The sequence below is a fragment of the Trachurus japonicus genome, chromosome 12 (assembly GCF_045865225.1).
Source record: "Trachurus japonicus isolate A0001 chromosome 12, Traja_1.0".
Lineage (NCBI taxonomy): Eukaryota > Metazoa > Chordata > Actinopteri > Carangiformes > Carangidae > Trachurus > Trachurus japonicus.
In genome coordinates, this window is record NC_140918.1 from 966,324 (window position 1) to 1,038,412 (window position 72,089).

The 72,089-nt window shown below is 40.9% G+C and overlaps 2 protein-coding genes across 2 annotated transcripts; both read left to right on the forward strand.

The window, feature by feature from the left end:
* The first annotated feature begins 2,459 nt into the window (after positions 1-2,459).
* Positions 2,460-29,706, forward strand: cnnm3 (cyclin and CBS domain divalent metal cation transport mediator 3). The gene is made up of 12 exons (XM_085794279.1): positions 2,460-2,828; positions 5,511-5,903; positions 6,945-7,279; positions 8,878-9,054; positions 9,967-10,124; positions 13,450-13,593; positions 15,798-15,965; positions 18,035-18,204; positions 21,528-21,624; positions 25,288-25,418; positions 26,478-26,604; positions 29,640-29,706. Exons 1-12 carry the CDS (start codon positions 2,460-2,462, stop codon positions 29,687-29,689), a joined length of 2,319 nt encoding a protein of 772 aa, XP_085650405.1. The 3' UTR covers positions 29,690-29,706.
* A 24,970-nt stretch (positions 29,707-54,676) lies between these two features.
* On the forward strand, positions 54,677-61,346 carry il1b (interleukin 1, beta). Its single transcript, XM_085792357.1, has 6 exons — positions 54,677-54,795; positions 55,764-55,821; positions 56,884-57,094; positions 57,829-58,002; positions 58,168-58,322; positions 60,669-61,346. The coding sequence occupies exons 1-6, from the start codon at positions 54,761-54,763 to the stop codon at positions 60,855-60,857; spliced, it is 822 nt and encodes a 273-aa protein (XP_085648483.1). The 5' UTR covers positions 54,677-54,760; the 3' UTR covers positions 60,858-61,346.
* Positions 61,347-72,089: the final 10,743 nt, after the last annotated feature.

Sequence of the window (72,089 nt, forward strand, 5' to 3'; positions counted from 1 at the left end):
ATATATGAAAAAAAACCACCTAACCCTAAAAAAATTCTAACAAAAGGTTTCTCAGCTGTTTTTTATAGTATTAGATGTCCTTAATAACATACTAAAAGTTTACCAAAATTTGGCCACTAGAAAGGTGTTATTTTCAAGATGGCGTCCAAGATGGATAGGAAGCCTGAGGAGACACCACAGGTGAATAGGGTAAAATTTTTAACTAACAGATATCACCATGAAACTTCCCAAGTTTATCACTTACATTAAGACTAATATTTTTTGTATTACAAGTTTTGTCAAATTGTATGTTTAAATATGTAAATTAGGCAATATCTCATTAAATATGCGCTAATTTGCATATCCAAAATCTGAACAATGGATAAAAGCCACTTTCAAAATTCTTGTTTTATTTTGTTGACATACTAGAGTCAGAAGTTTTTACAGAGGGGATTTTGGATATCTCTCTTTATCACTCTCTGTAAATGAGAAAATACTGTCACCAGCCCTAAAAATTCAAGTTGGTCGTGTTTTTAGGAGTAAAATGTTGTATAAATCAGGCTATGAATGATATATCAACAATCCCCTCTGTAAAAACCTTCAGAATATAGAAAGGGATCAAACTGGAAGGTTTGGTGTCTGTAAGTGCTGCTGAAGTGGAGATTTCGGGCTCTTATACAACATTTTACTCCTAAAAACACGACGATATTTGAATTTTTAGGGCTATAGTATTTTCTCATTTACAGAGTGATAAAGAGAGATATCCAAAATCCCCTCTGTAAAAACTTCTGACTCTAGTATGTCAACAAAATAAAACAAGAATTTTGAAAGTGGCTTTTATCCATTGTTCAGATTTTGGATATGCAAATTAGCGCATATTTAATGAGATATTGCCTAATTTACATATTTAAACATACAATTTGACAAAACTTGTAATACAAAAAATATTAGTCTTAATGTAAGTGATAAACTTGGGAAGTTTCATGGTGATATCTGTTAGTTAAAAATTTTACCTTATTCACCTGTGGTGTCTCCTCAGGCTTCCTATCCATCTTGGACGCCATCTTGAAAATAACACCTTTCTAGTGGTCAAACTTTGGTAAACTTTTAGTATGTTATTAAGGACATCTAATACTATAAAAAACAACTGAGAAACCTTTTGTTAGAATTTGTTTAGGGTCAAGTCATATTTGTACCTGACTATAACATTAGGGGATTTATGAGGCAGAAGAACAAAACAAAAGCAAAACACCAATTATAAAACGGAAAGGTGAAATCCGGCGATCTGATTGGTTGTTAACCGTGGTATATTGAGCATATACCACGGCTACTATTCTAAAGCCTTATCACAGCGTAAGCTATCACTCCGCGTCAGGCACGTATGACTGGTATGAATGGAAGTTGTTGTCATGTATCCATGACAACGGACTGTTGCAGTCCGTAGCCCAAGACAGCTGATGTTTTTACGATGTTAAAAAACGGACTAAAGTAGTTGAATCCACATGTTTAAGGTGAACTTTCACCTCCGGGGGGGGGTTAACAATGGTAGAGGGGATTGAGCAGTGACTTTCATCTGAAAAAAAGCGGAGGAAAAGACGAGATGCAGAGCTAACTAGGAGCTAACGTCTGGAGAGGTGGGACTATTTTTTTCACAGTGAGGCTATTTTATTGGATAATATATATTTCTGGTTGAATAAAACTACATGAAATTGATTGCGTATCCCTCTTTCATATTGCCTTTATTGGTAACCGTTTTATAAAAGCAATATATCACTCCAGTCCGTGGTATATGCTCATTATACCACTCTAAGGGGGTTGTCGTCCCTCCGCTTCGCGTCGGGCCGAACAACGCCCCTTAGCCGTGGTATAATGAGCATATACCACGGCCTGTCGTGATATATTGCTTAAATAGTAGGTGTTTAAGATACATTTTATCAGGCATTTAAATTTAACTAAAGCGAGATAATAATTTAAAGAAATTGGATGTGGATCAAGGTTGGACTACAGTTAAAGGAAAAGAACTTGGACTTTTTGGTGAACATTTTAATTTCCCTTGGAAAACATTTCATCAACAGATGTAAGTACCTCAAAGTGAAACCCCACTTCAATGGAGGATAAACCAACTCTCTTTGTATTACATGAAAAGCAAAAATGCCCTAAAGTTATTTTCTTTGCTGGACTTATTTACTATTGTGGACTGAGACCCTCAAGTTGACTTTTCTTTTTCTTTCTGTTCTTGATTGATCCAGATAGCTGATTCAGCACTGTGCATTTATCTGTTACCAATGTGCCTTTAATGTTTGTATTTTGAACATACTTCAATAAAAAATGTAAAAAAAAAAAAAAAAAAACGTTGTTATTTGTCTGATTGGCTCGTCTCTTTTCTCTAACCCGTCTCTGATTGGCTCCTCCTCCTCCGGGGGGCGGGGCCTCTGCAGCCTGGTCACATGACCGTCGGGGCCAGGCGGACCAGATCCAACATGGCCGCCAGCCTGGCAGGGCTGCGGGTCCTGCGGGTCCTGTGGATGCTGTTAGAGGTGTTGGTGTTAGTGGGTCTGAGTCCTGCAGTCTGCGGCCTGCAGCCTGCGGCCCCGCGGGTCCTGGGGCTGCGGCTGGAGGACCCGGTCCCCCCGGTGCTGATGAACAACCGGATTCTCTCCGCGCCGCCGGGAGCCCGCTTCCTGCTCAGGCTGTTCGGGACCGGGCTGAACGGGACCGGGACCGGGACCGGGACTCGGACCGGGTCCACCGGGTCCTCCAGCTGGCTGGGCTTCGCGGGGGGCGCGGTGGGACTGGGGGCTCCGGACCCGTGTGGAGAGGAGAGCAGCAGGACCGAGTCCGCCTTCCAGGTACAGACAGTACATACCAGCTGCAGCGTGGGATTATTATTATGGTCTGTCTGCGCTGTAGACTAGTGTTGTCATGTTGTCATGTTAGTGTTAACCTAGTGAAACAGTTGTTTCTTCAGTAGAAAGAGAAATGGGCTAAAGATTTAACCAACAGTCCAACTATCTAACCAGCTCACAACTTACTGCTGTTGTTCTCTCCTCCTCTCCTCCTCCTTCTCCTCTCCTGTCTCCTTCTCTCTCCTCTCCTCTTTCTCCTCTTCTTCTCTCTCCTCTCCTCTTTCTCCTCCTCTCCTCTCCTCTCTCCTCCTCTTCTCTCTCCTCTCCTCTCCTCTCCTCCTCTCCTCCTCCTCTCCCCCTCCTCTCCTCCTCTCCTCTCTCCTCTTCTCTCCTCCTTCTCCTCTCCTCTCCTCTCCTCTCCTCTCCTCTCCTCTCCTCTCCTCTCTCCTCTCTCCTCTCTTCTCCTCTCCTCTCCTCTCTTCTCCTCTCCTCTCCTCTCTCCTCCTTCTCCACCTCCTGTCACCTCCTTCTCTGTCCTCCTCCTCTCTTCTCCTCTCCTCTCTCCTCTCCTCCTTCTCCACCTCCTGTCACCTCCTGTCTCCTCTCCTCTCCTCTCCCCTCCTTCTCTGTCCTCCCTCTGGCAATAGAAGTAGGTTTAACTCAGACTCAGTACATGATGTAATCTAAATTTATAAAACGAAAAGGTGAAATCTCGCAATCTGATTGGTTGTTAACCGTGGTATATTGAGCATATACCACGGCTACTATTCTAAAACCTTATCACAGCATAGGCTATCACTCCGCGTCAGGCACGTATGACTGGTATGAATGGAAGTTGTTGTCATGTATCCATGACAACGGACTGTTGCAGTCCGTAGCCAAAGACAGCTGATGTTTTTACGATGTTAAAAAACGGACTAAAGTAGTTGACTTCACATGTTTAAGGTTAACTTTCACCTCCGGGGAGGGTTAACAACGGTAGAGTGGATTGAGCAGTGACATTAACCTGAAAAAAAGCGGAGGAAAAGACGAGATGCAGAGCTAATTTGGAGCTAACGTCTGGAGAGGTGGGACTATTTTTTTCACAGTGAGGCTATTTTATTGGATAATATGTATTTCTGGTTGAATAAAACTACATGAAATTGATTGCGTATCCCTCTTTTATATTGCCTTTATTCGTAACCGTTTTATAAAAGCAATATATCACTCCAGTCCGTGGTATATGCTCATTATACCACTCCAAGGGGGTTGTCGTCCCTCCGCTTCGCGTCGGGCCGAACAACGCCCCTTAGCCGTGGTATAATGAGCATATACCACGGCCTGTCATGATATATTGCTTAAGTAATCGAGGATGAACTAAACTATCTAACTAAAGTAAATGTCAGTGGGAGGGTTGACAGGGTCCACAACTTTTTCTGGACATTTTACCACTTTTTCCTAGAATTTTTGAACTTTTCTTTTCAGAAATGTTATCACTTTTTAATTATTGTTTGACTTTTCCTATTTTTTTTTTTTTTTTTTTTTAATTTTACCACTTTTCCTAGAATTTTTATAAGTTTCTTCTAAATTTTTCTTTTTTTTCTTTCTTTTTTTAAAAACGTTTTTTCAAGAAATTTTTACCCCTTTTTGTATTGTTTGCCCCTTCTTTTGAGAGAGAAATTTTGCCACATTTTTTCTATAATTTTTTGCGAAATTGTACCACTTTTTCTATAATTTTTTGAGAAATTTTACTATTTTTTCTCAATAAAAAAACAACAACTTTTTACTTTTTTTTTTTTTTTTGAAATTTTACCAATTTTTTCTAAAAAATCTTAAACTTTTCTTTGTTAATTTTTAAAAAAAATATTACCACTTTTTTCTAGAAATGTTTCAACTTTTTTTTGAGAAATTTTACCATATTTTTTCAAAAAAAAAATTGCGAAATCTTACCACTTTTTCTAGAATTCTTTTGAGAAATTTTTGTATTTTTTCTCAATTACAAAATTTTTTTTTTTTCCTATTTTTTTTTAGAAGTTTTACCAATTTTTTCTAAACAATCTTAAACTTTTTTTTCCCTTTTTTTTTTTTTTTTTTTTTTTAAATCTTACCACTTTTTTCTAGAAATGTTTCAACTCTTTGAGAAATTTTACCACACCTTTTCTAAAATTTTTTGCGAAATCTTACCACTTTTTCTCGAATTCTTTTGAGAAATTTTACTATTTTTTCTCAATTAAAAAAAAACAACCTTCTCCTATTTATTTTTATTTATTTATTTATTTATTTTTTATTTTTTTTTGTTTATTTTTTTTTTTAAATCTTACCACTTTTTTCTAGAAATGTTTCAACTCTTTGAGAAATTTTACCACACCTTTTCTAAAATTTTTTGCGAAATCTTACCACTTTTTCTCGAATTCTTTTGAGAAATTTTACTATTTTTTCTCAATTAAAAAAAAACAACCTTCTCCTATTTATTTTTATTTATTTATTTATTTATTTTTTATTTTTTTTTGTTTATTTTTTTTTTTAAATCTTACCACTTTTTTCTAGAAATGTCTCAACTTTTTTGGAGAAATTTTACCACTTTTTTCCAGAAATTTCTCCATAATCTTTAAAAAATGTACACGTAATTTAAACGTCCATTGATTGTGTATTTCTGTAATTGGTGCATGCACCTTTAAATAACTCTAAACCCCTCCGTTCCTCCAGGTGAGCGGGGAGTTTGTCCAGGACCAGGACAGCAGCGGTCTGGTGCAGGTGGAGGTTCGGTCCGGCAGCGAGGAGCAGCAGAGCCTCTACCGGCTGTGTGTGTGGCGCGGGGCGGGGGAGGGGGAGCAGGGGGAGGGGGGCTGGGCCTCCGTGGGGCCGGACCGGCTGCGGGTCAGCGCCCCCCCCGGGCCCCCCCCGGACCACCTGCCCCTCTGGGCCCTGGTGCTGCTGCCGGCCCTGCTGCTGCTGCTCAGCGCTCTGCTGCGCTGCGTCAGCCTGAGCCTCCTCTGGCTCGACCCCCTGGAGCTCTACGTGCTGCACAGCCTCGGCTCCGAGGAGGAGAAGAGGAGCGCCAAGAGGCTCGAGCCCGTCAGGAGGAGGGGGAACTTCCTGGTAGGTGGGGGGGGGTAGAAGAGATAGAAGAGGAGGAGGAGGAGAGGTAGAAGAGATAGAAGAGTGATTTTCTGCCTCTGCACTGGTCTTGCATTTAGGCTTACTGTGACAAAACGGTAACTCCGATCAGAAAAAAACCCAGACCATCATCACTGTAAGGACTTCCTGAACGATTTGGTGTGATTCTGGTGTTTCTACAGTAAATATTTTGCAGAAACGTGCGATTTCAAAACATCGGTCCGTTCTGCTTCTCTCAGAAAATCTTTGTATTGGAGTCAATGAGGAGCAGAGACAGACGTGGCCGCACTTTGAGGCTGACAATTCAAATTCTGTAAGTCGCTCTGATATTTTGAGCACATGGTGAGAAACAGAACAAGTTTGTCTACAAATTTGGAAAAAAATCATGTGTGTAGAGTGTAAATTGTGGCCGGGCCGAGTGTGGAAAGAGAAAAGTTTGAGAAGATTTCAGACAACTTCTCTCACTCTAACCGATGATGTCACCCACTCTGACACGAACATTCTGTCCAATACACACCCATTATAATCTCATAATTTCTCCAAAAATGATCATGGTCATTGATCAGGGATTGATCAAAAACTATATGACCTATCAAAACGTGGAGTAATACGACAATACACAAGACTTGTGTCTACTGTTTAAAGTTTAAATGGAGTCTCTAGGTGCCTTACGTCGTGAATAATTCGTATTCGGTTGAGGAAAAGTAATAGCACCCCGATCCCGATCGAACCGCACGTTTTGATATAGAATTTGTCCTCGACGTTTGTCCGGAAGATGAAAAATAATAATAATATGTTCTATCTACCTATCTACCTATCTATCTATCGTTCTATCCATCTATCTATCTATCTATCTATCTATCTATCTATCTATCTATCTATCTATCCATCTATCTATCTATCTATCTATCTATCTATCTACCTATCTATCTATCTATCTGTCTATCTATCTATCTATCTATCTATCTATCTATCTATCTGTCTATCTATCTCTCTATCTATCTATCTCTCTCCTCCTCTCAGACGTGCTCGCTGCTGTTCCTGTGCGCTCTGAGCCACGCGGTGCTGGCGGTGCTGCTGTACCGGGGCCTGGGTTCGATCCTGTCGGCCGTGTTCACCAGTGGGTTTCTGGTGTTCGTGGTGTGCGAGCTGCTGCCCCACGTGGTGTGCTCGGGCTACGGCTTCCAGCTGGCGCCCAGCCTCACCTGGCTGGCCCAGGTGTGTCTGCTGCTCACCTGCCCCCTGTCCTGTCCCCTGGGCCTGGTGCTGGACCTGGCCCTGAGGAGGGACATCAGCACCGTGGGCATCAGGGAGCGCGCCATGGAGATGATCCGGACTAGCGTCAACGACCCCTACAGGTCAGAACACGCACACACGCACGCACGCACGCTGACTCAGATCCAGGGTTATTATGGTTTATACTAAAACTAAAACTAGCAGTGAAACCTAGATAAACTGAAATAAAACTAAAAACTAGAACTAGCTCCAACCTCCAGGTGTTGATGCTAAACTGCAGTAAACCGTTTGAACCTGATGAGGACTGATGGGAACATTATGGGATGGATGCAAATAAAAGGGAAAACTAAGACTAAGACTAAGCCGGTGCATATTCTCATTTGTCCAGGTCATAGTATTTCAAAGGAGGTTAAATCGAAAGCAACTAAGACTAAGACTAAATAAAAACTACAACTAAGACAAAAAAAACACTACAACTAGTCAATTCCTCTAAAATAAAAACTAAACTCAAACTGATTCATCACTTGTTGAACTCACTAAAACTAAACAAAAAAAAGCAAACCGAAAAACTAAATAAGAATTAAAACTAATGAACATTTTAAAACTCTAAACACTTAACATCTTATCCTGTTCTGGTCCTAAACTCTGTCAAACTGAGAATCTAAACATCTGAAGTGGCTGAAAGTTTTTACACGGAACAGTTAAAATTTTTCTCTCAGTTACAGTTAATTAAGTTGATCAAACCTTTAATATTGAACCTACACGTCTGTTAAAGAGTAATTCAAATTCAAGTTTACTCTATTTGTCACATATAATTACAGGTAATTACAGTAAAATTCGTACATACATTTTGGTCATTGTATAACAAAAAAAAAAGTACAAGAATATAAAATCAAATATTTAAAAACAATAGAAGAGAAAGAAGTAGATTTAAGATATAATACAATAAACTAAGTGCAGATGACTAGGTATCAGTATCAGTATCAGTATTTATGGCAGCCGGTGTAATAAATAAACTATTATCGTTGATAACGTCAGTGCAGTGGCAACCAACTAATTACTGTAAATAGTAATAATTATTTACATGAAATAATAACATTATTTAAGTAATGTTTATATTGGTTCTGTTGTTTTTACCATGTTATTCTCATATTATTGCTTCATGTGGATGTTTATGAAGGACGCTGGTTGAAGTCGCCGTTACATAAAAAAGTGGTAAAACAACAGAAGTAGTTAGCTTCTTTCTGTCTCCTCTCATTCAGGAGTTGCAGTATTGATATATTTTTGAATTGTTTTATTTTATTTTTTCAATGAATGAAACAAATAAATAAACTAAACTACGGACGGAGTATTAATTAGGGCCACATTGTCAAATAAAAAAATCATAAACTTCGAGAATAAAGTCGTAAATTTACAACTTTATTCTCATAATGTTATGACTTTATTCTCGTAAATATACAACTTTATGGCCCTAATACTCAGTCGTACATTACTGATATATTTTTTTATTGTTTTATTTTCATTTTTCAATGAATGAAACAAATAAATAAACTAAACTAAACTGAACATGATGACTGAGGCTCCAGCTGGTTTAGACCTGGTCTGAAGACACAGTCGGTCATGCATCCATGTTACTGCTCTGTAAATATGTAACTGTGTGTTTCTCTGTGTGTGTGTCTGTGTGTTTCTGTGTGTGTTTCTCTCTGTGTCTGTGTGTCAGTGAGTTTGTGAAGGAGGAGTTCAGCCGCGGGACGCTGCGTATCAAGACGGTGGAAGACATCCTGACTCCTCTGAAGGACTGCTTCATGCTGCCCAGCTCGGCCGTGCTCGACTTCTCCACCATGTCCGAGATCATGCAGAGCGGCTACACGCGCGTGCCCATCTACGAGGAGGAGAGGTCGCCGCGGCAACCACACACACACACACACACACACACACACACACACACACACACACCGCACTTCACACACAGACCTATAGATGTGTACAAAAGTATCAAGGGGAAAGTAAAAGCGTTCATAAGGGGACTGGTGAACACCTCCAGTCCAGAAATCCAGAAAAAAAAGAAAAAAGTAAATAGGCTACATAAAAGTATTCTGATAGTCCAGTCTGAGATTACCTGAAGTCCGGTCTTATGATATAGACATACTATGTAATCCATTTTTGCCAATTATCAATAAATACCTATTTTTGTGTTCTTAAATTAAAAGTAATTCTTTCCATTACAAAGATGCTGTACACAGTATCCATTAGGGCTGGGACGATATGCTTTTCTCCCGATTCGATTCTTCTACGATGTTTTGGATGGTGATTCGATTTAAATTGTGATTCTACGATATTGCCGATTCTCTCTATGATTTTTAGTCTTTAGCATTTTTAACATTTATCTACACACAAATACTGTAGGAGCCTATAAATGAACATACTCCATTATAAAGTGAACTTAAACCCTTTTCAAAACCTGGACTCTGTATGTATGTATGTAAAAAAGGCCAACAAATGCACAGTAAACAATATTTTTAAAAAATTCAAAAAAAAAAAAAAATTCTATTTTTCTTTTTTCTTTTTTTTTCAAAAAAGAAAATCGATTTTTAAAAAACAAAATCGATTTAAAAATCATCAAAAAAGATATCGCGATATTTATGTGAATCGATTTTTTCTCCCACCCCTAGTATCAATCCATTCATCTACACTCTTCAGCCATTTCTTCATTATTGATTACATCACACTTCTGATGATGGATGATGATGATGATGATGATGATGATGAAGGTAATGTGTGTGTGTGTTGTGTGTGTGTGTGTGTGCAGGTCCAACATCGTGGAGATCCTGTACGTGAAGGACCTGGCCCTGGTCGACCCCGACGACTGCACTCCTATGACGACCATCACCAAGTTCTACAACCACCCGCTGCACTACGTCTTCAACGACACCAAGCTGGACGCCATGTTGGAGGAGTTCAAGAAAGGTGACGCTGCTGCACAACACCTCCTCCTCCTCCTCTTCCTCCTCCTCCTTCCTTTTCCTCCTCTTCCTCCTTCCTCCTCTTCCTCCTCCTTCTTCCTCATCCTCCTCTTCCTCCTCCTCCAGTTTTATTTATACAGCGCCTTTCATACAAAAAATGCATCACAAAACAACTGTGGCTCTGGCCTGAGGCTCAGAGGTTACCACGGCAACTTGAGGTGGTTGCCAATGACGATAGGGGCCCCCCAGGCTGAGACAGACAGAAACGTGGAGAAAAAGAGTGATTTTCTGCCTCTGCACTGGTCTCACATTTAGGCTTAGCATGACAAAACGGTAACTCCTATCAGAACAAAACACAGACCATCATCACCGTAAGGACTTCCTGAACGATTTGGTGTGATTCTGGTGTTTCTACAGTAAATATTTTGCAGAAACGTGCGAGTTTAAAACAGGGGTCCGTTCTGCTTCTCTCAGAAAATCCTTGTATTGGAGTCAATGAGGAGCAGAGACAGACGTGGCCGCACTTAGAGGCTGACAATTCAAATTCTGTAAATCTCTCAGATATTTTGAGCACATGGTGAGAGACAGAACAAGTTTGTCTACAAATTTGGAAAAAATCATGTGTGTAGAGTGTAAATTGTGGCTGGGAGGAGCGTGGAAAGAGAAAAATTTCAGACGATTTCAGACAACTTCTCCCACTCTGACCGATGATGTCACGCACTCTGACACGAACATTCCGTCCAATACACACCCATTATAATCTCAACATTTCTCCAAATATGGTCATGGTCATTGATCAGGGATTGATCAAAAACTATATGACCTATCAAAACGTGGAGTAATACGACAATACACAAGACTTGTGTCTACTGTTTAAAGTTTAAATGGAGTCTCTAGGTGCCGAACCGCACGTTTTGATATAGAATTTGTCCTCGAAATTTGTCCGGAAGATGAAAAATAATAATAATATGCAGGAAAAAATCCACACAATAACAATAGTGAGCACTGGTGGGACAGAGAGAAGCAGAGCTTGACTCTACAATGAGTCAGTGACGGCCGTGACCTAGTTCCTCCTGCTCCTCCTCCTCCTCCTCCTCCTCCTCCTCCTCCTCCTCCTCCTCCTCCTCCTCCTCCTCCTCCTCCTCCTCCTCCTCCTCCTCCTCCTCCTCTGCTCCTGGTCTACACTCCAGACTTCAGACCAACCAGGACTTTGAGTCTAACCCTAACCCTCTAAGTGTGAACCTGAGTGGATCATTAACCAGCAGCTGATCATTGTCCCGGTGTGAGAGACAGAAACCTCAGAAGGAGGTCTGAAGGAGGATCAGAGGCTCAGAGAGTCCTGAGAACTGTCAAATCTTATGAAATTATAGTTATGGTTTTATTGTGTTATTATTTATTTTTTCAATATTTAAAGGGACAACGAGGAGTTTCTATTTGGTTATAAAAAGTCTGATATTAATGTGGATGAATCTACGTTACCACTTGTTAATGGTCCATTTTAGATAAATCTATGGTTTTGTCTCTATGGTTATTTTGTTATTATTAGTGGTGGTGGAAATGCTGGGCGAGCCGACCAGCGTTTCTTTACTTTCGGTTTCGTGGCGAGTCATGAGAATAACGCCGCCGAATCTCTGTTTATGGTGGGAACTACGACGGTATGTGATCGTCTTCCAACCTCTGACTTTAATTCTTGATGAATGAAAACATGAGTCTGTCTTGCGCCGGTCAAAGAATTTCACGGTGCGGAGGCTCATAAATGTAGTGTGGAAACACTTCGCTTTAAAGGGACAACGAGGAGTTTTGTAAAAGCGAAGTGTTTCCTCACTACATTTATGAGCCTCCGCACCGTGAAATTCTTTGACCGGCGCAAGACAGACTCATGTTTTCATTCATCAAGAATTAAAGTCAGAGGTTGGAAGACGATCACATACCGTCGTAGTTCCCACCATAAACGGAGATTCATACGGCGGCGTTATTCTCATGACTCGCCACGAAACCGAAAGTAAAGAAACGCTGGTCGGCTCGCCCAGCATTTCCACCACCACTAATAATAACAAAATAACCATAGAGACAAAACCATAGATTTATCTAAAATGGACCATTAACAAGTGGTAACGGAGATTCATCCACATTAATATCAGACTTTTTATAACCAAATACAAACTCCTCGTTGGCCCTTTAAATATTCATCATTTATCAATTTACTTTTTTGTTTAATTAATTAATTTTTCCCTTCATTTCTTTATCATTCTTATTCCTGTTGTTTAACCGACCTCATTAGTCTTTCCTCCTCCTCCTCCATCCTCTTACCTATTCAGCTTCCCTGTGTTTAAAGGCTGTTGTTTGTTTTTTTGTCCTCATCATTTTAACAAGTTGTTGGAAGGGAACGGGTGTGAAGGAGTTTGTTTCATTTCATTTCATTTATTTGTAACAGGACTCTGCATATTCATGAACATACAAAATACATACAAAATGCCAGATTTAGCTCTAAAGCTCATTTCCATCTGCAGTCCCGCGGTTCACACTAAAACAACATTAGACAAGGACAAAACAAAGCACAACATGGTACAAATACCATATCACAATTAGGGCTGTCAAACGATTAATTTTTCTAATCGCGATTAATCGCATTTTTCCATAGTTAACTAGCGATTAATCTCTATTAAAAATATTATATATGGCGCTTTGGACTTTCAACACTCCAAAGTGTTATAATCTCTAGACAAACAACTTTTAGACCAGACCTAGCAGGCCTAGTACCTAATCATAACACATGATGCATGAAACTCACACAGAATTGAAACGAATTGCATCCAGTGGAAATTGCCCTTTACTTTGCTACGCCTCTGCCTGGCCATGTGCATTTGTTGACAACAGAAGCCGTCAAAAAATCAATACATGGCCACGTGCATTTGATGACAACGAAGCCGTCAAAAAATCAATGGATGGAGCTGTGGATATATGTTAGATTGTGTATATTTGTGTAGCAACCAACTTGAAGGTGCCTTACCGCCACCTACTGGACTGGAGGTCCCACACTCCAGTCCTCCAGTCCAGCAGACAGAGGACAAAATGGGCCGCGATTAACCGCGATTAAAAAATTTAATCGCGTTAATTTTTTTAATTAATCTCATCGCGATTAACGCGTTAACTCTGACAGCCCTAATCACAATATATCACAACATATCACAATATATACAATATATACTGTATATATATGTAAAAGTGTAAAACCATGAGGAATCCTCTCTCCACTGAAACCTCCATGTTACACGCTCTGTCCTGTTCTCTGTGAAACATCAGGTTAACGTCCTGTCTCCGTCTCCTAGGCAACTCCCACATGGCCATCGTCCAGAAGGTGAACAACGAGGGCGAGGGCGACCCGTTCTACGAGGTGCTGGGATTGGTCACGCTGGAGGACGTCATCGAGGAGATCATCAAGTCAGAGATCCTGGACGAGTCCGACGGATACTGTGAGTCTGAAGTCTGAAGTCTGGTTCATCATCACTGCTGCTGCTCCTCCTCCTCCTCTTCTTCCTCTTCCTCCTCTTCCTCCTCTTCCTGCTCCTCCAAGATTAAAACTGAACAAGTATAAATAAACCACACCGGTATCTGATCTACCTATAGACTGACTATAGAACAGGTAACTCTCTACCACCGTAGGGGCCGTGTCCACCAGACGTGTTTTTAGCTCTGGGCGTCTACTCTGCCCTACAACGCAAGAAGGGTAACTCATTTTTTGTCAAAAATGAGATTTTGTCATTTTTGGGACATTAAAGGTTCTGCTACATCATGTGGATAAATATCTTGACTCAACGTGATCTTATTTGGGATATATTTGCAGGTGGTTTTCACAGTAACTCCCAAAACTGTGGTGAAACAACAAGAGAACACAGAGTTACCTTTTTCTTCCTGTGTATACATAGTGCGAATTACAGGGGGGTTTGGGGGGGTTTGACCCCCCTAATTACGACTTCAACCCCCCTAAAAGAGGTACAAATAACAGATAGGGGGGGTTGAAACATGTATCTTTCTTATTAGTAATCATAAATACTACAATATACAGTATTTCCATAGTCATGCCAGGAAGATGCTTGTAGTAAAATTTCAGACACCCCTAGTGGACTAAACCATTTAATTGTCTTTGCTAGGGTGTGTGTGCATGGGTCTGAATTTCGGCAGTTTAGATCTAGAATATTTTGTTGGTGACTACAAAAATTGTTTGTGTGGTACATTATGTGCCGCATGAACTGTAAAATTGTGTAAAATTTGGTTTATCATCATCTACAGACTGTAGACATTTCATTGAACAAGCAAGATACTGTAAGACTTCTGTTAACTCAAGCACACGTCTGCGCTGTACTGCGCGCTGTGTAAAATGTTGACCCCCCCAATTGTCATTGTATAATTCGCACTCTGTGTGTATAGATGCACATAGTTTCCTCTTTCTTGTGTTGTATGTCCAGTTTATATTTTGCCTCAATGCACAGACAGACAGAGGTAACTCTGAAATAAGGGTCAAATGTGAAGTTTGAGTTAATTATTTTCACACAGCTAGAATACTACTCGCAAAAGCAAAAACAAGGATTTGACCCATTTTCAGAATCCTAAGTTCACTACAGTTGACTGGACAACAACAATACTTTAAACTCATTTTTCTCAGAACTGCACTGTGAGGAGTTTTACCCCGTTCTTCCGTTGTCGGGCGTCTACTTCCCATTTAAACCCTGTTGAGTTGGCGCTCACAGCGCTCAGCGCCCTCGGCGGTAAAACGCCCTCGGCGCTCAGAGCGCTTCGAGTTGAAATCTGTTCAACTTTTAGAACAGCGCCGCGCTCGTCAATGTCACTTTTCACCGCACCGACCAATCAGAATCAAGAAGGGGCGAGACATACGTTACCACAGCAACACAACCGGAGACGTGGCTCGGTTTATCCAAAAGTTTCCGAACGTCATCTATGGTCGAAGCCGGTTTTGCCGGTTTGGTGGAATTGTACGTTTCCGTTTCCATGGTTTTCAGTCGTTGTCATAGTTACGGTAAACACATGGATCTATTAACGCTGGCTTTTAACACGGATGTCAGTCTGTGTGATATCCACTGTTACAAGCTGCTGTGATGATCCATGCCTTTTACAGACTTTCATTGAAAAAAAAAAAAAAAAATACATGCATTTACCGCGACTACTGAAACCATGGAAACGTAAACATAACATTCCACTGGAAGAGCAAAACCGGCAAAACAGGCTACGTTGTTGATGTTAGGAAAAAGGTGGATAACATGACCATCACTTGTATTGAAGGTCGGCCGACCTCAGGCTGATGCTGTTGTGTATTTCTGACACTGTTGTCGTGTTGTTTACTGTTTACATGAAACAAGGCCGGAACACGGACGTGTCAGAGGACTCGTTCTGTAACCTAGCAACAGCAGCATTCTGACGAGGGAGAGAGAGAGAGAGAGAGCGCTAAAAACGCATCTGGTGGACACGGCCCCTTATGTGATAATAATAAGTACATTTCTTAAAGGGTTACTTCACCCAAAATCATTTTATTGTTCTGGATGAAGAGACACTGATCATGTTAGTACCAGCTGATGGAAATCCTCAGGAAGGAACTGAGAATAAACTCATCACCTCCTTCTTCCTCCTCCTTCCTCCCTTCTCCTCCCCCCCCCCCCCCCAGTGGACAGGAAGGTGAAGCGGCCCCTCCCCCTCCCCCTCCCCCAGATGGAGGTTCCTCTGGAGCCTCGGGGCCACGAGGAGTTTTCTCTCTTCAAGCCTCCAGAAGGAGAAGCCAAGATCAGGACGTCACCTCAGCTGCTGCTGGCCACACACCGCTTCCTGTCCAGAGGTGGGGGGGTGTGTGTGTCTGTGTGTGTGTGTTTTTTTTTAAAAGGGACAATACACATTAATGAACATTCGTACGTGTGCACAAATGTAAATGCGTCAGAGTTAACAACTTGCTAATTTGCATCCGTATATAGTCCCTTGGCAGGTAACACACACACAGACAGAAATGCACAAGAATTCTACAGTGGTTCACAATCATATACACATTCATACCTAGACATAAAGTGCATGTGATCTGTAAAGTGCCTGGTATAAAGGGCCAGTTTCTAAAGTGCAAGTGCAAGTTTAAATAGATAAAGTACAAGTCTAAATGGATGAATCTAGATGTGATGTGATGGTCCGCACCAAGACACTGGAGACAGTAGCAGCAGGTATAGAAGAGCCATTCACACACATACTTACAGAGATAAATTACAATATAGAAAAATAAGATAAATGCAGCGCACGCACACATACGTATATGTAGGTGCACACTGCACAACAAAACAAAAATCATGACAGCCTAAAGTATAGAGCAAGGCGGACGGACACCGAGCACGGTGCATGTGTCGCGCTCCACGAGGTGTGTGTGTGTCTGTGTGTGTGAACATTTACCTGTGAGTGTTTGTTCAGTGAGTGGAAACAGTGCGGTTGGTTCACCACGTCCTGAGTGAATGAGTCACAGTTTAACGCTGCAGAGTCACAGAGTCACAGATTAGCAGAGGAAACATCCACCAACTCTCCTCATGCAATACTCTGTAGTATTTCTACCATAATTCTGTAGTATTTCCACCTTACATGGTTCTTACGGATCCTTATTAAGGCTTAAAAGGCATTGAATTCATTGATCTAAAAACAAGGCCTTAATTGGCATTAAAATGTCTTGAATCAATTTTTCAAAAGTCTTAAAAATGTTATCACATGGTAAGTGGTATTTTATGGTTGTAATTAGTCTCAAATCTCAAAATAATTGGTAACATTCTGACATAGAGAAGTTAGTGGCGGCCGTCAACGCTAAATTTCTCACCGTTTTTTTTTTTTTTCGGACTTTTTATGCATTTATTTTGAAAGGACAGCTGGAAAGAGACATTTATTTTGAAAGGACAGCTGGAAAGAGACACAATCCAATGTTCATGTAGCAGTCACTTTACCTTGGATCACAGAGGAAAGTGGGTAAAATTGTCCCTATAACCCTATGTAATTGATGTGGTGTTTTTTTCTTTTTTTTCTGCATTTGTGTTTATTATGAAGTCAGTCTTAAATTTCATTTCAAGTGGCTTTAAAAACGTCTTAAATTTAACTTGGCTTAAGCTGTAGGAACCCTGACCTTAACTCTTTAGGATTTCCACCTTAAAAGAATAGTTCACCCAAAATTGAAATTTCGTGGCTTCTCTGAGTTACAGGGGGTCTCGGCGTAGCAGTGCATGTCCATATGACGGTTGCTAATGGATACCAACTGTCTTCGTAACAAAAAGACACACCAAAAAACATCCAGATACCTCCATGCTGCTCGTATGTAATGGAAATGCAAAATTGTCCCGAAAAAAATGAAATAAGTCTATATTTCAAGCTAGTTTTGTAGCTGAAGCTCCCAGTGTTGCTCTGCCTGGTCAGTGCAAACCGGCTTGGTTGTTGGAAACAGATGCACATGGAGGAGAGGAGGGTTAGAGACACCAGACCTGGAGAGTTCAGGGTTAAACTAACTCTCTAACTTTAAACACTAAAGTTTAGAAAGTCAGTCTGACTTCAGAAGGAAAATCCAGGATTAATTCAACAAGAAGAAGTTTGACTTTGAGTTCAGATCAGTTTTCAACACGACGACTGGACGATTTATAACCAGAAGCTCTGACTGTTTTCATTAGTTTTTACTTTTATTTAGTTTTTCATTCTGCTTTTTTATTTCAGTTTAGTTTTAGTGAGTTCAACAAGAGATGAATCAGTTTGAGTTTAGTTTTTATTTTAGAGGAATTGACTTAGTTTTTATTTAGTCTTTATTTTTTCACTGCTAGTTTTAGTTTTAGTGAACTATAATAACCTTGTCTGTGTGTGTGTGTGTCTGTGTGTGTGTGTGTGTGTGTGTGTGTGTTACAGAGGTGGAGCACTTCAGTCCGGTCCGCGTGTCGGAGCGTGTTCTCTTCCACCTGCTCCGACATCCCAGCGTCAACCAGGAAGTTCACTACGACCCCGGCAACCGGCTCAGTCCGGCTCACTACCTGTACACACGCAACCACCCGGTGGACTACTTCATCCTGCTGCTGCAGGTAACACAACCACACACACACACACACACACACACACACACACACACACACACACACACACACACACACACAGATCTGTCTATGGCTTTTATTAGTGTAACCTCATTGTAGTGATTGTTTTGTTTTTTTTATCAGGGAGAAACATACAAAGTCATTTCAGTATCATTACACTCATACAGAGCAAAACAAAAACATGTATTTGGACAATTGTGTTAACATATTCTCCAAGCTGTTACTCTCCCTTTCATTTTACAATGTTTTAAATAAGAACATTATTTGAACACAAGAAGTCACATTTACTCATTTTTCCATTCAGATTACAGTTTTTTTCTATTGCTAACAAGCAGTGGTCGAAACTGAAGTCACATTTTCAAAACTCTTAACACAGTTTGCAAAACACCAGTCCATGTGGACCAAACTGTGAAGCACTTTTCATTGCTTTCACACTAAATGCATCAGTGACCACTGTCACCAACACTCATGGACTCTTTTCTCAGTTACTAGTTCACCACCTGCTAAACACTAGACTTTTACAGCACATTTTTCAAATGCTAACACACTTTGTTCAAAACAGTTCAAAACACAATCAAAACAGAATGATGGGTGGGAGGGAGGGAGGGGGGGGGGCATGGGCATGGGGAATTTCTGTTGCAGGAACATTGAAATCTATAAAACATCAAATCAAAAATATTTTATTGAATACAAATAAATAAAAATATTACTGTATGTAACTCCAAACACAGGTGAGGTTAGTTTCCAGCTCAAAACCGATCCAGGTGATCTGTGTTTGGCCTCATTAGAAACCATATAAAAGGCGGAGTGTTTCTGGTTGTTTTTTATTTGGAAATCTGGATCAAAGAGCACCAGTTGAGGTTGGTAGAGAGAGAAGAGGAAGGAGAGGAAGACCAAAAGTTGTGTTGTGTTGTTTTTTATTTACATTATCTCTTGATTTGTGTTCTACCTCTGGAGATTCTGCATTTTTTTTGTTTACAGTAAACTTTTTATTTTTTGTAAGGTCCCTTAGTACCTATGCAAGGGCACAGAGAAAATACATTTTCTTGACGTAAATTGCTGCATTCCTGATTCATTCTTGTTGCAATATATTATCTAGAACACTCAAAGTGCAAAAATATTGCAGTATTTATTTATTTTATTTATTTTTTTAAAGTTTTTTTTTAAAGTATATTTTTTTGCGTTTTTGCCTTTATTCGACAGCGCACAGTATAGATAGACAGGAAAGGGGGAGGCAGAGAGAGGGGGAATGACATGCAGGAAAGGTCTGCCCAACACGGGATTCGAACCGTTGAGGACTGTAGCCTCTACATGGGGCGGCCGCCTTAACCACTGCGCCACGCACCGCCCATTTATTTTATAATGAAACTGATTCACTGATTTTGAAAAAGAAAATCATTCAAACTTCAAAGATCAAATTAATTTCAAGTAATGTTCTTTGTTGTTAGTGTTTTGTAGTTCAGTGTGCTCAGAGGGACAGTGTTTGTTTCCAAAGTGATACTATGTGCTCGTGTTGTGGTTGAATGAGCTGATTGTGAGACATGTATGAAGTGTTTTGTTGGTGAGGCAGCGTTTTGGGGATGAGATGAACTGTTTAGCTGAGATGCCTGATGGAAACGCTGCTGTGTGAAGAGTTTTGAACATGTGACTTCAGTTTCGACCACTGCTTGTTAGCAATCGAAAAAAACTGTAATAGACTGGTACTTCAAGCCTTGTAATAGAGATAAGCTACTTAAAGCAGTTCAGGTCTACGTGGTCTTATATATCTGATCCACTTGGACCACCAACTCCTAAATTTCTCCGAATGCAGTTTTAGAGTGAATGTCAGTCTCTCCATGATGTAGATGTGGTGAACAGTCCCTTTAGTCTTCCAGTGTTGGTGCGTTGGGTTGGAGCCATTCGTTATAGCTTTACTTTGCTCCAATCAATAATATCTTCATTAGATATTTGTCCGCTATTGATTATTATTATTATTATTATTATAGGGACCCCCTCGAAAACGAGATGCTGCATCTCAAGGGGCTATCCTAAATAAACTTAAACTTAACATTATAACACCTGATAGTGTTTATGAGCAGCTGTTTGTCAACTCTGTGTGACACTTTGATTTCCTGTGTCCATTGATAAAAAAGCACTAATAAATGCTGAGGTGTGATTACAGCCTCATTATGGTCTGTTGTAAACTCTAATGTTTATATGGAGGTTATAAATGTAGCTAATAAAAGATTAATAGCTCTAATAGTTCAACTGAAATAATGAATTAAAGGGTCGGCACATATAAGCTGCAGAGCTTCAGCTGCACCTTTAGGCTCTACTGTATGTTACATTTATGAACTAAGTCTGAACTATGGGATGTGTTGTTGAAGCTCCATTGGTTGTGATCGATGCTCGACTGTAAGTGAGTTTAGTTTATTCAAACTTTGATTCGATAATTTGTGCACAACATCGAATAAACTAAACTAAACTAAACTAAAGCTGCAGGAAGAGACGGCGACACCCGATCCGTCTGTTTTCATCCTGAACCTGTTGCTGCTCCTCACTGGGAATTTAAAGGACAATTCTGGGCAAATTCTCTTTTAGACCTAAAATGTTAGGAACATACAGCCCCGAGGTGAATTTGCCCAGAATTGTCCTTTAACATGATCACATCAGAGTTTCAGGAGAATGAAGGAATTTATTTATTTCAAACAAACGTGTCTAAAATGAAAAATAAAAATAAAAATAAATAAATATAAGTATCATCAAATAATAATATGCACAAGGTTGAAAAAGGAGAAGGAAGAAGTTTGCACTTTTTTTATATCCCATATGTTTAGCAATTTATTTCTCTCCCTCATCGTCCATGCACCTAATCATGTTTTATGTCTTTTATGTTTGTATTTTGCTTTGTCTCACAATATAGATAGATAGATAGATAGATAGATAGATAGATAGATAGATAGATAGATAGATAGATAGATAGATAGATAGATAGATAGATAGATAGATAGATAGATAGACGGACGGACGGACGAACTGACAGACAGACAGACAGTTTACTTTATTTAATCCCTGAGGGGAAATTTAAAATGTCACCAGCAGCAACAGCCAAGGGATAAATACATAATGACGACAAGAAGAACACAAATCACAGAAACACACACACACAAAACCAGAAATACCTAAAAATGCATAAAAACACAAGGTGTATAAAACACAATAAATAAATAAGTATATCTAAAAAGTGCCAAGAAGAGTTGAAGAAGAAGCTGCTGAAACAAAAAGACACTAATGTTGTTGTGTGTTTGTTGTTGTTGTGTGTTTGTTATCAGGGTCGAGTGGAGGTGGAGATCGGGAAAGAAGGGCTGAAGTTTGAGAACGGAGCGTTCACCTACTACGGAGTTTCTGCTCTGACGCTGCCATCGTCTGGTGAGTTCAGGAGCTGCAGGAGAATCCAGCTGCACACTGGTTTACATCATCATCATCACCATCATAATAATAATAACTTTAATCTTTTTACAGTCACAACATCACTGAGCTTTAATGTTAAAAAAAATAATCTGGCAAAAATAGATTAAATTCTGTTTGGTAAAAAAAAACAAAGCAGGTTCAACATGTTCAGAGACAGAGTCAGTGATGATGATGATGATGATGTGTTATATCTGGAGCAGCGATCGATTATCTTCTATACTGATGTATGTTTATGTTTATGTTTATTTGCACGATTATAAAGCAACAATAAAAGCAAACAATTAAATTGAATTGAATCCATGTGTGTGTGAGGTAGAAACCCCATTACAGGCTTCTATTTAAACCACCTATAAAAGCAATATTGCACAAATAGCAAAGTATAACAAACAAAAGAAACATTAATATATCTTGATAAACATTATGAACAAAAAAATACAAAATAAAATGAAAAGAGAAAAAAAAAGATTTTGAAAAAAAAAAAAAGACAATCTGAGACAAAAACTTAAAACCCAATAAAATCTTCCATTTACAACATGAAACAGAGAAAGGCAGCAAAAGCTTCTTCACACCTGAGAAGTTAAAGGGACATTGTGTAACTTCTCCTGTTATCTATTCATGATAATCGATTATTTGGTTCTTCAGTCTGTGCCGTTATGTGCAGCGGCTGTCGTCCGTCTGCCGTCTGCCCAATTTCACCTGAATGCAGCATGAAAAATACCGTTGAGTTGCTTGAGATATACAACCGCAACGCTAGATGGGAGGAATTCCTACACAATGTACCTTTTAAATTAGTTTTTATTCTTTATAAATGAACTATACACATGTTATATTAGTACAGATATAAAAGGTAAAAGTTACCAATGAGGCTAAAATTATTTGGAAAAACACATAAAAACTAGAGAATGCATTTCCTGAAGGAAATACGGGTGAATGCTGAAAGCTGGAAGCTGAATGAGCTGAATAAACTGTTGAAACTATGCTGAATTAAGTTAAGAAACTGCTGAAGAAATCTTGAAGAGATGAAACAATATATGAAGAGTATGAAATGGTTTGAAATTACTTGAATTGTTGAAGATCAGTATGAAGAAATTGAAAGTCTGAAGTCTACTCAGATTTACTTAAAACTGACAGTTTGAAAACATTTTTGAACCATTACTAATGTAGATTAAATTAGTTTTTATTCTTTATAAATAAACTATACATGTTATACCCTGTAGTACAGATATAAAATGTGACCCGTTCCATCAAAATGAGTCGGAAGTTGCAACGTTCTATTTTTAGATAATCAGCTGATAACGTGGAAAACCCATAGAAAATCAAAAAAAATTTTTTACCCTAATTTCAAAGCAATGACATTCAAAAACAATCTCCCAAAGTTTCACAGTCCAGATAATTGAGAAAAGGCACGAAAATGATGATTAAAGTCGACCTGCAACTTAAACCCTCTGAAAATGAGTGCTGCTTCGGTGCAAAACATGAAATATCTTCTGAACCGTTCATGATAGAGACGAGCTGTAAACTGCATCTGAATCGCGGGATTCTCCGCTTTCCGACGGTCATTGAATGTTGCCTCTATGACGAGAAGGGACGATACAGAAACAGATGCTAAACCGAGTAGCATCGAAGCTAACAGAGCGTAGCATCGACGCTAACAGAGCGTAGCATCGAAGCTAACAGAGCGTAGCATCGACGCTAACAGAGCGTAGCATCGACGCTAACAGAGCGTAGCATCGACGCTAACAGAGCGTAGCATCGATGCTAAACCGAACGTAGCATCGATGCTAACCCGAACGTAGCAACGATGCTAAACCGAACGTAGCATCGATGCTAACAGAACGTAGCAACGATGCTAAACCGAACGTAGCATCAATGCTAACAGAACGTAGCATCGATGCTAAACCAAGCGTAGCATCGATGCTAAACCGAACGTACACGCTTGCACATGTTTTACAAAACGTCAACAAAACATGACAACTTCTGAACCGTTCATGATAGAAACGAGCTGTAAAAAGCATCTGAATTGTGAGATTCTCTGCTTTCCGAGGGTCATTGAATGGTGTCTCTATGACAACAAGGGACCGTATAGGGAGCCTGTAATCACGTGGTACGGGAACAGATGCCAGAGTCACTGGCAAAAACTTTAACTGCAGTTTTCTCAGGTTTTAGAACAGAATAAGAGAGTAGGAGATCGTAATTCAAATGGCCACATCTAGAAAACCATCAAATGTAGCTACAGGGTATATACACAAATCTTTGAGTCAATTTACTACCATTTAATACCTTTTTTCACTACCTTCAGATTTTTTTTAATACCACCACGACATCGAGTTGCACCAAGTATCAATCAGAAAGATTTTATGACATGTACATAGATTTTATCATCCAACACTTACTTACATCATTACCATTACCCAGGAGACTCGGTTGCACAACAGGGCATCATCCATAAGTCATCAGGAACATTTGATCAAAAATAAAATATCTTATCATGCCTTTCTCAATCACCAGCCTCTCTCCCCTGATCCCACCCTCACCTGCCCCCCCCCCCCCTCACTCACCTCACTCCACCTCCCTCCCTCCCTCACCCAGTTTGCCTCGCTCCGTCTTCCTTCCTCACCTCCCTCCCTCACCCAACTCACCTCACTAACTCTTTAAATAAATACCTGGTTCTGTCTCTACCGTCACAGAACACAGTGGTAGGCCATATATATGTTTTTTTTTTACATCAGTGTGAAAAGTTTCAACAATGTCCGCACATCTGCACCGTCGGTCTGTGTCTCACGTGCGTTCCATCTGACCTCAGCTCTCAGTAGAAGCTGCAGCTGCTGCAGGTGTCTGTATCTGTAGCGCTTCGGGGCTTCCTGCCCTTTCAAACGGAGCAGACCCGGACCCGGTCCGACTAAACACCGGGCTGGCGGTAGAAGGTTCATGGAGCTGTGAGCCGCGAGTGCATGAAAAAAGAGCACATCGGATGTGCGGCGCGTGACGTGCATCTACATTGACACACACATAGGCTACATCAAGGCGCCTGTCATCTCAATTTAAGTCTTCTGCAAACTTGCATTTTCCCATATTCGAAACGTTTTGCCACACGCTAAAATCCGAAGAGATTCACTAGCACTTCTATCCGCCTGACAACTATGCACGCGAAGACGATTTTAGATTTCTAGCGGCCAATGAATACAATGAATTGATATGACATCAATATCATTCCTTTTTTTTTTTTGAAGTAGCGGCGCAAGCAAGTAATGCTTTATTTATTTTATTACGCATATTTCATCAAAATAAAACCAGTCATTGTCCAAAAGAAAAAAAATAATACCTATTCTTTAAAATTAATACCTTTGGACCAAATTTATCACTTTTTAAGGCCATTAAATTTTGCTTTTTTGATTTATCACTTTTTAATACTTTTTAAAACCCCGCGGACACCCTGAGCTATGACTTTGACTAGGGTATCATTTTAAAGCTTATTTTCTAATCTTTCCATTGATACCAAAATCTCAACTTTGAAATGTGGGTCATGATGAGGCTAAAAAAAGACCTGAGCAGCGCTGCAGATATTTGTGCTGACGGGTGTGTGTGTGTGTGTGTGTGTGTGTATGTGTGTGTGTGTGACAGTGCACCAGTCCCCGGTGTCGACGCAGCGCCACTCCCCCAGAGATCCCTTCGAGGCGGCGGACGCCACCAGCCCGTCCAGCTACTGCCCCGACTACACTGTCCGAGCTCTGACCGACCTGCAGCTCATACGGGTCAGAACACACACACACACACACACACACACACACACACACACACACACGCACACACACACACACACACGCACACACACACACACACACACACACGTAAAATAAAAACAGAGCTAGATTTCAGAATAATACACTCAGAGAAACCAAAGCTTTAATACAAACATCTACCTTTATTCTGAAGGAGCTTTAACACAAACATCTACCTTTATTCTGAAGGAGCTTTAATACAAACATCTACCTTTATTCTGAAGGAGCTTTAACACAAACATCTACCTTTATTTTGAAGGAGCTTTAACACAAACATCTACCTTTATTTTGAAGGAGCTTTAACACAAACATCTACCTTTATTTTGAAGGAGCTTTAACACAAACATCTACCTTTATTCTGAAGGAGCTTTAACACTAACATCTACCTTTATTTTGAAGGAGCTTTAACACAAACATCTACCTTTATTCTGAAGGAGCTTTAACACAAACATCTACCTTTATACTGTATGGAGCTTTAATACAAACATTGAGCTTTAACACAAGTAGAGCTCTGTAAAAGAGAGTAGTGACAGCATCGGTCCAATGGCAGCGCCTCCTGGTGGAGGAATATGGGTTTTGCAAAAGAACTGACATCTCTGCATTGTTGGTGAATGAGCAGTGTGGTGTTTTCAATAATTTAAGGACATTTATAGATCACCCACGTTAATAGCATCATTGAGGATCCTTTACAGATAAACATTAACACATAGGAGAGTAAAAAAAAACAAAAAAAAAATAGTTGTCTACATTAATGTTTCAATCTACATTTTGTAATAAACAAATTATAAGTATAATCTGATATGACCAAGACACCTAAAAACAAAAACACGGCCGCTTTGTTTTCATCAATTTACCAGCAAGTGGGCAACACACATACATTGGAGTGAATGGGTTTTCTGGGCGCTGTTGCAACACCCATATCCTGCCACTAGGGGCGCAAAACCCTTAAACCCTTAAACCCTTAAACCCTTAAACCCTTAAACCCTTAAACCCTTATACCCTTACGGAGCTGTAACCTCTCTTCCTGTCCAGGTGACCCGTCTTCAGTACCTGAACGCCCTCATGGCGTCTCGCTCCGGTCAGAGTCCAGATCCTCCAGAGATCAAGATCCTTCCCAACAGTCAGACCAAGCTGCTCAACGACCGCAACACCACGCAAGGTAACACGACTCCTCCTGCTCCTCCCACCTCCTCCTCCTCCTTCTCCTCCTTCTCCTCCTCCTTCTCCTCTCCCAACACCACGCAAGGTAACACGACTCCTACTGCTCCTCCCACCTCCTCCTTCTCCTCCTTCTCCTCTCCCAACACCACGCAAGGTAACACGACTCCTACTGCTCCTCCCACCTCCTCCTTCTCCTCCTTCTCCTCTCCCAACACCACGCAAGGTAACACGACTCCTACTGACTCCTCCTACTGCTCCTCCTCCTGCTCCTCCCACCTCCTCCTTCTCCTCCTTCTCCTCTCCCAACACCACGCAAGGTAACACGACTCCTACTGACTCCTCCTACTGCTCCTCCCACCTCCTCCTTCTCCTCCTCCTCCTCCTCCTCCTCCTCCTCCTCCTCCTCCCTCCTCCTCCTCCTCCTTCTCCTCCTGCTCCTCCTCTTCCTCCTCCTCCTCCTCCTCCTCCTCCCTCCTCCTCCTCCTCCTTCTCCTCCTCCTGCTCCTCCCACCTCCTCCTTCTCCTCCTGCTCCTCCTCTTCCTCCTCCTCCTCCTCCTCTCCCTCCTCCTCCTCCCTCCTCCTCCTTCTCCTCCTGCTCCTCCTTCTCCTGCTTCTCCTCTCCCAACACCACGCAAGGTAATCACACCTCCTACTGACTCCTCCTACTGCTCCTCCTCCTCCCACCTCCTCCTTCTCCTCCTCTTCCTCCTCTCCCTCCTCCTCCTCCCTCCTCCTCCTCCTTCTCCTCCTGCTCCTCCTCTTCCTCCTCGCACTAACACTCACTCAGTACGTTTACATGCAGAGTTTAATCGAGCTTTGCTCATAATTAGATGTTGGCGTCTAATCAGACTTCTGTCCTCTGTCCCAGTTTACATGCAACTGAGAAAATCTAAAAACTAGGGATGCTCCGATCGATCGGCCGCCGATCAGAAAAGCCGATCGCATATGATTTATTTATTTTTTTGTATTTTTTCTATCATGTCGCTCTGTGCATGTGGAGCCCCCCCACTCCGAACGGACAGACCGGGTTCGGCCGCGCTAGAGCGGAGCGGGAGTGGGGGAGAAAGCAAGAGGGGACAGATCCCCGAGCCACAACACAGAGTGTAAACAACGTCACCTGGTTCAGCACCATGGACAACTGCATGTGGGGGGGGTATAAAGTTGAGAGAAAGGTAAAAAAAACAATGTGTGTGTGTGGGGTGGGGGGGGTGGTCGTCAGCGGTGTGTCAGAACACAAATTGACTGCGATATTTCACCGGTATTCAATTAATAGCCGGGGCTTTGTTTAAAGCAACATTGCGGAGTTTCAGCTCAGTGCTTCCACCATCTGGTTGAGCAGCGCTATCGTCTGGGGGGGGAAACGAAAACGAAACTTATCAGCCAGCGCATCCAGCGTTTATTCCCGTTAATAAACCACAGTATTTCCCACATGTTTGCAAGGAGACTGTGTGGCGGGTGGTCGGGGGAAGATGGGAGGGGGGGAGGGGGTGTGTGGGGTGGGGTGGCGGCGACGACGACGACGACCGGAGGAGAACCGTAAGTTTCGCTTTTACCCACCACGTCTCTCCCTCGACGCAGAGGGGAGGGGGGAGGAGGGGGGAAGTTCCATAGTGCAGTTTCAGCTGACGCGACCCGGCTCAGGCTGCAGCGGCAGCACCATTCATCCTGTTAACCATTTTTCTACCACTGCAATGAGTCTGGAAACATTATTTTAAGGCCGAAAAACTCCGCAATGTTACTTTAAACGAGCAAAAACAGGCCGGGTCCCAAAAAAAAAAATCTCCGTCACCTGTTACACACTGAGGAGGATATGATCTAAACCAGGGGTGCTCATTACGTCGATCGCGAAGACATTTGGGTCGATCGCGTGATGAACAACAAAAAAAAAAAAAAAAAAAAAAAAAAATTAAAAACACAGTTGTCTGGACAGCAGCATTTTTCTCACAACCGACCCATAGACTGTAAAAGAACCGACCTCAAAAGCGAGGGCAGGTCCGCCGAAGCATCATTCCTGGTGAATCAGCTCTCCGCCCGTTGTCTTTGTTGTCACTTTGTTGCCGCTCCACAGAGCACATGGCTACTTAATTATGCACGTGCTGACCATATGGTTGTGCTGAGGCATTCTGGGGGTGGAATATGAGGTGTGTTCATGTCCGCACCATTCTTGGGTCCGGTGTGATTTATCAATGGAATATTGCGCAGAGTTGTGCGTACGCACAGCTTGATCAGTGTTTCCCACTTTTCTCCTCACGTGTGTTTACGTGCGGTGCGCCTGCAAGCGAGAGAGGCGGCAGGTTGAGAGGCTGACAGCTGACAGATGAGAGATGGTGAAACGCTAGCATGATTATTAAAAAAACACCATCTCTGATCTCTGCCCGCACATAGACAGACACAGGTCCACATACAGACAGGGGCGCACGGCAAATGCTGCCCCCCCCCCGCCGCATAGTCCGACCAACTGGACGACCATTGGTAGATCATTTTGACTTGGTCACTTTAAAAGTAGCTCTCAGGCTGAAAAAGTGTGAGCACCCCTGATCTGACGGGACTGAAGCTGACCTCATCCTCTGCTTCAGAGAGGGACAGCCTTGCAGCCTTGTACTGTCGGACAGCTGCAGGTCTCTGCTCCGTGTCCGGGACCGCAGCACACGCTGTGAATATGCTGTTGAAGTGACGCGCTACAGCGCAACAGAGACCCAGGTCCGACGTGTTTACATGCATCAGTCGTCCAGTTGGAGTCAGATTAAGGCAATAATTAAATCTAAATCTAAATTTGGTTTTCTCAAGCGTCATGTAAACGTACTGTGTTCCTCTGTAGGATTTGTAGTAACGTGTCGTCCTGTTGACTTCAGCTGAACTAAACTCCCTCTCCTCCTCCTCCTCCTCCTCCTCTCACTAACACCCTAACCCTCTGTAGGATTTGTAGTAACATGTCTTTCAGCTGAACTAATCTCTCTCTTCTTTTCTTCTTCTTCTCTTTCTCCTCTTCCTGCCTCCACGTCTGGTCTCTTCTTCTTCTCTGGCGTGTCCAGAGTTTCCTGTCAACTTCTCCTTCTTTGACGCCATCGAGAACTTCTGTTAGTTTCTGTCTGTCTGCTTCACCTCCGTTTCTCTCTTGCATGAGGTAAATCACACACAACTCTTCTTTCATCTTAATGACTCACAGTTCTAGTGTGTGTCTGTGTGTGTGTGTGTCTGTGTGTGCGTACGTGTGTCTGTGGCTGTTTTCGAAACCGCCTACTACTACATACTGCGTTAGTACTGTATAATCAGGGTTTATACAGGAATCTTGAAGTTAATTCTAAAACCTTTTTAAGACTTTTATAAGACTTTCTCAATATTTTTCAACACCTCACCGCCACTTCAAGCTGTAACCGTTTACATCAGTGACACTTTTAACTGAACAGTTTTAGTTTGTGATAAAGACTAGAATTCATTTCAATAGGCTGGGAAATAAATCAAAGGCAAAGTTTATCAAAAAAAACCATTGCTCCACTCTCAAAAAACCAAAACAACAATCTTCTTTTCTTTTTTATGAACCGGTTCATCTTTGTTTTTTAATAAAATGAATAAATTCACACACTTTTACAATGTTTTTTACAACTCAAACTCTTGGACAGCTAATTCAGAAAAAATACCTTCAATATTTAAGACTTTATAAAGTCATGAAAAGACTTTTTAATACTTTTTAAGGGTCTTAATTTTCCCAAAATTGATTTATCACCTTTTAATACTTTTCAAGACCCCGTGGATACCCTGATACTACAGACTGAATGTAGGATTCAGTCTGCTACTTCAGCAGACCGACACCGTTCACATCGCAGTATGCAGTATACAAGTTTCCCAGAATGCATTTCATGGCAACCGGTAGCAGTAGCTGTAAAACAGGTGAAAAGCTGTTTTATTTCCCGCTCTAGCGCTGTTATTACGTAACTAAAGCCCTATTCGCACAGGATTAGTTTTACCTGGGGACCTCTGGTGATTAGTAATAACTGCAGAGGACGTCTGTGATCTTAATCCCGTGTGAATGCGCCATGTCAGTAATTTGTAAAGTAAAAATTCCCCCGTGAATGACCGACTATATTTCACCAAAGACCGACGTCCTGTGGTAAAACTAGTCCCGTGCCAATCTGCATCTCAGTAATTGAGGGGTATTTTTTGTTCATGTTTCAACCCGTACAGTAGCTATGGTTTCAACCGGGGAAGAACAAAAAATACCCTCTGAGCGCAGCGCATTTATGCTGCGGCTGCCTCGGAGGAGAAAACCTTTTTTCTTTTTTTAAATCATTAGCGGTGCTTATTTATTAGTCCACGCTACATGTTGGTGCCTTCGCTCCTCTCTGCCTCGCATCGTCTCAGGAAATAACTGGGAAGGTTTCACAATGTTTGTAAACTGAAAGCAGCACATTCTCTACCAGACTTGATGACACCTGTCGTCTCCGAGGGAACCACCACAGATTATTGTAAAAGGTTTGAAAGTCCGAGGCTCGATCCAAAAACGCTTTTACACAGCAGAAAATCACGAACTGTGTAACACTACAAAAAGCCGAACCATGGCATGATGATGTAGTTTGATCCGACACTAGACTGTTGCTCTAACGTGATGTTTTTTTAATCCTATGTTAACCGGATAATAAATTCATAACCGACAGGCAGACTGCCTACTCGGGTACTCGGGTACTCGGGTAACCGTGCACATCCCTAATGTAGACTGGTCAGATACTGGAGATATTTCCTGAATCACTACGACATCCAGGAATTTTTCACAAACTGCAGATTTTGCTTTTGTTTGCATACTACATACTATATACTGCATTTTGGCCAAATCAGTACGTACTAGCAGTATAAGTATGTGGTTTCGATTACAGCCTGTGTGTCTCTATATGTGTGTGTTCGTGTGTGTGTGTTCCATCATCACCTGTCACTCACCCAGCTCTCTCCTCTGATTGGTCGGTTCCCCAGGCGACAGCAGAGCCCAGGAAAGCTCCACAGAAGAGGAGGCTCATGGGTAACGCAGTCCCACCTGCCAAACATCTGCTTCAAACGTTTGGATTATTTAGTTTTTGTCTTATTTTTAAATCATCTATGGCTGGAACGTAGTTTTATTGGACGAAGACTGGAGTGAGACTGGTTCTATTATTATTATTATTATTATTATTATTATTAGAGTTGTTCTGTAGATCCTCCACTCACCCCCCCCCCTCCACATTCCTTCATGTGTTTCCATTGCGGTTGTTATTACTTTAAACAATGTGTATATTTTATCATTATATAATATTATATATATATAGAAATACATTTTATTTTAAGTTGGCGGTGCCTTCACTGCAAAAACTCAAAATCTTACCAAGAATATTTGTCTTATTTCTAGTTAAAATGTCATTTCTAGTCAAAACTAATCTAATTATACTAAAAATAAGACTCACCACATTAAAAAGTGATGAGATTTAGACACTTTTTACTTCTTTCAAGCAGATTTTCACTTAAAATAAGTAGAAAAATCTGACAGTGGAGCAAGTTTTTCTTTCTCATTACAAGCACAAAAAACTTGCTTTCACTGGCAGATTTTTCTACTTATTTCAAGTGAAAATTAGTTTGAAACAAGTGAAAATGATCTAAAAACAAGTTCATTTTTAGGTGATGAGTCTTATTTTAAGTGAAAAGAGTTCAGTTTTGACTAAAATTGAGACATTTGGACAAGAAATAAGACAAATATTCTTGGAAAGATGTTGAGTTTTTACAGTGTTTCATGCTGAACTCTGTGTTGCCATTCCTCACGTCTGCCTGTCTGGGTGCCAAAGCTCTATATGTGTGTGTGTGTGTGCGTGTGTGTGTGTTCTGAAGCGTCCGTCCGTCTGAGACACTAGAAACACTCGAGCCGGTTCAACGCAGCCGAGTTAACGAGTCGTCGGTACGTCCAGGCTTCACGCGATGCGTTCAGGGCCCGTCGGTGAAGAGGAGAGACGATGATCACGGGGAGTTTATTCTGTAAATAATCAGGTCGGTGAGGAGGGTGGACGACTCCCGCAGCGACAGGATGGAAGAAAAAACCAACCTGGAGGATTTATTTTCATAAAGTTTTGAAACTTTTTGCTGCTTCGTTTTAATTTGTAGTTAAAGTAAAAAGTGCATAAACGTTTTCCTGCAGCGAAATGGAAACAGGAAAAACACGACGACGCAAATTTCCAACTACTTTCTCATATATTTTTAGATTAAATGAAGTACAGAGAGAAAGAAGCTCGAATGTTTGTCTTTATAATAATAATAATAATAATTTCTTCCTGTTTTAGACTTTAACTGAAATTCAGCTGATTTCAATCTAAACCTGTTCAGGCATTAATTCATTTTCATTTAATATTCAAACACTTAAAACCTGTTTAAAATCCAGTTTTTAGCTTTAACATTAACAGGCTTTACCGATGTGTCTACTTACATAACCTGTATACTGTAGATACACACATACTGTTTACTGAGTATCAATGAAGAACATTATACAGCAGTTTCAGATAAATAAAACAGCTATTATAATATTTTTTATCTCTCAAATTGCAGAAAAGGTGAAATATGGGCCAATCAGATCGGTGTAAAGCCTAAACATGAACTCATTTATAACTGATGAATCTATTCAGTCTGTTTTCAATTATTTATCAAGACAATAATCAGTGTTTTGAGTCCGACATGTTAGTATTTCACCAGTGAAGGTGCTGTAACTCAGGTATTGACCATCTCATCACATAAACCCACACAATAAATCAGTTAATGCAGAGTGAAATCATAAATATATTGGTTGGTTTATGATGAATAATCTCACAGCTGGACGTCCATGTTGCTGTCCCTCCCGGGGAGTCGCTCCATCGCTCTGTGGCGTCGTCGCTCGCTCGTCTTCCTCAGTCGCTGATAAAAAACAATATGAAGAGTTTAGATTCACACACATTCAGCTAAACAGAGAGTGAAGCTTTGTAATAAAATAATCAGCAGGTGAAGAGTCGTCGTCGTCGTCGTTAAATCGTATTTTTGTCACACGTCGTGTACATTCCTTAACTCCATCATCACTTCCATTCAGAGTCAAATTAACCCTCGGATGATCCCTCAATTTGTTCCACTTCCATGACCCCTGGACAAAATTTAGACATCAGTTACTCCCAAAATATTTGTGATACATACAGAGCTGGGTCTTGACTAAACATGAAACTCACTTTTGACATGGGTTTCAACATGTTTAACCCCTTCCTGGCCAGTTGTTTTTGCTGCAAAAACACATAATTTCTATGGGGTTTTTGGGCTGGTGACAGTATTTTCTCATTTACATGATGAGTGATAAAAAGAGATAAAATCCAAAATCCTCCTCTGTAAAAACTAAAGACTCTAATATGTCAACAGAATAAAACAAGAATTTTGAAAGGGGCTTTATCCATTATTCAGATTTTGTTGAGTTGAGTTGAGATTACTTTATTTATCCCAAAGGGCAATTCTGTTTCTACAACTGACCGCCACACCACAATCACATACACAGGCATACATACAATTGAGGAAGAAAGTGCAAGGACAGTGCAAATTTGAGATCAAGTAAGATAAAGTACAAAAATATAATAAATACATGAGAGGGCAATATACATAAAAACATTGCCCTTTTGGTTCTGGAAATTAGTGCATATTTCTTTTGTCCACTTGAAGGGTCATGGGTGTTGTTAAAATGCATTATGGGTCCAAAAAATGGACTTTCATTCTGAAACTCGGGACATCCAGAGTTTACCCAGAGATAAACCTCCTCGCCAAAACTCAGCCCCCAGTGACCTTTCATCTGACCTTGGGGAGTTGGGAAAGTGTGAGAGGTGAACAGAAGGGTCATCAGAGGGTTAAATAAAGTTACACAACGATCAATGATCAATAAGTAAATAAATAAATAGTTACATTTATTCTCATCTTCTTCCACTGAACCAACGTCAGTATTGTTATTCCCACGTTCTTCCAGCGGGGGGCGCCGTGGCTCTGAGCTCTGCACTCCGACTCGAACCCTGCAACTGAACTGGAATCAGATTAAACAGGTGCAGAGCTCAGAGTCAGACATCCCATCATACACTTATTGATCTTAATCAAAGCACCTTGATTGATTGATTTCTGTTCACATTCCAGCACCACAACCGTCTGTGTGTGTGTGTGTGTGTTTATGTGTGTGTTCACATGCATCTGGAGCCTCTGTCGGTCGTTGTGTGTGTGTGAACGGCCTCGAATCAACACTTCCTGTTTGTACATTCATGTGTTAACGATGAGGAGTTTTAATGCAACAACGTCTCCACTGTGTGTGTGCGTGACTGCACTGTAAAAAAATAAATAAAATAAAATAAAAAGTAGTAAGAAGCTGACGTGAGAGCGGCTCTGTGGTCACAGTCGGGTTAATACTCATGAAGAACTAGTTCATATCGTACGACCACGACCACACAGGACAAGAGGCATCGCATCAATACGACATTTTACAGCTCAATTACTTCTATTAATTATTAATTCTATTATTAATCAGCAACTATTTATTCATTTGATGGATTGATCGGTTATCAGTTACACCGGCTGGTTCAGTCCTGCACCAGTTTCTTGTTATTGCTCTGTTACATATTTAGGTCAAATTAAACTCATCTTAAATCATTCAGACTTCCTTCCACGGTACATAACTCTACATTCCCTGTGTTATTACATGTCCCAGCATGTGTTTAATTATGATTATGGTATGTAGCCTCCACTTTCCTAGAGTGAGTCGAGTTAATGAGGATGTTGTGTGTGTGGTTTCTGACATGTTTGCTGAGTTTGTAGTTGTTGTCGTTATTAATGCTGATGTTCAGTTTCCTCTCCCACTTCTCCTTTAATCTACAGAAGTTCATCATGCAAACATCCGTCTGGTTTGTGTTGTTTGACTAAATCAAAGCAGATAATAATCAATGTGTGCAAAGTTATTGGATCTATTGAGTCTTGTAGTGACTTCATTCATGTGGGACGGCCAATCAGGGACCGGCTTTGCACTCTAGTCCTCGTCACACCACCTGACTATTGATCCGATTAACGGTCTTTTACATTTGGAAGAGTCAAACCTTCTTATCTTTTTCCAGTTGTAGTGTCCAGTATTTAATCTTTAGACTTTTACCGTTCCATATTGATCTGGAGATCATTTTATCTCAGATTTAAAAGTCATTTTTCATGATAAATATTTGTTGGTTCCAGTTTCTCACCTGTAAAGAATATTATAGTAAATTTAATTCTTCTTTCTTAATTCTTATCTAGCACTTTCTAAAACTTTAATTTAACAGGTTTCCGACCCAACCTGCACATTGTTTTTTATATAATTCACTCTCTATAGATATAGTGATCTGTATCAAAATGTATTTTATGTGCAAATAAATAAATGAATAAATAAAAAGTGCTACTCAAGAAAAGATAAAAGAGGCTACCGGTATATTAAAGGACAATTCCAGGCGAATTCAACTCAGGGGTGTATTTTCATATCATTTTAGGTCTAAAAGAATGAATCTGAAGATTTTCAGTTTAATGTCTCCTGTTTTGCGGTAGTTGCGTCTGTCCGCGCATCGCCACGGCAGCAATGAATGGGAGTGGATGTAAGTTCTGCTGTTTAGGCTGTTTCCAGCCCTCAAAGCCGCAATTTTTTTCCACAGACAGCATCAGATGGAGACTCAAACATGCACCGAGAAGTTTATTTACTTCAAGCAAGCCGACATGTTTGTAAAACTAGATCTAATTCAAAGTCTCCCAGAGTCTCGCGCGAGACCCAGTTGCCGTGCTCGGTGTGTTCAGGCGCAGTCGGAGCTACCGCTTGTGTCATAAACACAGGAATATCAACTCTTTACTTGCTTCAAGTGTACATTTTTTTCCACAGACAGCGTCAGGTGGAGACTCAAACATGCGCCGAGAAGTTTTTTTTACTTGAAGCAAGTAAAGAGTTGATATTCCTGTGTTTATGACACAAACGGTAGCTTTCCCCACTGCTCCTGAACACACCGAGCACGGCAACTGGGTCTCGCGCGAGACTCCGGGAGACTTTGAATTAGATCTAGTTTTACAAACATGTCGGCTTGCTGAAGTAAATAAACTTCTCGGTGCATGTTTGAGTCTCCATCTGATGCTGTCTGTGGAAAAAAATTGCGGCTTTGAGGGCTGGAAACAGCCTAAACAGCAGAACTTACATCCACTCCCATTCATTGCTGCCGTGGCGATGCACGGACAGACGCAACTACCGCAAAACAGGAGACATTAAACTGAAAATCTTCAGATTCATTCTTTTAGACCTAAAACGATATGAAAATACACCCCAGAGTTGAATTCGCCTGGAATTGTCCTTTAAAATCACACTAAGGGTTAGCAACAACAAATGTAGGAATAAAATATTTTTTCAAGTCTGAGACCACTTTTACATTCACTCCTTAATATTATCTGCAGTTTAAACACATTTTTATCACTAGATTACCAAAGATTTCCACCACTAATAAGACACAGCAGCAGAGGCTCATGGGTAATGTAGTTTCACGCTGTCTAATACGTCAAATTGATGTAAAAATACCAGAAGGAACCAGGCGTTTTTACAGTGCAGTCACCATGACGACAGTGCAGTCACCATCACTTTAATAGCTTCATTGTTGTGTTAAAATAACCTGAGTATCAGTGGCCGGTTCACAGACGTGTCGCTTCTTTCTGATTGGTCCTCTGGCGCCACTCGAGCGCCGTGCTGTTTATCTCTTCCACTGTCGTGATTCTGAGTAAATATTTTTCAGCTGTTTATTTTGTGTTTTTTTTTTTTCTTCTATTTTATTTTTTGTTGTAATAAGTTTGTTTCTATGGTATCAAAAGACTGAATGTACAAAAGATCATTACTTTGTGCTACTTTTACTGATGGAGAGAAGTGTTTCTGGGCGGGTGAGGTGGGGTGGGGAGGGTTTTTTTGATGAGAGCTGTGTATTAATTCATTAATATATGATGACTGATTAGATTTTAGAGCATCGTTGGAGGATGTAGTTTATCGGTTAGTGTGTCAGTTTTCGGGTGCGACGCAGTCGGTGCAGGTCAGGAGTTCTGGAGAAACCGGGCGGTTGCATCACTTCCTGTTTCTGGTTTCTTTGGTTTTGTGGGGAATGCTGCTGCTGCGTTCAGGTGCATCGGGACTCCACTGCATTTAACACTTTAAATAAGTTTCTTAGGTAATAAACTCAACCCTGTTCTAAATGTGTCTTTGTCGTTTGCCTTTTCTATTCTCACACACACTCACTCACACACCTCAGCAATTTTCCTTTAAAGCAACTTTTCCACTTTAAAACGAACACACACGTTTATATTCTATTAAGATCATTGTAACAGCTCAACATTAAAAGATGTGAATCCTCCTTTTAACTCGCAGTTCGAAGACAGACATTGTTTCAACCATGCGTTTTATCTTGATTGAGGATTGAGGACAACGAGGAGTTTTGGAAAGCAAAGTGTTTTCACTACATTTGCCATGAGCCTCCGCACGCACGGTGAAATTCTTGGACCAGTCGGCTCGCCCAGCATTTCCACCACCACTAATAATAGTTTAGTTTAGTTTATTATTACGGGACAATGTACAATACCATTAATCAAGAACAGAGAAGAGATGATTGTACCAGATTTAGCCACTAGGGCTAATTTCCATCTGTAGTCCCAGCATAAAACTCACAATACAATCACAATAAAATACAGTTTGCAGAAAAATACAGATCACAGTAAAATACAGGAGAAACCCAAGACAGAACAACACAGGTGAACTCTTGGACGGCACAGAGGCAACACACACACCGCCCCCCAAGTAGCCACATGGATAACAGGGGGACAACATTGAAAACACAGACATACATCTCCTCATTCAGAGTAGAGGAACACAGAACAACAAAATAACGATAGAGACAAAACGATATATTTATTGAAAATGGGCCCATTAACAAGTGGTAACGTAGATTCATCCACATTAATATGAGACTTTTTTATAACCAATTAGAAACTCCTGGTTGTCCCTTTAAGGTATCAGAGTAACCCTAACCCTTCATAAGTTTACAGAGAAACGGAAGCAGCAGTTTAAAAACAAACGTACACACGCCACCAAACGTTGTGCACAGTTTCATTGTCTTTGTTTAAAACCTCTGATCAAAAGGTTTAAATCCAACGAGGAAGAAGCACTTCCTGAAACCAGAGCTTGAACCTGATGTGAACCGGGATCTGAAATCCTCAGAGAGGCTCGCTATCATCACACCATCATATCATCATCCTCTCACCAATATCACACCATCGTCTCACCAATATCTCACCATCATCACACCAATATCTCACCATCATCACACCAATATCTCACCATCGCCACACCAATATCTCACCATCATCACACCAATATCTCACCATCGTCTCGCCATCATTTCATCATCATTTCACCATCGTCTCACCAATATCTCACCATCGCCACACCAATATCTCACCATCATCACACCAATATCTCACCATCGTCTCACCAATATCTCACCATCATCACACCAATATCTCACCATCGTCTCGCCATCATTTCATCATCATTTCACCATCGCCTCACCAATATCTCACCATCGCCACACCAATATCTCACCATCGCCACACCAATATCTCACCATCATCACACCAATATCTCACCATCGTCTCACCAATATCTCACCATCGTCTCGCCATCATTTCATCATCATTTCACCATCGTCTCACCAATATCTCACCATCATTTCACCATCATTTCACCATCATATCACCATCATTTCACCATCATTTCACCATCATATCACCATCATATCACCATCATCACACCAATATCTTAATAATAATAATAATAATAGATTTTATTTGTATGGCGCCTTTCATGGCACTCAAGGTCGCCTCACAGAAAATAATTACATACAGAATATCAAAACACAGCATAAAAAACAGCACATATAAAATATTAATAACACAGCATAAAACACAAAGGAAGAAACAATGAAATGAATTAAAACAAGTGCAGTGACTTAGATGTGATGAGCAAGTCGGAACAGGTGAGTTTTGAGTTGGGATTTAAACAGATTAATAGATGTGGTATTACGGAGGTCAGGAGGGAGTGAGTTCCAGAGCTGGGGAGCAGAGCGGCTGAATGCTCTGCTCCCCATGGTGGCCAGGCGAGCGGGGGGAACAGAGAGGTGAATGGAAGAAGAGGATCTGACTGTGCGACCAGGTGTGGGGATGTGGAGGAGGTCAGAAAGGTAAGGAGGGGCGAGGTTGTGGATGGCCTTGAAAGTGAGGAGTAGAATCTTATACTGGATACGGTAGGTGATGGGGAGCCAATGGAGCTGCTGCAAGGTGGGTGTGATGTGATGGGTGGATGGGGTCCTTGTGATGACGCGGGCTGCGGAGTTCTGTACAAGTTGTAGTTTGTGGATGGATTTTTGGGGCAGTCCAAACAGAAGTGAGTTGCAGTAGTCGAGCCGGGAGGTGACAAGACTGTGGACCAGGACGGCAGCTGTATGGGGGCTAAGAGAGGGGCGGAGGCGGTTGATGTTGCGTAGATGGAAGTAAGCGGACCGGGTTATGTTGCTGATGTGGGATGAATAGGACAGTGTGCTATCGAGGATGACACCAAGGCTCTTGACCTGGGGGGAAGGAGAAATGGGACAGTTGTCGATGGATAGGGTGAAACTGGGAGATTTGGATAAGGTGAGTTTGGTGCCAATGAGTAAAATTTCTGTCTTGTTACTATTTAGTTTGAGAAAGTTGGATGAAAACCAGGATTTTATTCTTACCATCGTTACACCATCATCACACCAATATCTTACCATCATCTCACCAATATCTTACCATCATTTCACCATCGTCTCACCAATATCTCACCATCATCTCACCAATATCTCACCATCATCTCACCATCATATCACCATCGTCTCACCAATATCTCACCATCGTCTCACCAATATCTCACCATCGTCTCACCATCGTCTCACCAATATCTCACCATCATTTCACCATCGTCTCACCAATATCTCACCATCGTCTCACCAATATCTCACCATCGTCTCACCAATATCTCACCATCGCCTCACCAATATCTTACCATCGTCTCACCAATATCTTACCATCATTTCACCATCGTCTCACCAATATCTCACCATCATCTCACCAATATCTTACCATCATTTCACCATCATATCACCATCGTCTCACCAATATCTCACCATCGTCTCACCAATATCTCACCATCATATCACCATCGTCTCACCAATATCTTACCATCATATCACCATCGTCTCACCAATATCTTACCATCATATCACCATCGTCTCACCATCGTCTCACCAATATCTTACCATCGTCTCACCAATATCTCACCATCATATCACCATTATCTCACCATCGTCTCACCAATATCTAGCCATCGTCTCACCAATATCTCACCATCGCCTCACCAATATCTTACCATCGTCTCACCAATATCTCACCATCGTCTCACCAATATCTTACCATCGTCTCACCAATATCTTACCATCATTTCACCATCGTCTCACCAATATCTTACCATCATATCACCATCGTCTCACCAATATCTCACCATCATTTCACCATCGTCTCACCATCATCTCACCAATATCTTACCATCGTCTCACCAATATCTTACCATCATTTCACCATCGTCACAACCGGTCACAACGCGACCTGCCCATCTGCCCGTCTGTGTAGTGCCTGTGTGTGCAAGGAGGATGAGAGAGAGTCGCGGCCGCCACAGACTCGTTAATTAATGGTAAACGCTGGATGCGCTGGTTGATAAGTTTGGTTTTCATCAGACCCATACGTACCTATAATGCTCCCAGTGACGAATGGATTTCAGATATGTCCAAATGGCCAGCTAGCATGGCTCGACATTTGCAGTTATCAGTGTGTACACAAACAACAATTTGCATGCATATAAGTCTGATATAAGTCTGTATGTGCAAAACTTTTAAATTTTTTAAAATTTAGATTATTTTTAGTTTTATGACACCGGTGCTGCACAGACTCTCGCCGCCTTTACGGCCTTTAGGACCTTCGGGACCCCAACCCGCCCTTCCAATGGTCTGGAGCCACAATCTTCTTCTGATGACGGATGAGATCCCTTCGGTTTATTATATAGTTTCCATCCATCCTTTTTCCGGTTTGTGCAGTTAATAGCACAACAACTCCTTGTCCTTCTCGTTTTCTGCTTGACTCCGCTTGTAAACAATGAGAAATGTCCAGATCCATCCAGATCATCTCACCATCGTCTCACCACCATTTCACAATCGTCTCACCATCTTCACAACATTGTCACACCATCAGCAGCAGCACCACGCCACCTCCTGTCAGATTGCTGCTGCACAACAAGTTCCAAGATCCATTCCACCCCTGCAATGGGCTATTTCAGCTCTTGAAATCAGGCAGGCGGTTCAGGAGCATTGCAGCGAAGACGGAGAGACTGAAAAGAAGTTTCTATCCACAAGCTGTCAGGCTCCTGAATCATCTCTCTTACCCTTTTGCCCTTAGCACTTTATGCCCTTTGGTTTGCACTTGATCTGCTTTTTAAACTTGGATGTTTTTATACTGAAATGCCTACTTGCTGCACTAATGAAATTATTTTCTCTTGTCTATAGTTTAAATTTGTTATTTATATTTGCTTAATCTTTTTTTTAAACATGTTTTTACTCGAGGGACAGCACGGTCTGGGGGTTGTAGTCAGGATTTCATTTCACTGCTTGTTGTAAGTGTACACTTTAACTATGCATGTGACAAATAAAGAATCTTGAATCTTTAAGTCTTATAAGAACATGCACCACCACAGGAAGCTGCAGCCCACTGCGTTAGGGACGAGCAGAACTGTTACTTTCATCAGCTTTGCTATATCAACATGCACATTTGTTCAATCAAAGCTCATTTACTCAGTTGCCACAGGCCTCAGTGTTTCTATTAAAGCAGGAAGACTCTGGTTAATATGCACACCTGAATGTTTGCTAATTTATCACAAGTCAAATCTTCATCACAATATTGAACAGTTTCATCAGACATTTTTCTCATATCAGGCCTAAATATAATAATAATACAGACCATCACACATACTCACACATTAACTTCCAGCTGTCACATAAAACCACAATTTAAGTTTCAAAACTGAAGTGGTCACTTCAGGTTTTTTAAATCTACAGCAGGAAGTTTGTCATAGTACATTTTGGTCGCATTGTGCAGGCCCAGTTGTAGCTGCGTGAGATCATGCTGCACAAAAGGAAACCACACACACACTACGGCCTTCACCATTTCCTAATTGACTTGAAATCCAACATCACTCTTGTTCTCAGAAGTCCAAACAATTCCTCTGTGCTTTTTTTACGAAACAAAACCAACAAGAAGCCAAACTACTGGCTACTACTGACTACTGGCCGTTCAGTTTACCGATCACCTACAGTTCACTGAGCCCAGGTTTTGGTCAAATTTAAATATAAGACATTCATTAAAGAGGAACTATGCAAGATTTGTACCTTGGGTGCAAAACAGCAGAAAAGCGACTTAACTTGCATAGTTCCCTTTAATCTAAAGAGTTTGTTTTTATCACTATATGTGACAGCTCCATCATTTGCATGCAGTAAAAGGGGCCCGGACCAACGCCCTGTGGGATGCTGCACCTCCTGTTTGACAGCCACAGGCTCTCCACTGGTTCTGGTTGGTTCCTCTTTTGCTGTTCAACACAATGCACGGCTTTAAGGCTTCATAATCAACAGAACAACTCATGTTTGTTTGAAGGTTTTAACCCTCTATGGTACGCTGCATTATGATGCCAGTGGGGAAAAACATTTTTGGAGTGTTTTTATGTCTCAAAATAGACTAAATAAACATAATCTAAAGAAATTTTTGGGATTTGTTGACTATAGGCAACATTGTACTATTATGGTTCATCATCTACTGTATTAGAAACACCAGTCTCTGTAGACTTTCACCTTCACTGGCCTCATCCTCATCGTCCTCATCATCATAATAATAGCGGCCTGATGTTTACTTTACTGCATCCAAAATCTAATTTATTAAGGATAAAAAACTAAATTATGATGAATTATATGTTTCTGAACATTATATTTACACCTAAACACACACTACCATAGTCTCATAATGCAATATTGATTCCATAATGGTCCACTGTCGCCTCAAGGCAACATTGCAATTTTCTATAATGGTACGTTGTTGCTTTGGGGCAACAGGTGCATTTTAACAAGTTTCCATTATTTAATAAGTAAATAAATTGCATGGAACTATTAAAAATTAAACTTTACTAATCTATTAGTGTAAATATATATTTTTCCAGATGAAAAAGGGCCAGGAAGTTACTGTATGTTTTCAGACCGTTTTAGTGGAGCAAAATGGCAAACCTGTTTCCTTTGAAAAAGTCTGCAAAAAGGGTTTCAGTGGCTTCTTGAAAGTCATGTGATAAATTAAAGCATTGTTATTGGTTCTCTAAGGTCTCCTCTCTTTTTTAAAGTATTACAGCATTAAATGGGATGAATTGTGGAGATGTGACAGGCCAGAAAGTGGTTTGTTGCTGCCTGAGGGCAACATGGTACCATAGAGGGTTAAAGAGAGAGAGACGAGCCGCCACAGACTCCTTAATTAATGCAAAACACTGCTGGTTGATAAGTTTCGTTTCGTTTCGTTTCGTGCTCGCCTCTCTCTCTCTGTGTGTGTGTGAGTGTACGGAGATGAATTACCGGAACGATATTGCGTTGATGGGGGGGGGGAAGCAGAATCAATTTGGTCTACGTATGGGAAACAATAGGTGTGTGTGTTTGAGTAAAATGAACGTTTGTGTTTCATTCTATAAACTACTGATAAGATAGGCTACTGGTCAAAATAACAAAAAAGATGCAGTGTTTTCAGACCTCAAATAATGCAAAGAAAACAAGTTGATATTCATTTTTAAACAGACCACTAATGTTTTAATTTAGGAAGAGTTCAGATTAATATAGATGGAAACTTAATCCTGCAGCAGCAGTGACTGTTTATTGATTTACTGATTACTGATGCATGCGTTATAGTTCTAAGATTTTCTATTAAAATAAAGCCAATAATGACATTTTTTGTGTTCTCTTTTTATTTGGAAAAGTACTGAAAAGTATCGAAAAACATGTTGGTACCGATACCGGTACCAAAATGTTGGTATCGTGACAACACTAGAGCTGTGTAAGTTCAGGTGTCTGACATGTCTGTGATAAACTTCTTGCACAAGCGAGTCAGTGTGTCGACCAGCAGCGACCACTTCCTGCCACACACACACGGCAGCTGCACACCAGGCCAGGTGAGTCTGGTAGTACGGTCTTTCTGCAGAAACCCACTCTGCTCAACAAACCTTTTCTAAACGTTGTGTTTTCTGTGGTTGTTAAAATGTTGATGGGGTGAAAGGCCGTGTTCCTCTGCAGACCTGCAGACCTTTAACACCTCGTACACCTCCACCTTCTTTTTATTTTTATTTTTTTTTCAATTTTCTAATCATCTTTTTTAAATTTTTTTATTGTGAAACACAAGTCAAACAACATAACGGACATACAGCAATGGATACAGAAGATGTGCGTGTGTAGTTCGAGTGCAGTGTAGTGTGGTGGTGTAATAGTGCAAAGATAAGGAAAGAAATTAAAGAATCACGACGGTGACCTAGGTCTCAACAACAAAAACGATACAAAGGGTAGTAGGGATAACAGCTATGACAGCAAACGTATAGCAAACATAACAGTACTGATGACAGCATTAACTCTGGAGGTAAGAGGGAAGAAAAGGGGACAGCCGGGATCAAGGATGAAACAAGGGAAGAATGAAACAAGGGAAGAGGGAGCTAAAGCATTCTGGAGCGACGAGGAGAAAGTAACTGTTTAGATCCCCAATGTTTGCTACGACGTTTTCCGGAGGAGTGAAGCTCCCCGTGTGTGAGCTGTGACATCACAGAGACAGCAGCCGGTCTGGAGAGCTGCTCCGCCGGCCAGACTACTCCGTCACCTCGGGGGAGAAGACGATCGTTGATTAACTTACCCGCAGGTTTGTAGATGTTTACTGCCGGCTGGTTATATTCTTTTTAGGAGATAAATGCTGGTCTCATTGATGAAATCTAACAATTGTGGCAGTTGCCTTAGTTTGTTTGAATGAAAAGTGAAGCTTCATGTGTGTATTGGAGGAGCAGCGCTGCCTGGAGGCTCTGTAGCCTCACGTGTGTACAGAAATCACCGCTTTTACATCAATAAATGCATGTTTTACAATGAACCGATCAGTCTGCATTAAATGTTCTTTTCTTCTATTAAGTTAAATAACATGGCAGCATTTTTAATTTGTAAATTTTCTGACCTACATATTTCCTAGTAGTTGCACTTCCTGTTGTAAAACATGAATGAAACACACATACGCACGTAAGACGCAGTAATCAGAAACCGGGATACTGTATTTATCATGTATACAGGGATACTGAAACCGGGTTTCTCTAAGTTCATGTAAACACCATACCCCGAATATGAACAAAAAACGGGGTACTTAAAAAACCCGATTAAAATTGGGGTACTGAAGTGCATGTAAACGCAGTCATTGACTCCCTTTCCTGTCAAAACCAGTGAGCACGTCAGAAACCAAGGTGTGATTTTGGGGGCGAGGATCTAGTGGCTTTGGTTTCTCTCTGATCGGAATTAAAATTCTCAAAACTACTTCATACTACGTCAAAAAGCAGTTTTTTCATTTCTTTGAACAAGTTGCAGATGCTTTGGTTCATCCGTGCAGATGATTATGTACAATTCTCTGCTGTTTCCTACATGATCAATTACTTATGTCATGGTGATCAAATGTATTATAATGGGTCTGATGAATAGTTGAATAGTCCCACCCCCCACAACATTTAGGCGTTAGCTCATCACATAAGTCTTTACATGCAAAATGCTTGAACAAGTTGTCATAATATGTCAAACATATTTCTATACATTTACATCAGACGCGTCACCAGAAGAGAAGTTGAGTCTCGGTCAACTTTATGGTAATTATGACGCGATTCGGCAGCAACCAATCAGAATAGAGGTGTCCTTCAGCTCCTTTAAAAGAGCAGCGCGATTGAACTTTGACCTCAGTCATGTGAAGAGCGACCAAAGCGGTTTAGAATGTTTTTCCATTTGGAAGCAGTGCTTTAAGTGGGCCGGTACTCACCGGTACGGAGTACCGGCACTTCTAGATTTTAACCCCCGGCGTACCGGGACTTTTTACGGCGTACCGGGGAGTACCGGGAGTCTGGACATACTCTGTCCTGTTCTCATTCTCTCTGACCGATTTGTGATAGTGATGCCTCTTTCACCCTGAGCGCCACGGTTCTGTTGCCCTGTTCTCCGCTGCTCCTCTGTCTCTCACTGAGGGGCGGGGCTGCCGCGCTGTGCGCTCTCTCATCCATGACTCTCTCACATGCACGTACGGAGCGCACGCCGCTGCCTCGTCATAGTATAACTCCATGTGTCCAGACGAGATGTGAATGTGGAGCGACTAAAACCTTCGTGAGTTACAGTGTAAAGCCATTTACATGACTTTCCAGTGGTAGCCTACCAATAAGTAGCCTTCCACTTACTGTATTCAACATGCTTAAATGTGAGTCATATTTCCCAAAATGCTTAACACTACTCGTTAACAAGAGCAGAGTAAAATGAAAGCTCTTACTGAGAAACACTGTGAAACTGTTGCTGTCAGCTTGTTAGAACAATGACAGCTGTCTGTGGAGGCTGTTTATTTGGCCACAAATCACAAAAACTTCTTGATTTTAGTGAAAATTTTAATTTGGCAATAATTTAGGACAGCAATTAGGGAAGGATAGAGATACTTTATGAAGTGGGTAAACTTAAAATAACAAATACTGATTCATTTGTCGTCATACATTATTCACAGATGGATTTTAACAAGAAAATACTTTTTAAAAATCTTTCTGGAAAGTTCAATTGAACGTTTTTCTTTTTTTAATCAACATCATATTTGAATGTAAAGTAGCCTGTCACTTAATGATGTGCTGGTATCGACCGCCCACCGCCTAATTTACCAGCCAACAGCTGAAAAGGGGAGTACCGGCACTTATTTTTTCCCACTTAAAGCACTGTTTGGAAGCCATCTTGTCTGAAGTGCATCCTATGGCGGCTTTTCCTCTTTGGAAGCTTTTTGTGTGAACGCACAGTTACTGTAACGCACTTTTCTCCAGATTAACAAACCAAGAACTTAACAAATTCCAACTTAACAACTCCAAATGCTGCTTTTAGTTTGATTGTTGTTGTTGAACTCTGCTAGTCTCCAACAATATCTACTTTTAAATGTAAACTAAAAACATATCTGTTCTCACTAGCTTTTAATTTGTTTTTGTTTTGTTTCGACACATATTGGCTTTTGTTTTAATACACACTTACTCTGCCATCTTGCTTTTATCCTGAAGCACATTGAGTTTATGCTCCTCATATGAAATGTGCTCTGTAAATAAAGTTGATTGACACTGATCTGAGTGTTGCAGGGGTACGACTGTGATGTTAAGTTAAAGATACTTTATTAATCCTTTGCAGGAAATTACAATGTTACCAGCAGCGGAAGACAACACAAGACCACAAACACACATCATGCACAAAAATACACAACAACAACAATATTGCACAGCCCGTTACAAAGTTGTGTCAATGAATAAGAAGCAGCAAGGTCTAAAATGCGATTTAAAAAGAAATAAAAGTAGCAAGGTCTAAAATAAGATTTTAAAAAGGAGGGAGAGACACTGTCACATGATTACAGATTTTGTGGGTGATTTACGGGGAATATTGTGAATAGAGTGTGATAATAATAAGGTCAGGGCAGCTTCTTCCTGGAGTCGTGGTCTGGGACCTCCTCTCTACTTTACTTCTGCTACTTCTGAGCTACAGGCAGAAAACATGTTAGCATTTAGCATTTAGCATTTAGCTCACACAGAGGAATCTCCCGTTGTTTCCAGTAGCGAATGATCAGAAACGCGGATCCAAACACAAGACGTTGATCAGAAAATACTTCAACTGTTTTTGTTTTTACTCGTGAGAATGTGACTAAACTACGTCGCCGCGGTGACCGATCAAACCGCTGGACTCGGTGGTTCTTCAACTCGTTGTTCTGGTTTCTGGTTTCTGGTTTGATCTGATATCTGTGTCAGTGAAAGTCTTGAAACACACACACACACACACACACACACACACACACACACACACACACACCTGTACGGACTTTTTGCAGTGTGTGTGTGTGTGTGTGTTGATGTTGAATGAGTCAGTGGTAAAATGACCTTAGGATTTGCCAACAACTTTCCTTGACGTTTCAGTCTGAGACGTGTGAACTGAACATTAATCACAATCGATGAGGTTTGATATCATTCATTCATTCCAGTTTGACACCAACAAACTAACTTCCTGTGGCAGTTTTGAAGAAGGGGATTTTTTTTTTTTTTTTTGGGGTCTTACTGGAAGACTTACTGGAAAATACATTCACCACAAAACACACACACACACACACCACATACACGCGTACACACACACCACATACACACAACAAGGAACCTGTAGCCAGACGTAAAACCTTATCTGTGAACAGTTGATCCTTCTCGGTTTAGAAATGACTCAATTACTATGGTTGAAACTCGTGGTGCACAAGAGGCAGCTATATATACAGTTATGTTCATAATAATAGCAGTGTGTTTAAAAAGAACCTCAAAATTCTTCAAATAAATTGTATTTTAAGGAACACAACTGCATTGGGGACACTGCACATTCTATTTCAAACCAAGAAAATTGGAAAAAGTAATTTAATTTGATAATATTTTACAGAAAGTCAAGAAATATAATGTTAAAAAAAACAGCAGTGTTGACATCTTTCTTTACACGCTTGCTGGTGTGTTTGGGGTCATTAGTTGGGTTTCCATCCAAGTCGTATCGAATTTAAAAGCGGATTTTGTGAAAATGCGCAAAAAGCAAATGCGAATTTATGACCGTTTCCATTCACTAGTGTTTTGCGATTATTGGGAGAGGAGGAGTGCGCCGTGAGACTACGTCATAAGAGAGCGTGAATATATCCAACAGTTGACACTCAGCTGACACTCAACATCATGGACAGTTTACGTACTTTCCGGACTATAGACGCACCTGTATAAGCCGCACCAGCTACATTTTAAAAGAAAATACATATATAGGCCGCACTTGAATATAAGCTGCAGGTTTTCATGTTGTAACATGAGATATTTACACAGAAAGACAGTCGGGAACTGTGACAGTCTGCTCGCTTTTCCTCTGTTGTGGTTACGCTCCTCTCCTCCATGTGCATCTGTTTACATACGAAGCCGGTGAAAAATCAATAAGTTACATAACGATGTTACGGCGTGTGTTTGTGTCGTCTTAACCGTCATAAACAAAAGATTACGGGTTACGGAGCGCGTTTGTGTTGCGGTGCAGAGAGGAGAGCTGGGACACCGGGGCGTCGCTGGGTGAAGTCCAGCTGCTTCACCCACAAACTCTGCCTCAATTCACATCATCTGTTTCCATCACAAAAACTCACATTTCCTTTAATCGATACGCTGACAAATCCACCCCCTCCAAGCGTATAAACTTTTATGCACATTTGCTGCCTTTATTCGAATTTCTGGCGTTTCCATTCAAGTATTTATTCGCAATTTTTGAAAATGCGAATTAAAAAAGGTGGATGGAAACGCAACTAGTGTCTTGTTTGGAGTCATTTCCTCTTCAGTATACGGCAACATGACTTCTTCCAGTATTCTGGTGTACTCAAACTGATCCATGATCCCTGGTCTGCGATAAATAGGACCAACACCATAGTACGAGAAACATCCCCATATCATGATGCTTGCACCACCATGCTTGTGGGGGGGTGGGGGTCTTCACTGTGGCTTGAATTCAGTGTTTGCAGGACGTCTGACAAACTGTCTGTGGCCCTTAGACCCAAAAAGAACAATCTTACTCTCATCAGTCCACAAAATATTACGCCATTTCTTTTTAGGCCAGTCAATGTGTTATTTGGCTTATTGTAACCGCTTCATTACATGTATTTTTTTTAACATATGAACTTTGAACTTTGCGGGGGCTTCTTGGTGGTAGCTTGGCTTCACATAGACGTCGTCTGATTGTTACAGTACTCACAGGCAATCTTAGATCTTCTTTGATCCTCCTGGAGCTGATCATTGGCTGAGCCTTTGCCATTTTGGTTATTCTCCGATCCCTTCGAACAGTCGTTTTTCTTTTTCTTCCTCGCCTTTCTGGTTTTGGCTGCCATTTTAAAGCGTTTGATATCATTTTAGCTGAACAGCCTATCATTTTCTGCACTTCTTTATAGGTTTTCCCCTCTTTTATTAATTTCTTAATCAAAGAATGCTCTTCTTCTGAACAGTGTCTTGAACAACCCATTTTACTCTGTTTTTCAAGGACAAATGCACAGCCAGCATATGCAGCGTCAGTTGCCTTGATCCTTGAATAAGGGCCACCTGTTTAACACCTATTTTTTTTCACATAATCAATGACCTCAATAATTGAAACTGGCACTGCTATTTTTTTGAAAACGCCCCTTTCAGTAAATGATTCAGTTTCACAGAATCAGCAGCATGCACGTCATGCCTGTTGGGTCTGTTGGTTTTCTATACCTTTACTAAACCTTCTAGAAAAAGTTGAAAAAAAAAAGTTGAAATTCTAACAAAATCTGTGATTTATCTTGCAAGTGATGTCGGACTGCTATTATTTTGAACATATATATGAAAGAATTTCGAAAGAATTTAATAAAGTATATATACTACTTTATTAAATTCTTTCGTCACAGCGCTCCAGTGTACAAAGGTAAAGAATATTATAGCAGAATAATACAATACAACAATTTAAAATAGGAGAAAAAGATAAATTACAAAATAAATATTACCAGAATTACAAAGTTAAAAACTATAAGAATAAACCCCAAAATTTCCCCCTCCCCCTCCCATCTTAACAATATACAGAAGAAAATATAAACATACAATAAATAAGTCTCTGCTGAGGTGATATTGCACCTAAAAATAAGCTGCTTCATTGTACAGGCCATAATGAGCTGGTTTATTGTACAGAATAATTGTACAGTTTAATGGATGGAGAGAGTTGTCCAGTCTGGACCTAATCCTGGACAACATCCTTCTCTCTGACTCTGCTGTCAGGAAGTCCAGCTCCTCTCCAACAACATGGCTGGCTTTGAGGATGAGTTTGTTAAAGCAGAAGTAAGCAGAATATTTGTGTTAATATAAGTCTTAAATAGTTGTATCTTCTGACAGCAATCACTTCTATAGGACGAATCGCCTTGTTGTTTACAACTACTTCCGGGTAGAAAACCAGCATTCGAACAATAGTGACGGACGAGAGTTTCACTATATATTATATCTCATTTTTCATGTCACTATATCACCGTTTAGACTAATCTGATGTTTGTAAAGTCTATAAAACCAATGATTGGACAAACATTACTATTTACGTGTGCACATTTTTGTAATTAGTCATGGTTATCATAGATTAGCCGGGCTAACGGTTAGCTACCTGTTTAACTTTAATAACTCAGTGACTCAATAAACGCTCCATGAAAAAATATTTTCTCCAGCGGATATCTGAGTTCCAACATGACTGAGCTAACTGGAGTAGTTTCATGTCGTGTCCCACAACGGGAGGGTTTTAACAGCTGACGTCCTGCTGTTAGCTTAGCTACCGCCGTTAGCTTAGCTACCGTTAGCTTAGCTACCGTTAGCTGTCCCTGTCAGCTGCAGCCACTGATGCTTTCTAGACACTGTGATTCCCCCAAACTGAATAAATCCAACACATAGCAACACAAAACACACACACAGAAATAGTAATGTTTCTTCAATCATTTGAGATTTGTCTAAACAGTGATAGGGCGTGAAAAATATGATATATAGCTAAACTCTCGTTCGTTACTATTGATCTCATTCAAATTACGTGCTGGTTTTCTACCCGGAAGTAGAATGTAAACAACAAGGAGATTCGGTCTATAGAGTGTTTGGACTGAAACACGGGTCTGTCAGTCACTCTGCTCTGCTCTGAGCCCAGGAGAAAACTTTCCTTGTATCCTACAACCTTTATCCAATGAGGAGAGAGAACGGCATAAAGGGGCGGTTAGCTTAACTACTGCCCTTAGCTTAGCTGCGTTAGCTTAGCTACCGTTAGCTGTCCCTGTCAGCTGAGCCACTGATGCTTTCTAGACACTGTGATTCCCCCAAACTGAATAAATACAACACATAGCAACACAAAACACACACACAGAAATAGTAATGTTTCTTCAATCATTTCAGATTTGTCTAAACGGTGATAGGGCCTGAAAAATATGATATAGCCTAGCTAAACTCTCGTTCGTTACTGTAGATGCCATGTAGTGTTTGGTGTGTGTGTGGGTGTGTCACATCTGGGGAGGAGTCAGCTGGGATGGTACGTCACCAAGCGTAGTAAAATCAGCTGTTCCTCACCTGTGAATGAATGAACTGAGAGGGTGAGGGGGGAAGGTCCTACTTTTTGCTGACCGCTAATCTACACTGTTTTGGATGTTTTTTAGGCTTATGTGGGGTTGTTTCACTGCTACGTTTTTAGTTTAATAAACTTTTGTAAATCGACATAACCTCTGGAGCTTAGTTTTTATTGTTGAAGCGCGTCCGGCAAGTAAAAACACTTCCCTCGCTTAGTCTCTCGGCGACCATCAATTGACCTCTGGCTAAGCCCCGCCCCCTCCACTCACTCGGACAAACAGTCAACATTGGGTGACAGTTGCTATGGCAACAGCTGTCACAGTAGAGACATTTCACAGGAGGCAGTTGATGGTTTTTGGAGACAGAAAGATTAAATATCATCTCAAAGTCACCAAAACTTCACTTAACTTTACTGCTATGGCTGCCGTTTGCCGCGAAACGCCGATAGCAACGGGCTAACTTCTGTTAGCCTGTCTATGGAGTTTTGCATTATACGTTAGCATTAAGCTAGCGGGCTTTATGCTTAGTTGTGATGCTGTCTAACATCTTAACATCTCTGACAATATGTTGCCTCAAATACGTAGTTGACTTAACTTAGAACAGATGTAGACATCCTTGTTAAGTTTATCCAGGTTTAGTTGGTGTTGTGGTCTACTGCATAACTTTATCCAGAGCAGACACTTCTCTCGGTTGAGATGTGGCTTGGGAAAAGGTAAAAAAATATCCCCCCCGTGGCCTCTCAGGATACCTAGTGTCAGAGTTGCATGTACCCCATGAACACCGTTTGACCATTTTAAACTTAAAACGTCAAGAAAAAACATATAAAAACCAATGAAAACTGACTAACTGCAATGCATTTCAATGGACGTGGAGGCAGAGAATGTCCGAGTGTATGGACTAGCTATGCGCACTGTGATTGGCTCATCGTGTTTGGGGGCGTGGCTTAGCCATAGGTCAATTGTTCCATCCATAGTCGCCCTAACAGTTACTATTACTCATTCAAATTACGTGCTGGTTTTCTACCCGTAAGTAGTTGTAAACAACAAGGTGATTCGGTCTATTACTGTAATGTGCAATGTCCTTTTCTAAAGTATATTTTGGGGCTTTATTTAACAGCGTAGTTGAGAGAAACAGGAAATGGGACCTGCAGAACGGGGGACACAGAAGGACACAGATCTTATCCAACCGGATAAAAGCAGTGCTGCCTTTTGTTTCTAATGATGTTGTGTCTAATGAGTTTCCTTCTGCTTCAACATAGTTGGCAGCTTTTTAATTTAAATTTTTTTTAAATTTACAGAACAGGATGTTTGTTGTTTTGCCTAAATATAAAAATAACACTTTGATTATTATTATTATTATTATTATTATTATTATTAATTATCTTCACTCCTCTGAGCTGACAGGTGCCCGGTGATTTTGACAGTTTCCGTGTGGGGGTAAAGGTTGTTTGTGGTTGCGTCATCGGTCATGGAAGGAAGAGAAAGTGTGTGTGTGTGTGTGTGTGTGTGTGTGTGTGTCTTTCACACCAGGAAGTGGCTTATTTAAGCGTGAGCTCTCGATGAGTAGTGACAGTGTGACGGCGTGAACTGACACTGACAGACACACATTCGCTGAGGACCGACCATGTGCGACTTTGATTTATCTCAAGCTCTGGACAGGTGAGTGACAGACGGTTCACAGTTGTTTTATTTTATTTTTTTACTTTACTGTAGGGCTGCCACAAACGATTATTATCAAAGGTCAAAGGGTCAAAGTCATCATTAGCTTTCAGCTTGAAGTGTTTAAGGTATATGCTAACTAAAAATAAGGACAATTAAGATGATAGTTCCTGATGGGTCGTGGTTAGCGCCTTGCATGGCAGTTTCCACCATCAGTTTGTGAATGCGATGTATGATGTAAAAGCGCTTTGGGTATCGTTGCAGGTATAGTAAAGCGCTATATGAATACAGACCATTTACCATTTACCATAGCCCTACTTTACTGTTTTTAATTCAAGCTTTATAACGCTGCCTTCACTAACTGTTGGAGATACATGTTTTAAAAAAGTGTTATTTCAGACCATCACAGGCATCAGGCACTAAACAGGAACAGATTCCAGCCTGTTTGTCTGACAACGTCTTTCACTTCTCACATTGACTTCAAATGTCTTCATTCTAACTTTTACATTTTCTCATTTAAAAATAACTTTATCATATTCAAGTTCAGAATCATTTAATAGTCTAACCCGTGGGAGAGATTTCTCTGGGACAGAGAGCAGTGCTGCTTCATAACAAGACAAAAACAGCTGCAGGAAAGTACTAAAAACATACAGTAAAATCATTAGAGTGCAATATGCCTCAGAGAGTAGAGAGTGACAGATGTACAGTCAGACACACAAGCTGCTCATATATTACATAATAACTTTTACATTATAACTTTTCTTTTATAGCACGTTTAAATACAAAGTTTTACTGAGGCAGAAGCAGAAACTAGATACCGTATAAAACCAGAACATTAAAAATACGAAATCAAACGGTGTTGTAGTGAGTTATAATGAGTCATTTCAGTTTCAGTGTTTCAAGAGTCTGAGTTCAATCTGGGTTAAATGTGTGTGTGTCTGATATCTGTGTGTTGTGTTGTGTTTCAGCTCTCCAGACCTGGACCAGAGTCAGACAGGATGTGAATCCAGCTGCTTCAACATGACGGTAAGAATCATCATCATCATCATCCACACTCTCACTTCTACTCACACACACAGAAATTATGCAGACTTTTTTGGTACTTCTACATCATGAACTTTGACTTCTATCTTATAATTTAGTGTAACTATATCTACACCAGCTCTCTCCCTCATGTTTTTATGTCTTTCTAAACTTATTATATACTATAATATAACCAAACAGTAATGTCTGCTGAAGGGTTACTCTGGACATGTACAGTTTAGACTCATTTTTATTTATCAAAATGTCTAATTCATACTCTTTTTTTATCCTCTGCATAATTTATCCTTGTGTATTTGACCTCGTTCAGTTCATACAAGCTGCACGTTTACTTGTATTCATAATACCCACCCACACTGTGCAATATCTCGATCGGTTTTTTATCTATTTGAATAATTTTAGTACATAACAGTAGCCTAGAAATCTATCTGCCCCCTAGCAGCAGCAAATCTCTTTGCTCCGTAGGTGGGTCTAGAAACGAGCCAGAGGAACTTTTTGAGTCTCGAACACCGTTTGTGTTGACCAATCACAGCGCTCTATCTGTTTAGAGAGTCGCTGGGCGGCTTAACGCCATGACGACATAGTTTGCGACGGTGAAAAACATAACGACAACATGGCTTTGGCAAAGGAATCTTTTGAATCGGCGTTGGCATCAACTTTGAAATAATTAAACTTGTCATTTTCTTTAAAAGTTGAGCCAGAAACTGAACTGAAGTCGTTCATTTAGAAGAAGGATGTATTTGGTGTTTTGCCGACGGGATATGGGAAAAGTTTAATCTAGCGATGTCATCCTGCTCTTTGCTCTGATTGGTCGTAGCGCTACCCTATTGGTGCAGAGGCAGTTTGAAAGACAGCCTTCATCCGACTAGACATTTTAATGATGTAGTCTGGCTTGTCAGGCTAACATAACATAACAGTACATGTAGTTGCAAGTGAATTTTTTCCACATCAATTAAAGTCTTGTGTCTCATCAAAATGTCTAGTGATCAGAGGAAGCAGCTGCAGTGAGGCAATGATGTGTCTCTCTGTGTCTCTCTGTGTGTGTAGGACGTTCAGAAGGAAATCATCAGTCTGGATGCGGGACTGGACCTGGTGATTTCCCGCAACCCAAGGACCATGCGGGGCGCGGTGACGCTGGTGGTGGCGGTGAAGCGGCTGCAGAAGTCGCTGCCCGGCGCCGGCAGCTGGACGCTGCAGAGGTCGCCGGCGCTCAGCGACGGCGACCTCTGCAGGGCCATCATGGAAAACCTGGTGGACGGTGGGTGAAACCACGACACAGTCACTCACTAACCACTAAAATAACAGTCAGTTTCATAGTAATGTGGAGAAATATCGCCAAGAAATGACGATTAATTGAGTAGAAATAGCCCAGAAAAAACGGTCAGCTTGATTCTGACTTCTGACTTGAAGATTCTGGCCTTTCCCAAAGAATTTAAAGCATGAAAAGCATGTGTAATCTTTAGCCTTTATGAAAAACATGACATTAATATGAAATGGGCCGTTATTTCTAGACTATTTCTAGACATTATCACGTAATTAACAGCCTGTAATTTAAAGGGTTACTTAAAAAAACGGAAAATTAATGTCACATAGTATATTTGTTGGAAACACACAGAAAATTAGTCTAAACTTGTTTTTAGACTCTATATAACAGTTCTCTGAGGTCTTGGGGATTATGGGAAAAAGAAAAAGGGCTCTAACTGTGATACACAATATATTATTTACATAATTTGCAATAACGCCCCACTGGCCTGCATGAGAACAGTGTGTGTCTGTAATGAAGCAGAGACACGTCACAGGCTTTTTGTCTTGTTTCCTGCAGTGAACGAACTTTCTCCTTCCATATGATATAATCCATGTCTTGGTGTAAAACACCTAAATGTTTATCTGCACTTAATTTATGAGATTTACAGGTGATTTTGACATTGATACACGATGGCGTCAGTCTGCCTTTGTGTCTAACGTCTCGTCCTGTCTCTGTCGTCTCCACAGAAACGCTGGTCCCGACGGTGGCGGACGTCACCAGGGAGCGACGCCAGATGCAGAAGTACAACCGGTTCCCGAGCACCGAGTGGAGTCTGAGGGACACGCAGAAGAAGGACATCGTGTGCTGCTCGGACCGACTGCAGGCCGTCACGCTCAAAGGAGGAAACTTCGACCACAAAGGTACGAGAACCAAAACCAAAAACCGGATTTTAATCGGGTTCACTACTCTGATTTCACTTCACTTCTGCTCCTCTGTGTTTCACTCAAACTTCTGCTCCGATAAACTGTTAATGACATGAAATCCTGTTTGTCTGTCTGTCTGTGTGTGTGTTCTCTACACTATAGTGAACTTCAAACTGGCGTGCCTCTTCTGCAGCGATGCCGGTGGCGCTCGTCCTGCAGCTCAGACCTTCTGTCTGTCCATCAAATGCCCCATAAAGAACAAACTCTACCTGTCCTGCAAAGAGACGACGGGCAACAATGTCGAGCTGCATCTGGAGGTATATAACACACACACACACACACACACACACACACACACACACACACACACACACACACGCACGCGCACACACACACACACACACACACACACACACACACGATGCAGTCTTTGTTTTGGTACTTCTACATCATGAACTTTGACTTTTATCTTATAATTTAGTGTAATTATCTAGTGTATAGTGTAGTCTATCAGTCTCTTTCCTTCTTTTATCTCTTTCTTTCTTTCTTTCTACCCCTCTCGCTCTCTCTTTCTATATATCAATCCCCCTCTCTCTGTCTATCTTTCTTTCTTTCTACCCCTTTCTCTGTCTTTTTACTTATTTCTTTCTCTCTTTCTGTATTTCTTTCTATCTGTATTTCTTTCTATCTATCTATCTGTCTGTCTGTCTATCTATCTATCTATCTATCTATCTATCGTTCTATCTATCTATCGTTCCATCTATCTATCTGTCTGTCTGTCTATCTATCTATCTATCTGTCTATCTATTTATCTATCTATCTGTCTGTCTATCTATCTGTCTATCTATCTATCTATCGTTCTATCTATCTATCTATCGTTCTATCTATCTATCTATCTATCTATCTATCTATCTATCTGTCTGTCTATCTATCTGTCTATCTATCTATCTATCTATCTATCTATCGTTCTATCTATCTATCTATCTATCTATCTATCTATCTATCTATCTACAGTAACTATCTATCTATCTATCTATCTACAGTAACTATCTATCTATCTATCTATCTATCTATTTATCTATCTATCTATCTTTATACCTACCTCTTTCTTTTCTTTCTTTCTCTATCTCTATCTACCTCCTTCTATCTATCATCCCTCTCTCTCTGTCTCTTTTTTCTCTATTTTTCTTCTTTCTTTCTTCTACCCCATTTCTCTGTCTTTTTACTTCTATCTTTCTTTCTTTCTCTTGTTTCAACAATTTCTTCAGCTCATTCGGCATTGCTTCACCAATAGCATCCAGCTGCTTTCAGCATTCACACGCATCTTTTTCTAGTTTAAAATATTAATGTTTACTAGAGCCGTCAGAACGAACTTCGCTATTCAAACAGAATTCATATTATTTTATAAATGAGAACAGTCGAAGGTGAAACTGACGTTCCAACGTGTTCCTTCTGCAACGACGCAAATTAACGTTGTGCGTTGCGACGTTCGGGAAAGTAAACATGTTGATAAAACAAACTATTTTGTTCGTAGAGCTGCAGCTTTAAATTTACGAGCGGAGTGTTTGTTATTGCCCGTTAATACAGCTGGGACGGTGCATCTACACACACCCTCTAATAATAAGCTGGTATAGGTGTATACAATGAGCTAAAAAAAACATTAAAAACTCAAATATAAATTGAATACTGAACATAATCAACATTAGAAATCCAAATCTGATTTGGGGGGAAGACTGACAGCCCTAATGTTTACATTACAAACTGACCCAAAAGCAGTGACATTAATGCACATTTATTCAACATGACCCAGTCCAGAGTGAGATCTGTGATCTGTATAGATCAGACCAAGATTTTATGAACTGATATTGGATCTTTCAAATAAAAATTGATATGAGTCAAAAAACCCAGCCCTAATCTAAAGGATTTTATTTAAAGGGATAGTAACATTTTTTTAAAGTGGGGTTGTATGATCTCCAAATAGCCCCTAAGTACTTTAATTGCAGTAGAAGACTCTCTGCACTCCTCCCGTTAGCAACGCCAGCCCATAATAGCCCTGCCCAGAGATTTACAACATACAGTGTTGTGAACAGACCCAAAGAAACGGCCTATTTTCACGGCCTAAAAGAGCTTTTACCTGAAAAAAAAATACACAGTTCCATTGTTCGCTATAATATAATTTTCTCCAGCCCTTCAAAGTGCAGGAAAAACACAGTTTTTATTTGGACCTAACCAACTGCTGATCGGCGGGCGCTAACCCTGGGCGGAGGGATACGTGAGTTGGTTAGGTCCAAATAAAAACTGTGTTTTTCCTGCACTTTGAAGGGCTGGAAAAAATTATATTATAGCGAACAATGGAACTGTGTATTTTTTTTCAGGTAAAACCTCTTTTAGGCCGTGAAAATAGGCCGTTTCTTTGGGTCTGTTCACAACACTGTATGTTGTAAATCTCTGGGCAGGGCTATTATGGGCTGGCGTTGCTAACGGGAGGAGTGCAGAGAGTCTTCTACTGCAATTAAAGTACTTGGGGGCTATTTGTAGATCATACAACCCCACTTTAAAAAATAATGATACTATCCCTTTAAACTCAAAATCTAGTAAGTTTTTAATCTCATTTTGACTTTTGACTAGGTTTTAAATCAGTGTGTGTGTTCCTCTGGTTTCAGGAGTGGAGCGACGACGTAAAGCGTTTCCTCTTCTACAAGAGGGACGAGGGAGTTTCTCTGAGCTGCTTCGAGTCCGTGCTGTTCCCCGGCTGGTTCATCAGCACCTCGGAGACGGAGAACGAGCCGGTGGAGATGTGCAAGGTGGACAGCGCCCAGCGCGTCACCCACTTCAACGTCACACCCCCCTAATGCACCAACAGCTGTTTGATGAAGCCCTGAACGGATGAATGTCGCCAGAATTATGCTTTTCTTGTACCTGACCACTAGATGGAGCCCTCGCCCACAGCGCCTCAGCCTGGCGTGTGTGTGTGTGTGTGTGTTTATAAAACTACTAAAAAAACAGAAACTTTATAAGATGTTTTTTACTTGCAGACAGCTGTGAAACATGTATCTTCTTTGCTGGAGAAAATGTAAGGAATAGATATTCCTCTTTTTTATTGCATTTAATCGAACAACCACATTATTAATGTGTTGTTACGTAAAAAAAAGCTACTTTTATTTATATAAATGTTCTGCGTGTGAAACATTACAGTGTTGGTCAGGCCTGTTTTGTGTTTTTTCTTGTGTGAGTTAAACCTGCTGAAATGTGGAACTTGACCATAACTAAAATACTAGATGTGCTACTGTGATCTTCAGTTTTACATTTTATTTAAATGACGAGTAAAAACCAGTTTACTTTATTTGACTTGTCCCAAATTCTCTCACATTTTATTAATCTCACTGTTTTGTGTTTTTATTTTTATCTATACATTTTATCATCAACTGTCTTTCTAATGTTTACCTTCACTGTCATTATTGTATTTTACTTTTAAGCAGTTTAAGTTACTTTTTCTTGAAAAATTGCTTAATAAAAAGAAGTTAATCATCATTACTATTGTTATAATTGTCTATAACTCTACTATCATCACTTCCTCTTGTGTTCAACATGGTTTTTCCCCTACGGTGGCCCTGAGGGCTCAACACACTGCAATTTTAGAAAACACACACATGCAAACAGTCAGAAGAAGACTCCAAATACTTAATGTAGTAGCTGTTTCAAAAGTTTCAAATCATAAAATCAAAGAGCGGTGTAGGCGGAGGGGAAAACACATAAGTTTGGTGGTTTATCACACCAGAAAACCAGCAAGAACAAAGAACTAAGAAAATTCCACCGTGCCTCTCCCTCTGACCTCTATTCTATTATACACTTTTCCTTTCTTGGATGGTGTTTTAAGCACTTTTAATTATTGATTATGTACCGTTCTGTGTCTCATGTCTAATATCTAATACTAGACTCCAAGACAGCCCTGCACAATAATTCCTGTGTGCCTGGACTTTGGTTTGGGCACAAATGGCAAATAAATAAATCTCAATCTCACAATGGTTTAGAGGAGGAAACATTTGATCAGCACAGTGTGTGGTACATCACATTTTCCAAAATAAAAGAAAGTCCTGCCAGGTACAATACACTTACATATCAGGAGTTTCCACCAAGAAGAAGACGTTGAACGAAAGTAGACCTCGAGTGATGCACTTTGTTGTCATCTCCTCTGCTCTCTTGTGGTTTTCTCTAACAAAGAGGAAGCATGTCATTTGATTTCCTCCTTTTATTTTCTTTTACACATAGACACCAACACTACAGCTGGAGTTCCCAGCAGAAGGATGGAAAATTGTTCATTCAGAGTTTCATATTGTACATGAAAATGTCCCTCTAGGGCCATATTTTTAATTCATAAGTTAACATGTCTATTTTTTCCTTTTTCCTTCTTGACAATATGGTGGCTATTATTTTTTTTTATTCTCATGAAATCAGACTGTTATCTCTCTAGCCCCTCCACCATTACAGAACTTCGTAAAGAAAAAATCCTCTAGAATAAACACCAGAGCACTAACTAGAGGTGACATACAGTACAACGGCGCAAGAAATTTGTCTCTCTATTTTTCTATATTGACTCTTAATGTGAATTGGGACCTATTTTTTGTGTAAAACGGTGTTTTTTGTATACTGGTATATTGTTTGTATGTTATGACTTGCTTTAGGACAACCTAACTCCAGCATATTTACATTGATGCTCTGGCAGACATGTTGATTAATATGCAATCTCCTAATCAAATAAATCAAATAAAAATAAAAATATAAGTCTTTCTCTAGCAGATTAACCCATCACCTATGGTTTCAAATATTATAACAATATAATATAAATACAGAGATGTCATTTATTGTGTCTATAGTTCATTGTTGAAGCCTGAACATGATCTAATATCAGATTAAACCGTAAACTGGTTTGACAAAAGTCACATTTGTCATAGTGTTTAACAGCTGAGTTTCATCCTGCTGCTGTGACACTGTTAACAATATGTCTGACTGCTCAATAGTCGTTTTTGGAGAAAATATTACACAGTATCGTGTCCTGTTCTGCATAAAAACATAAAAGCCATAACTTTACTGATTTAAGCCGGAGAGTTTAACCAACTCACCCCGGGTCCAGCGGGCTCATGTCCGGTCACCTGGCTCCTCTGCTGTCCGTCCGTCCACTGACTGGTTCACTGAATAAAATAAACATCGATTTAGACTCTTTTTTAAAGCATTATTATGATTATTATGATTATTATGATGAAGTTGAGGTGCTCCTACCTACATGTAACTTGCCGGTAGTTAGCATGTAGCTTGTTCCGTTAGCAGCTAGTTACCGTTGGTCAGCCGTTAACCATAACAAACCCGCTGTCTGTCACAATAAGTAGGTTAATTAACGTTAACCATTTTTTATTTATTGACTACAGTCATTCAAACAACCACTGGAGACATTATATGAATACAGTATAATTATAAACCAGTTGTTAACCTACCTGTGTGTTTTCCTCCTGGCTGTCACTGCGTCCACCTCTCCCTCTCCGGTTTCTCCGGTGTCTTTTATTTTACCTTGATCCAGTCACATCTCTCTTTTAAACGCATTTCCCTCTGGGTTTGTGTGTGACGTTAGAAAATGGTCAGATTATAAACGCTGTTTTTAAACCAAACCTTAATTCTTTCATTTCATTTGTTTGACTCCGCCGCAAAAACGTCATAATAAACTGTTAAAATCCTCCGGTTGTCAAACATTAATAAATCTCCGAGGGTAAACAGAGCTGGACGAGCGGCCATTTTTTCTTTTATTTTGAAAATACCTGATGAAAAAGTTGAGAACAGTTAATCAGAATTCATTGTCAGTTCGATTTAAGATATTAAACTGTCGTAAATAATAAAGCTGGACGTGGTTAAACTTTGTCAAACACGACTTTTACTTTAAACAAACAGTGGAGGTTTTTTATTATTATTTTTTTTTAAACTCGCTTTCGGTTCGAGAGCCGCCCGACGACGCTGCCTAGCAACGGTTGCCAGGCGCCGTGATCTGGGGCCTACTTCATACAACTGACGTCCAGTTCGTCTGTTTTCCACTTCATCTCGACCTTCGATTGCCAAGGTAAGCACGTCACCGCATAGCAACGGTTGCTAAGGCCTTGATCTCGGGCCTGCGTCACAACTGACGTCACAATCGTAGGTTTAAATCCCTTGAATTTCCTTTGATCTGTTAGTTTTTGAAGAAGTCAGTCTACAGACAGGCAGCCACGTTCAGAAGCTCGTCGATCACAGTTCAGTTTGTCGATCATAAAACAGCTCGTTTGTCCGCAAAACAACTCGTTTATCACAAAACAAGTTGTTGTTCGCAAAACAAGTTGTTGATCACAAAACTAGTTGTTGAACACAAAACAACTCGTTTATCATAAAACAAGTTGTTGTTCGCAAAACAACTTGTTACTCGTCGATCTCAAAACAAGAAGAATCGAAGAATGGATATAACAAAAACAGACCGGTGGGTCACAAGAGAAGATGTGCGTCGACTCATCTCCTCCTCTTTTACGAGAGTGACGAAACACCAGTGGACAGACATACTGTTTGGTGAATCCATCAATTTTGCCATGAAAACCCTGTGTGCGGAGCAGCTTCTGGCGTTCATCACAGGCGTTTCAGATGCCGCGTTGACAGATCTGACTTTCTCTAACAACTGGTCAGACAAGTGCATCAAATCCGCGGTGCGCAGCATTCTCACCGAGAGCTGTGGCAACATTGTGGACCAGGAGGATCAGAAGGAATGTAGCAGTGTAAAACTCTTGACTAATATGATCGTCAAAGAGGTCACAGAAAGAGTGAAATCTGCCCGCTCCAACGACAACGACTCTGAAAAACTTGTTCCAACTCATGTAATCGCCCCCTGCACGCTCGATAACATGGTCCAACATGTGGACAAAATCTTGTCCGACTGCTCAATCAACATTACCAAAGAGTTTCGTCTACCTTTGAAGAAGACGGAAAAAACAAGCAAAGCCACGTACACGTTTACGATCACTCAGAAGCTGCAAGAGATTCTGGGCAGGGAGGTCAATGAAATCACAGAACCTCTAATTGCAAATCTGCCGGTCGTGAAGCAGAAGCTGCTGCGATCTGCGTCTTCTCAGGAGATAAACATTGCTGTACGCGATATAGTTAAATCAATTATTGGCATTGATGTGAACCCAATTCCCAAGAAGAAGTTTAAAGCGTGCTTGGAACCGCTTACGCAGCGCATCGAGGCCACTCTTGGAAGGCAGTTTGTCAAAGCAGCGATACATCTCACCGTAGCAGAGGTAAAGGCCAACTACAACAAAACCAAAGTTGAAAGCACGCACTCGGTGCAGCTGCTCATAGCCAGTGTTGACTTGCTGCTTCAGAAAACGGTTGGTCCCAGTGGTACCGACGATTGTTATAAGGTGTTTTGGACACTGAAGCAGATCTCCAGCGGAAAGATTTTCAAATTCACGCAAGATCTTTGTGACCTGCTCTACAAGCACCTCACGGGTCAGGAGATGCGCAGAGGTGCCCTGATGCAAATGATTAAAAAGATCGCCAAGAAGCCGCCCATCCGCCAGTCGCACATCAACCTGTACGCCGACATACAGAACAGAGTGCAGAGCTGCTTGGGACTGATGAGTTGGTGGCTCACCACGCAGTCCAACATCCACACGACCAGGGCGATCGACGCTCTGAAGGGGCGCATGTCTGTGCAAAGACCACAGTCCCAAACGCATGACGCCAAGGAAGAGGAGGAGGAAGAGGAGGAAAAGGAGGAAGAGCCAGTAACATCTGCAGACTCTATTTCAGTGGCGCCCCCATCGTCACCAGGGAAACAGAGTAAAAGGAGCGGTTTGGTGCCGCCGCCATCGTCACCAGAGGGCTCGCTGTCTCCAGAGGAAGACAAAGACAGCGACTCAGAATCTGAGGCAACAGGCGAAGAAAATGTTTATGTGGAACCCCTAGAGTTACCAGAAGACACAGATTCAGAAGACGATTACGAAGACGATTACGAAGAACCTCTGCAAAGAAGACGAGAGTACGAGTCGCTGAACTTCCTGACCATACCGGAGGAAACGGAGGAAGAAGTCGAGGCTGCTTTAAACGAGCCCACGATGGAATCCAAAAGAACACGGTCCCCAAAGGTACGACCTGTGGCAAAGACGACCGAGTCTGCCCCAATGGACCGCACTTCATCAGACAGAACACAAGCTTCAAAGGTTGTGTTTCCCTCAATGGAGCCAACACAGACCCCAGTGGTTGCGTTTGAGGAGGATGACCCTGACACAACAAGCTCAGTGTCTCCCTGGACTGGGCCCAAGTTTGTAGAGACAACACAGTACCTAATGAGTACGTTTGAGGAGGAAGAATTTTACACATTGAGCGCAGAGTCTACCTCAATGGACCCTGAGTTTTTAGAGACAACACTGACCCCAGTGTTTGTGTTTGAGGAGGAAGACCCTTACACAACAAGCGTAGAGTCTACCTCAATGGACCCTGAGTTTTTAGAGACAACACTGACCCCAGTGTTTGTGTTTGAGGAGGAAGACCCTTACACAACAAGCGTAGAGTCTACCTCAATGGACCCTGAGTTTTTAGAGATAACACAGAGTCCAGTGTTTGCATTTGAGGAGGAAGAACCTTATACAACAAGCGTAGAGTCTACCTCAATGGAGCCCGAGATTTTAGAGACAACACTGACTCCAGTGGTTGCGTTTGAGGAAGAAGAAGCTTACGTCACAGTTACAAAGTCTGCTTCAATGGACCTCACTTCATCAGAGAGAACACAACCTTCAAAGGTTGTGTTTGAAGAGGCAAAGTGTCCCTCAGTGGAGCCAACACTGACCGCAGTGGTTGCGTTTGAGGAGGACGACCCTTACACAACAAGTGTAGAGTCTACCTCAATGGACCCTGGGTTTTTAGAGACAACACTGACCCCAGTGGTTGCATTTGAGGAGGAAGAAGCTTACACAACAAGCTCAGTGTCTCCCTGGACTGGGCCCAAGTTTTTAGAGACAACACTGACCCCAGTGGTTGTGTTTGAGGAGGATGACCCTTACACAACAAGCGTAGAGTCTATCTCAATGGAGCCCGAGGTTTTAGAGAGAACGCTGACCCCAGTGGTTGCGTTTGAGGAGGAAGAACCTTTGGACCTCACTTCATCAGAAAGAAGAGGAAGAGGAAAAGAGGAAAAGTTTCCCTCAGTGGAGCCAACACTGACCCCAGTGGTTGCATTTGAGGAGGAAGAACCTTTGGTCACAGTTAGAAAGTCTGCTTCGATGGACCTCACTTCAAAGTTTCCTTCAGAGGAGCCAACACAGAGTCCAGTGGTTGCGTTTGAGGAGGATGACCCTTACACATCAAGCGCTGAGTCTACCTCAATGGACCCTGGGTTTTTAGAGACAACACAGAGTCCAGTGGTTGCGTTTGAAGAGGAAGAACCTTACACAACAAGCGTAGAGTCTACCTCAATGGAGCCCGAGGTTTTAGAGACAACACAGACCCCAGTAGTTCCATTTGAGGAGGAAGAACCTTTGGTCACAGTTACAAAGTCTGCTTTGATGGACCTCACTTCATCAGTACAAACACAAACCCCAAAAGATTTGTTTAGGGTGGTAGTATCTGTGAGAACAGGGACGGTATCTGTTTCAGTCCGCGTGGAAAATAGGGATGAAAAGATGGAGGCTGTACGGACACTTGTGCAGCAGATCGTCATGAAGACATGGAAGAAATCAAAGGTGCCCTTTCCCACCAGAGACTCAGAGAGCGCAGTGGACTATCTTTTCCAAAAAATATGGCCTGAGGTCGAGGACATTGATTTTGGAACCACCCAAACAAAATCTGAAAAACTCGGCAAGGCCATTTTCAAGGACCTGTGTCTGAAATGGGACTGTGTTGTGAATTTGCTGGTTTCTATGAGACTGAGAGAAGCAGAAGTTGAAGAATCTATTCTCTCCTCCTTTAAACTCAATCTGAAAAATCCAAGACAGTCCCGCATCTCAAGGTTCTTCTCCTCGATCGGCAAATCCATCACCAGAATCTTTGGATAGGAATCAGCTTGGTGCCATTCAAGGGTAATGTAACATTCAGCCCAGTGAGCTTTTTGAGATGTTTGTGTGCTATTCTCAAAAGCTGTGTCCGAAATCACTCACTCACTACATGGTGGACTACGTAGTGAGTTCTCTTTCAGACACTACTCCAGCAATCCACGATCCGTGACCGCGATGTACTTTGGTATGTATTACTTGCTTTGTGACCGTTGGTTGTAGCTACACTACTTTTCACGCTACATTGTGGGATACTATGAGTCCTATATAGTGGACTTTATAGTGAGTACACCATTTTGTAGTGCTGGGCGAATCTTCGGCCTTGAACCTTCCACCCTGTCTCTTGATTTTTTTCTTCTTCATCTTCTTCTCCTTCTCCTTCTCCTTCCATCTATCTTCCATCTTTTCTCTAAGTAAGTAATATATACAGTAGTATAGCTAGTGAGTAGTGAATGAGTGAGTGATTTCGGACACAGCCAATGTCTTTTTTGCCCAGTGAGCCTTTTAGATTGTGAGTGTTTTTGACTATGAGGTTTTCTCCGGGTACTCCGGTTCTCTCCCACAATTTTTCTCAAAAAAAAAAAAAAAGAAAAAGAAAAAAAAAGGGAACATCTACAGTGGTCTGACCTCACAGCTTGAAGGCGAGGGTTCACGTGGCATCTTTAGTATCATTTTTGCCATGACAGAGAGGATAACACACAGCACACAACATCCTGAGACAAATGAACCACCAGCCTTTATTAATGTCACTATTATCACCTATGGTGGCATGGGTTTACTCCGGGTGCTCCGGTTTCTCCCACATTGTTCAACACACATAACATGACTATAATAAAAAAATAAAAATAATTTTAAAAAAGCTTATTTTCCCAGCTATGTGTGTACTTTGGTTTGAGGCACTGTTCAGCAGCTATATGATACTAGGTAATGTTGGGAAAGGTAACACTGCCACCTGCTGCACATGTGGAGCAGGTTCACAAAGATGATGTGGTGCAAACAAATAATGGCAGGTTAAAAAACAGGTGGAAAAAGGTTTCATATTTAAATAAAAATAGGTGGAGTAATACAACATTAAGTCACAAGACTTCTCAGTATCTTGTTTCATTGAAGTTGTCAAATAAATATGATGATATCAATAGCCTTCTCCTTCACACAAAATATCTTATCTTATCTTATCTTATCTTATCTATCTTATCTTATATTTCTGAGGGTAAATGCACTTTTAGGCTAAATGTACTTTCCATCATATCCAGCACAACAAACTCCTGAATCCTGAATGCATGAAAACATATGGTGTGTCTATTAAAGATGCTAATATCAAAGAAAACATCTTTATAAAACAACAGTGCCACACAAAAGATTGAAATTAAACTGAATATTTTAGATAACACCTGCCAAACAACAATATGCTCATGATGTAAAAACATATTTCTACAACAACTAATGTTAGCATCTTATGTAAGTAACTAGAAACTATAACTAATTACTTTTTTAAACTAATGTGCAAAAGCTGAAGGTAGTTAACTTTAGAAATTAGCTTAACTGTAACTTAGGCTAAAGGTAGGAACTAGTAGGCTGTTGCTAGAAACTAGCCAACATCAGCTAAATTACACTTTAGGCATAAGTTAACTGAACTGTAAAAGTTAAACTAGTTAACATTACTTAGCTCAACTGTAACAAAAAGCTAAAGATAGTTTGTTAGGTAAACTGTAACTTAAGGCTCAAGTTAAACTAGCTAACATTAGTTAAACTGTAATTTATGGCTAAAGGCCCTTATATTACACACCGTGGACGTGACAAATAAAAGACACAAAATTTGAGAATATTTTGCATCAAAACCATTCACATCGGTGGTGATGCGAATTTGTGACAGATAATTATAAACCAAAGTTTCTCTTTAGCCTCGAAAAACTCCCGGTTGGGGCTTGAGATTTGCTCTGTGCTCTGTGTGTGATTGGTCAGACTCAGAGTGGGACGTGAGACAAAGAGAAAGCGCCAAAATAAGCTGCATTTTTAATACCCAGCGTTATTAAAAAGCATCTACACGCCCCAAAAAAGAGAGAATAAGTCGGTAAAATACGTATGAGAGTAGCAGTTGATAAATAAGCGATTACGTGACGATCGAAATGACAATTAAAAACCCAGCTTTATTAGAAGGCGTCCGGAAAAGCTGCACAATGACTGTACGATGATGGAAACTGTTGCACGTCGCCTCCAGAGTCCTGATGCAGTGGAGACACGGCCTATGGCAAGCCGTTTTAACATTTAAAAGCCAGACTGGATATGTAGTTAGGACCAGTCAGAAGTACGTTGTTGATATCTACAATGTTAATTCCTACCAGGAACTCCTGCAGTGGAAACGCGTGTTAATTTATAACAAAGGTCTCATAATTAACATCATTCAGACAGAACAGTCTGATTCAACAGTATGGAAATATAGATAATAAGAATATTAAACAAGTTCCATAGTTATCTGGTGATATTTACATTAACGCAGTGAGTTTGAGGTGTTTCTGTTGCCTTGTGACTTTGACAGATTATTTAAGGCCTTTGATTTTCTTTTTTTTTTACAGTTGTTTCCTTTAGATGATGAACTGAGCAGAAACACAATACTTCGTACATTTAAAAGCTTTCATTAGCATGTGCACAATGAATGTTGGGATGTGTCAGTCCACGGAGGAAAGGAAACACCCAGGGTATTACATGTCCATGTACATGTACCTTAAATTAGCAGCAGCACTTAGTTATGTGCTTTATTTATAGCACATATACCACACACACACACACACACACACACACACACATACAGACACACTATGCCGGTACAATCGTGTCATATTACGTGCGCACCTATCAACTGTGCACACACACGTTGCTGCGCGTCTTTCCGGTTGTTTTGACATCGATTTCACCCCACAGACACAGACACACACACACACACACACACACACACACACACACACACACACACACACACACACTATGGGGTGAAATCGATGTCAAAACAACCGGAAAGACGCGCAGCGACTTGTGTGTGCACGCATGGTTACTTTGTTACGCGTGCGTGCGTTGTTACGCGCAGGTTGTATTTCACGCGTGACAAAAGCTGCGTACGTATGAAGCAGCGTGTGCACGTCTGTCAGTCACTGTTTGACAAATCATGTTACGCGTTCACACACACGTGCGGACGCAGATTTTGTTGCTGCGCAGCAGGAAGTTGATCTGCACCGTGCGCACCACTCCGCGTAACAGGACGTGTAATGTAGTTGGCCTTTTCATTTTAGTCAACCAGGGGAGGCAGCAGTGAGCCAGACTTTGCCTGCCGGACGAAAAGAAGAAGGAGAAGAAGAAGGAGGAGGAGAAGAAGGAGAAGGAGGAGAAAAAGGAGAAGGAGAAGGAGAAAGGAAAAGACCTATGAGATAATTATATTATAGACAGGAGGAGGCTCAGTGATGTCATGTCTTTTTATGCTCCATGGTTGACACTGATTCTGCATTGATATTTCAATTTCAACCTTCCTGATGGCTCGACAGTTTTGTTACAGTATCTATATAATTATTAATAAAGTGTAAAAAAAAAAAAAAAAAAAAAACTTGGCCGGGAGTGTGTTGCAGCTATTCAGGTGCACAAACCTAACGCACATCTCCAGCTGTCCCAGCAGTTGTCAATGAACTGATTACGTGCGGGGGGCGTGGTTAACTTACAAATGTTTGTATTCATTTGTGTCTGCAGGCCATGTGTAAAAGCAAAGTAACAGAAACAGAAACAGAACTCTTTCGTTTTTCTGTTATTCTGTTTTAAAACAAAAACAGAATAACGTGGAAAATTAAGTCTTTGACTTTTTTATTGTTTTGTTATTATGATATTTGGAAACTTCGCTCCACAGCGGCCAGGTCCCGGAGCAACTCTCTCCACGCATGAATGTTACACGTGGTCACTACGCGTAGTGTGATTACAGGCGTGCAGCAGTCATCACGCGTGAACGTGCGCGTGAACGGGGGGCCATTATAAGTCAATGAGGAAACTACA

Bases quoted from the DNA above. Each gene is read 5' to 3' on its own strand.
- cnnm3 (XM_085794279.1), top strand. From the start codon at position 2,460: ATGGCCGCCAGCCTGGCAGGGCTGCGGGTCCTGCGGGTCCTGTGGATG. The intron at 2,829-5,510 runs GTACAGACAGTA...CCGTTCCTCCAG, and splicing joins GGACCGAGTCCGCCTTCCAG to GTGAGCGGGGAGTTTGTCCA. The intron at 21,625-25,287 runs GTGAGTTCAGGA...TGTGTGTGACAG, and splicing joins TCTGACGCTGCCATCGTCTG to TGCACCAGTCCCCGGTGTCG.
- il1b (XM_085792357.1), top strand. From the start codon at position 54,761: ATGTGCGACTTTGATTTATCTCAAGCTCTGGACAG. The intron at 58,003-58,167 runs GTACGAGAACCA...TCTACACTATAG, and splicing joins AGGAAACTTCGACCACAAAG to TGAACTTCAAACTGGCGTGC. The intron at 58,323-60,668 runs GTATATAACACA...CTCTGGTTTCAG, and splicing joins ATGTCGAGCTGCATCTGGAG to GAGTGGAGCGACGACGTAAA.